A 72,089-nucleotide genomic window follows, 5' to 3' on the forward strand; every position below is an offset into this window, starting at 1 on the left:
GAGTTTCTTAGCAACTATCACTAAATTACTTTTAGCATCATCTTGAGTTCATTAGCAATTCTTCCGACATCACCGTCGCAATATTTTGAGGTTCGTAGCAACTTTTACTACATTACTGTCGCATTATTTTGAGGTTCGTAGCAACACTTACTACATGACTGTCAGCATCACTTTGAGGTTATTCGAAAGTTTCACTCCATTACTGTTAGCATCATCTTGAGTTCATTAGCAATTCTAACTACATCACTGTCGCATCATTTTGACATCATTAGCAATTCTTCCGACATCACTGTCACATTATTTTGAGGTTCGTAGCAACTCTTACTACATTATTGTTTCATTATTTTAAGGTTCCTAGCAACTCTTTCTACATTACTGTCAGCATCGCTTTGAGTTTATTAGCAACTATCACTACATTACTGTTAGCATCATTTTGCGTTGTTGAGCAATTCTCACGACATCACTGTCGCATTATTTTGAGTTCATTAGCAATTCTTCCGACATCACTGTCGCATTATTTTGAGGTTCGTAGAAACTCTTACTACATGACTGTCAGCATCACTTTGAGGTTATTCGAAACTTTCACTCCATCACTGTTAGGATCATTTTGAGTTCATTAGCAATTCTAACTACATGACTGTCAGCATCACTTTGAGGTTGTTCGAAACTCTTCCTACATTACTGTAAGCATTACTGAGTGTCTTAGCAACTATCACTACATTACTGTTAGCATCATCTTGAGTTCATTAGCAATTCTTCCGACATCACTGTCGCAATATTTTGAGGTTCGTAGCAACTTTTACTACATTACTGTCGCATTATTTTGAGGTTTGTAGCAACACTTACTACATGACTGTCAGCATCACTTTGAGGTTGTTCGAAAGTTTCACTCCATTACTGTTAGCATCATTTTGAGTTCATTAGCAATTCTTCCGACATCACTGTCGCAATATTTTGAGGTTTGTAGCAACACTTACTACATGACTGTAAGCATCACTTTGAGGTTATTCGAAACACTTACTACATTACTGTAAGCATCACTGAGTTGATTAGCAACTATCACTACATTACTGTTAACATCATTTTGAGTTCATTAGCATTTCTTCCGACATCACTGTCGCAATATTTTGAGGTTCCTAGCAACTTTTCCTACAATACTGTCGCATTTTTTTGAGGTTCGTAGCAACTCTTACTACATTATTGTTGAATTATTTTAAGGTTCGTAGCAACTCTTACTACATTACTGTTAGCATCACTTTGAGTTTTTTAGCAACTATCACTACATTAGTGTTTGCATTATTTGAGTTTATGAGCAATTCTCACGACATCACTGTAGCATCATTTTGAGTTCATTAGCAATTCTTAATACATCACTGTCGCATCATTTTGAGATCATTAGCAATTCTTCCGACATCACTGACACATTTTTTTGAGGTTCATAGCAACTCTTAGTACAAGACTGTCAGCATCACTTTGAGGTTATTCGAAACGTTCACTCCATTACTGTTAGCATCATTTTGAGTTCATGAGCAATTCTTACTAAATCACTGTCGCATCATTTTGAAATCTTTAGCAATTTTCTGACATCACTGTCGCATTATTTTGAGGTTCGTCGCAACTCTTACTACATGACTGTCACCATCACTTTGAGGTTATTCGAAACACTTACTACATTACTGTAAGCATCACCGAGTTGATTAGTAACTATCACTACATTACTGTTAGCATCATTTTGAGTTCATTAGCAATTCTTCCGACATCACTCTCGCAATATTTTGAGGTTCGTAGCAACTTTTACGACATTACTGTCGCATTATATTGAGGTTCGTAGAAACTCTTACTACATGACTGTCAGCATCACTTTGAGGTTATTCGAAACACTTACTACATTACTGTCAGCATCACTAAGTTTATTAGCAACTATCACTACATTACTGTTAGCATCATTTTGAGGTTATTCGAAACACTTCCTACATTACTGTAAGCATCACTGAGTTGATTAGCAACTTTCACTACATTACTGTTAGCATCATTTTGAGTTAATTAGCAATTCTTCCGACATCACTGTCGCAATATTTTGAGGTTCGAAGCAACTTTTACAACATTACTGTCGCATTATTTTAAGGTTCGTAGCAACTCTTACTACATTACTGTCAGCATCTCTTTGATTTTATTAGCAAGTATCACTAAATTACTGTAAGCATCACTGAGTTTCTTAGCAACTCTCACTACATTACTTTTAGCATCATCTTGAGTTCATTAGCAATTCTTCCGACATCACTGTCGCAATATTTTGAGGTTCGAAGCAACTTGTACTACATTACTGTCGCATTATTTAGAGGTTTTTAGCAACACTTACGACATGACTGTCAGCATCACTTTGAGGTTATTCGAAACTTTCACTCCATTACTGTTAGCATCATTTTGAGTTCATTTGCAATTCTTACTACATCACTGTCGCATCATTTTGAGATCATTAGCAATTCTTTTGACATCACTGTCGCATTATTTTGAGGTTCGTAGCAACTCTTACGACATGACTGTCAGCATCACTTTGAGGTTATTCGAAACGTTCACTCCATTACTGTTAGCATCATTTTGAGTTCATTAGCAATTCTTACTACATCACTGTCGCATCATTTTGAGATCATTAGGAATTCTTCCGACATCACTGTCGCATTATTTTCAGGTTCGTAGCAACTCTTACTACATGACTGTCAGCATCACTTTGAGGTTGTTCGAAACTCTTACTACATTACTGTAAGCATCACTGAGTTTATTAGCAACTATCACTACATTACTGTTAGCATCATCTTGAGTTCATTAGCAATTCTTCCGACATCACTGTCGCAATATTTTGAGGTTCGAAGAAACTTTTACTACATTACTGTCGCATTATTTTGAGGTTCGTAGCAATACTTACTACATGACTGTCAGCATCACTTTGAGGTTATTCGAAAGTTTCACTCCATTACTGTTAGCATCATCTTGAGTTCATTAGCAATTCTTCCGACATCACTGTCGCAATATTTTGAGGTTCGTAGCAACTTTTACTACATTACTGTCGCATTATTTTGAGGTTCGTAACAACTCTTACTACATTATTGTTGCATTATTTTAAGGTTCGTAGCAACTCTTACTACATTACTGTAAGCATCACTGAGTTTATTAGCAACTATCACTACATTACTGTTAGCATCATTTTGAGTTCATTCGCAATTCCTCCGACATCACTGTCGCAATATTTTGAGGTTCGTAGCAACTTTTACTCCATTACTGTCGCATTATTTTGAGGTTCGTAGCAACTCTTAGTACATGACTGTCAGCATCACTTTGAGGTTATTCGAAACGTTCACTCCATTACTGTTAGCATCATTTTGAGTTCATTAGCAATTCTTACTAAATCACTGTCGAATCATTTTGAGATCATTAGCAATTCTTCTGACATCACTGTCACATTATTTTGAGGTTCGTAGCAACTCTTACTACATTATTGTTGCATTATTTTAAGGTTCATAGCAACTCTTACTTCATTACTGTCAGCATCACTGAGTTTATTAGCAACTATCACTACATTACTGTTAGCATCATTTTGAGTTTATGAGCAATTCTCACAACATCACTGTAGCATCATTTTGAGTTCATTAGCAATTCTTACTAAATCACTGTCCCATCAGTTTGAGATCATTACCAATTCTTCTGACATCACTGTCGCATTATTTTGAGGTTCAAAGCCACTCTTACTACATGACTGTCACATCATCACTTTGAGGTTGTTCAAAACACTTACTACATTACTGTAAGCATCACTGAGTTTATTAGCAACTATCACTACATTACTGTTAGCATCATTTTGAGTTCATTAGCAATTCTTCCGACATCACTGTCGCAATATTTTGAGGTTCGTAACAACTCTTACTACATTACTGTCGCATTATTTTGAGGTTCGTAGCAACTCTTAGTACATGACTGTCAGCATCACTTTGAGGTTATTCGAAACTTTCACTCCATTACTGTTAGCATCATTTTGAGTTCATTAGCAATTCTTACTACATCACTGTCGCATCATTTTCAGATCATTAGCAATTCTTCTGACATCGCTGTCACATTATTTTGAGGTTCGTAGCAACTCTTACTAAATGACTGTCAGCATCACTTTGAGGTTGTTGGAAACTCTTACTCCATTACTGTTAGCATCATTTTGAGTTCATTAGCAATTCTTACGACATCAATGTCGCATCATTTTGAGATCATTAGCAATTCTTCTGACATCACTGTCGCATTATTTTGAGGTTTGTAGGAACTCTTAGTACATGACTGTCAGCATCACTTTGAGGTTATTCGAAACGATCACTGCATTACTGTTAGCATCATTTTGAGTTCATTAGCAATTCTTACTAAATCACTGTCGCATTTTTGAGATCTTTAGCAATTCTTCTGACATCACTGTGGCATTATTTTGAAGTTCGTAGCAACTCTTACTATATGACTGTCAGCATCACTTTGAGGTTCTTCGAAACACTTACTACATTACTGTAAGCATCACTGAGTTGATTAGCAACTATCACTACATTACTTTTAGCATCATTTTTAGTTCATTAGCAATTCTTCCGACATCACTGTCGCAATATTTAGAGTTTCGCAGCAATTCTTTCTACTTGACTATCAGCATCACTTTGAGGTTATTCGAAACTTTCACTCCATTACTGTTAGAATCATTTTGCGTTCATTAGCAATTCTTACTACATCACTGTCGCATCTTTTTCAGATCTTTAGCAATTCTTCTGACATCACTGTCGCATTATTTTGAGGTTCGTAGCAACTCTTACTACATGACTGTCACCATCACTTTGAGGTTATTCGAAACACTTACTACATTACTGTTAGCATCATTTTAAGTTCATTAGCAATTCTTCCGACATCACTGTTGTAATATTTTGAGGTTCGTAGCAACTTTTACTACATTACTGTCGCATTTTATTGAGTTTCGTGGCAACTCTTACTACATGACTGTCAGCATCACTTTGAGGTTGTTCGAAACACTTACTACATTACTGTAAGCATCACTGACTTGATTAGCAACTACCACTACATTACTGTTAGCATCATCTTGAGTTCATGAGCAATTCTTCCGACATCACTGTCGCAATATTTTGAGGATCGTAGCAACTTTTACTACATTACTTTCGCATTATTTTGAGGTTTGTGGCAACTCTTACTACATGACTGTCAGCATCACTTTGAGGTTATTCGAAACTTTCACTCCATTACTGTTATCATCTTTTTGAGTTCATTAGCAATTCTTCTGACATCACTGTTGCATTATTTTGAGGTTCGTAGCAACTCTTACTACATTACTGTTGCATTATTTTGAGGTTCGTAGCAACTCTTCCTACATGACTGTCGCCATCACTTTGAGGTTATTCGAAACACTTACTACATTACTGTAAGCATCACTGACTTGATTAGCAACTACCACTACATTACTGTTAGCATCATTTTAAGTTCATGAGCAATTATTCCGACATCACTGTCGCAATATTTTGAGGTTCGTAGCAACTTTTACTACATTACTTTCGCATTATTTTGAGGTTTGTAGCAACTCTTACTACATTGTTGTTGCATTATTTTAAGGTTCGTAGCAACACTTACTACATGACTGTCAGCATCACTTTGAGGTTATTCGAAACGTTCACTCCATTACTGTTAGCATCATTTTGAGTTCATGAGAATTTCTTACTAAATCACTGTCGCATCATTTTGAGATCTTTAGCAATTCTTCTGACATCACTGTCGCATTATTTTGAGGTTCGTAGCAACTCTTACTACATTACTGTCGCATTATTTTGAGGTTCGTAGCAACTCTTCCTACATGACTGTCACCATCACTTTGAGGTTATTCGAAACACTTACTACATTACTTTAAGCATCACTGACTTGATTAGCAACTACCACTACATTACTGTTTGCATCATTTTAAGTTCATTAGCATTTCTGCTGACATCACTGTCGCATCATTTTGAGATCTTAAGCAATTCTTCCGACATCACTGTCACATTATTTTGAGGTTCGTAGCAACTCTTACTATATGACTGTCAGCATCACTTTGAGGTTGTTCGAAACACTTACTACATTACTGGAAGCATCACTGACTTGATTAGCAACTACCACTACATTACTGTTAGCATCATTTTAAGTTCATGAGCAATTATTCCGACATCACTGTCGCAATATTTTGAGGTTCATAGCAACTTTTACTACATTACTGTCGCATTATTTTGAGGTTCGTAGCAACTCTTAGTACATGACTGTCAGCATCACTTTGAGGTTATTCGAAACGTTCACTCCATTACTGTTAGCATCATTTTGAGTTCATTCGCAATTCTTACTAAATCACTGTTGCATCATTTTTAGATCATTAGCAATTCTTCTGACATCACTGTCACATTATTTTGAGGTTCAGAGCAACTCTTGCTACATTACTGTCAGCATCACTTTGAGTTTTTTAGCAACTATCACTACATTACTGTTAGCATCATTTTGAGTTTATGAGCAATTCTCACGACATCACTGTAGCATTGAATTGAGTTCATTAGCAACTCTTACTAAATGACTGTCAGCATCACTTTGAGGGTGTTCGAAACTCTTACTACATTACTGTTAGCATCATCTTGAGTTCATTAGCAATTCTTCCGACATCACTGTCGCATTATTTTGAGGTTCGTAGCAAGTCTTACTACATGACTGTCAGCATCACTTTGAGGTTGTTCGAAACACTTACTACATTACTGTAAGCATCACTGACTTGATTAGCAACTACCACTACATTACTGTTTGCATCATCTTGAGTTCATTAGCAATTCTTCTGACATCACTGTCGCATTATTTTGAGGTTCGTAGCAACTCTTACTACATTACTGTCGCATTATTTTGAGGTTCGTAGCAACTCTTCCTACATGACTGTCACCATCATTTTGAGGTTATTTGAAACACTTACTACATTACTGTAAGCATCACTGACTTGATTAGCAACTACCACTACATTACTGTTTGCATCATTTTAAATTCATTAGCATTTCTGCCGACATCACTGTCGCATCATTTTGAGATCTGAAGCAATTCTTCCGACATCACTGTCGCATTATTTTGAGGTTCGTAGCAGCTCTTACTATATGACTGTCAGCATCACTTTGAGGTTGTTCGAAACACTTACTACATTACTGTAAGCATCACTGACTTGATTAGCAACTACCACTACATTACTGTTAGCATCATTTTAAGTTCATGAGCAATTCTTCCGACATCACTGTCGCAATATTTTGAGGTTCGTAGCAACTTTTACTACATTTCTGTCGCATTATTTTGAGGTTCGTAGCAACTCTTAGTACATGACTGTCAGCATCACTTTGAGGTTATTCGAAACACTTACTACATAACTGTAAGCGTCACTGAGTCGATTAGCAACTATCACTACATTACTGTTAGCATCATTTTGAGTTCATTAGCAATTCTTCCGACATCACTGTCGCAATATTTTGAGGTTCGTAGCAACATTTACTACATTACTGTCGCATTATTTGAGGTTCGTAGCAACACTTACTACATGACTGTAAGCATCACTTTGAGGTTATTCGAAAGTTTCACTCCATTACTGTTAGCATCATTTTGAGTTCATTAGCAATTCTTACTACATCACTGTCGCATCATTTTGAGATCTTTCGCAATTCTTCTGACATCACTGTCGCATTATTTTGAGGTTCGTAGCAACTCTTACTACATTACTGTCGCATTATTTTGAGGTTCGTAGCAAGTCTTAATACATGACTGTCAGCATCACTTTGAGGTTATTCGAAACACTTACTACATTACTGTAAGCATCACTGACTTGATTAGCAACTACCACTACATTACTTTCGCATCATTTTAAGTTCATGAGCAATTCTTCCGACATCACTGTCGCAATATTTTGAGGTTCGTAGCAACTTTTACTACATTACTGTCGCGTTATTTTGAGGTTCGTAGCAAGTCTTAATACATGACTGTCAGCATCACTTTGAGGTTATTCGAAACACTTACTACATTACTGTAAGCATCACTGAGTTGATTAGCAACTATCACTACATTACTGTTAGCATCATTTTGAGTTTATGAGCAATTCTTCCAACATCACTGTCGCAATATTTTGAGGTTCGTAGCAACTTTTTCTACATTACTGTCGCATTATTTTGAGGTTCATAGCAACACTTACTACATGACTGTAAGCATCACTTTGAGGTTATTCGAAAGTTTCACTCCATTACTTTTAGCATCATTTTGAGTTCATTAGCAATTCTTACTACATCACTGTCGCATCATTTTGAGATCATTAGCAATTCTTCCGACATCACTGTCGCATTATTTTGAGGTTCGTAGCAAGTCTTACTACATGACTGTCAGCATCACTTTGAGGTTGTTCGAAACACTTACTACATTACTGTAAGCATCACTGACTTGATTAGCAACTACCACTACATTACTGTTAGCATCATCTTGAGTTCATTAGCAATTCTTCCGACATCACTGTCGCAATATTTTGAGGTTCATAGCAACTTTTACGACATTACTTTCGCATTATTTTGAGGTTTGTAGCAACTCTTACTACATGACTGTCAGCATCACTTTGAGGTTATTCGAAACTTTCACTCCATTACTGTTAGCATCTTTTTGAGTTCATTAGCAATTCTTATTACATCACTGTTGCATCATTTTGAGATCATTAGCAATTCCTCCGACATCACTGTCGCATTATTTTGAGGTCCGTAGCAACTCTTAGTACAAGACTGTCAGCATCACTTTGAGGTTTTTCGAAACGTTCACTCCATTACTGTTAGCATCATTTTGAGTTCATGAGCAATTCTTACTAAATCACTGTCGCATCATTTTGAGATCTTTAGCAATTCTTCTGACATCACTGTCGCATTATTTTGAGGTTCGTAGCAACTCTTACTACATTACTGTCGCATTATTTTGAGGTTCGTAGCAACTCTTCCTACATGACTGTCGCCATCACTTTGAGGTTATTCGAAACACTTACTACATTACTGTAAGCATCACTGACTTGATTAGCAACTACCACTACATTACTGTTAGCATCATTTTAAGTTCATTAGCATTTCTGCCGACATCACTGTCGCATCATTTTTAGATCTTAAGCAGTTCTTCCGACATCACTGTCGCATTATTTTGAGGTTCATAGCAACTCTTACTATATGACTGTCAGCATCACTTTGAGGTTGTTCGAAACACTTACTACATTACTGTAAGCATCACTGACTTGATTAGCAACTACCACTACATTACTGTTAGCATCATTTTACGTTCATGAGCAATTCTTCCGACATCACTGTCGCAATATTTTGAGGTTCGTAGCAACTTTTACTACATTACTGTCGCATTATTTTGAGGTTCGTAGCAACACTTACTACATGACTGTGAGCATCACTTTGAGGTTATTCGAAAGTTTCACTCCATTACTGTTAGCATCATTTTGAGTTCATTAGCAATTCTTTCTACATCACTGTCGCATCATCTTGAGTTCATTAGCAATTCTTCCAACATCACTGTCGCAATATTTTGAGGTTCGTAGCAACTCTTACTACATTATTGTTGCATTATTTTAAGGTTCGTAGCAACACTTACTACATGACTGTTAGCATCACTTTGAGGGTATTCGAAAGTTTCACTCCATTACTGTTAGCATCATTTTGAGTTCATTAGCAATTCTTACTACATCACTGTCGCATCATTTTGAGATCATTAGCAATTCTTCTGACATTACTGTCGCATTATTTTGAGGTTCGGAGCAACTCTTAGTACATGACTGTTAGCATCACTTTGAGGTTATTCGAAACGTTCACTCCATTACTGTTAGCATCATTTTGAGTTCATTAGCAATTCTTACTAAATCACTGTCGCATCATATTGAGATCATTAGCAATTCTTCTGACATCACTGTCACATTATTTTGAGGTTCGTAGCAACTCTTACTACATTACTGTCAGCATCACTTTGAGTTTTTTAGCAACTATCACTACATTACTGTTAGCATCATTTTGAGTTAATGAGCAATTCTCACGACATCACTGTTGCATTGAATTGAGTTCATTAGCAACTCTTACTAAATGACTGTCAGCATCACTTTGAGGGTGTTTGAAACTCTTACTACATTACTTTTAGCATCATCTTGAGTTCATTAGCAATTCTTCCGACATCACTGTCGCATTATTTTGAGGTTCGTAGCAACTCTTCCTACATGACTGTCAGCATCACTTTGAGGTTGTTCGAAACACTTACTACATTACTGTAAGCATCACTGACTTGATTAGCAACTATCACTACATTACTGTTAGCATCATTTTGAGTTCATTATCAATTCTTCCGACATCACTGTTGCATTATTTTGAGGTTCGTAGCAACTCTTACTACATTACTGTCAGCATCACTTTGAGGTTATTCGAAACTTTCACTCCATTTCTGTTCACATCATTTTGAGTTCATTAGCAATTCTTACTACATCACTGTCTGGAAGGTGTCCCATGTAACAAACTGATCAATGTGGTTCTAATGTTCTGGTTCATTTCTTGTCCTTTAGAAAAATGAAATTAATTTCTTACTGTCATGAACTCAGACTGTGTGTTTAATGTTAACATTTTAAAAAATTCTACTTTGTCAATGAATTAATTCATTTGATATTGAAGTCTGCACCTTTCAGTGTCTGTCAGGATGGCTGAGCGGTCTAAGGCGCTGCGTTCAGGTCGCAGTCTCTCCTGGAGGTGTGGGTTGGAATCCCACTTCTGACAAAGGATGTTTTCTCCACATTCCTGTGCATCCACAATGGAAACCAGTTGAAGCTGCTCTCCACTGATGGGAGTGAGTGGTTGAACTGGCAGCAGAGGAGGCAAAGGAGCTTCCCTGTGAGGGTCCAACATTGCCTGGTTTCCTCCAACATGGAGGAGCCACCAAAACTGATCTTCAAATGTTGGATCAAAGTCTACTGATCCACCTTTCTCATGTTGATGAGGTCATCCAGCCTGATGATCTCGAGGTTCTCCTTTGAGTGGTTCCCTCTGGGAGAGTTCTCTCTCTGTAACTTGTGTGTGTGTTTGCTCGTATCCTGTTTCTCCTTGACAGCACTTTAGTGTTTTTACCACTGGTGTCTCATCTGTGGTTCACCTTTTATTTGACTTCTTTGTCAAAGATGAAGGTGTTTGTGGTCATTCATCAATCATGTGATGGCTCATGTGACTGTGAGTCTGATGAAGAGCATGAGACTCTTAATCTCAGGGTCGTGGGTTCAAGCCCCACGTTGGGCGTTCATCTTGAAAATCCCTGCTTGTCCTCTCACTTTCTGCAGCTGTGATTGGGAATTGTAAGAAAAATCACTGAATGAACAACACAAACACAGACTGTGTCTGAAGTTCCACACCTGCACCCGACTCAGAATGAAAAACCAGTGTGGACTCAATTGTATCCACTGTCAATACTGATTCTGGACAAATTTCTTTGTGTGTTTTGATGGACGCGAGCCAAGCAGAAATTTCCCATAATGCAATAGGGTGGCGTTTGGTCAGTGTTGAGCAGGCGTCAGTCTGACAATGATCTCGTATTATTGTGTCATCACTTGACCAGACCCAAAAGTAGGCTCAGGTATCAGTTTCTTCTCAATGCTAATGTCTGCTAGCTTAGTCTGCTACTTTGATGGCTCTGCCTGCTCAAAGGTCCAGACCCCTGGATGTGGTGGTTCCTACCTGAACGTAGATTCTGTCAGCTCATGTTGTTAAATCAACTCACCAGGAACACCAGTAGATTTCAATGGACTGACAATGAGTCTCATTGAATGGGTGTCTCGTCCAACGAGAAACACTCAGTCTCAGGTTGAAGCTCATCAATGAGGTCTTGTGGATCAGTGGCTTGCATGAATGAATGAGTTGGAAGACTTCTTGGAAATTAAAGAGGATTTAATACAATTAAGAAAACACTTAAGACAGAGTGATAATTCCAGCAGAGTAATTAAGGCCCATATTGAGTAGCAGGTATGAATTAGCCTGGATTTATCTGAGCTTCAAGTAGACGGCTAAGAGGCAGGTGGAAAGGTGTGTAGGATGAACGATGGTGACCTCCAACCAAATGAAGAGGACTGAGTGGAGGCTGACCAGCTCTACGGAGTCAGGCGGAGTTTGGCAGCGAGACAGGAGTCCAGGCCTGAATCGGTGAAAACCAACGTAACCGGCTTACGTTCTCAGCTGGATTCTCCCATCGATGTACGACGCCTCTCCAACGAACTGGTGGGAGGACGGCCTCCAAAGCCTCCACCTCATCGACCGTGGCTCCCGCTGAGATTTGCTCGATGAAGAAGGGAAGCGCGTTGATGGGCGACCCTCTGGTCTCAGGCTGCTGGCTGCCTGGACTAAGCTGCTCTTCTCCAACACAAAGGTGGCTTCTCTCTCTTCAAGGCTCACAGGAGGTCAAGAGTGTAGCGACCGTGAGCCGAGATCGATGATGAATTACAAAAACAGAAAATCAAAAAAATAAATTAGAGGAATAGAAAAGAAAAGGGGGAGGAGCCGGACCAGCTGCTCTAGGAGCTCACACACAAAGGGCAGAAACAAGAAGCACTGAAGAGAGCGCCAGCAGTGGATGGTGCCACCACTGTTACAGTAAACTGGTCCGCCTCAGAGCAGTGACCTTTGACCTGTGAGGGGTTGTTGGCCAATCAGCACACTTTGCTGTCTTCAGTCCTTCTCAGATATCAACAAATGAAGCTGGTTGAACAGACAGCAATCATCATCACTCAGAGACATCACCTGGAGAGGAAGACTGCTCCGAGTTCTGACAATGACAGTGAAGAGACAAGGAGAGCTGGACAACCACAGACAGTGAAACATTCGGAACATCATGTTGATACACGTGTGTGTGTGTGTGTGTGTGTGTGTGTGTGTGTGTGTGTGTGTGTGTGTCAGACTCAGAATCAGAATCTTTTATTTTCGTTGTATGGGGGGGGGGGGTACAGTGACAAAAGTTAGAGCGCTCTTCCAGAGCCACCGTGCACCACAGAATGCAGATACAAAGAAAAGATAGAAAAGATAAAAGCAAGATAAAAGACACTGTTAGAACAGAAAGATCCATCAACCCACCAACCAGAGGTGTGTCTGGTACAGATGTGGAATTATTGGCTCACACAATGTTGAGGACACTGGAAGAAGACAAACAAAAAAGGCTGGTGTGATCCAGACCTTCATCAAAGATGGTCCTGGAGAACTGTTCAATGTGTCAGGACTTCTGTCCATTGTCTTCTGCTTATCCTGTTCAGGGTCATGAGGGGGTGGAGCCTATCCCAGCAGCTTTTGGGCGACAGGCCGTGTTCACCCTGGACAGGTCACCAGTCCATCACAGGGCCAACACATCCACAGACAAACATTCCAAGCCAGACTCAGGAGGATCTCTCCACCCTACAGACTGTAAAGGAACCATCAAAGATGGCAGTTGGAGTTCTGTGGATCTGTGCTGGATTCCTCGTCCTCACGGACCAGAAGTCTGTCTGAAATACTGCTCTGATTGATGATCTTTTCATGAATCTGGAAAAGCTTCTAAAATGAAAGGAAAACAATCCTATCTTCTTCATGTCTCAAGCCAAATCAAACCAAGAGTTCTTTTATCATATTTTTTTAACCGGACGTCTGCTTTGACTGGTTGGTTGTTGAAAGAGAGCAGGACAGGACAGACAGCAGAAGACAAATATAGAGAAGGAAAGACAAAAGACAGAGAGAAAGGAGGGAGAGAATGACAAAAAGATGGGAACAAAATGAGGGTGAAAGACAAGCAGAGAGAAAGACAGAGGGACAGGGGGATGGAAGACAGACACACAACCAACAACAGCAGCAGCAACAATAATAGTAAACTAGCTGCCAATGATAACGTCTCCTGGTCGCTGAAGCAATCAACTTCATAATAGGAGGATTGAAGAGCCAGGAAATAAAATATTAGCACAATACTGATGTGAATGTTCGTGCAATACTGAGAACACTGATATGTAGACGACTAGTAGGGGCGGCACGGTGGTGCAAGAAGACAAACAAAAAAGGCTGGTGTGATCCAGACATCCATCAAAAATGGTCCTGGAGAACTGTTCAATGTGTCAGGACTTCAGAAGCTCCAATCCTCTCTAAGGTCCAGTGAGAGTGGAAGAGATTATAAATGAGAGAAGCAGGGCCCTCACTCAGAACTGAACCAGCTCAGTTGGGAGAGCCTTAGACTGAAGATCTAAAGGTCCCTGGTCCGATCCCAGGTTTCAGCAGAGGAGCAGCATTGACTTTACTTTCCAGTGGAGGAACTGCAGACATGAAGGAAACTAACATCTTGTCCTGTGCATTCTTGTGACATTCAGGACATTTTTGGAGCCTCTTGTTGGATTTTGCCACAGAGAATCAGAGCCAATCAAAAGCATGGTGGACTTCAACATGGAGGACTGAACAAGTCAAGAAAGCATCAGTTTGACCTTCACAGGTGTTTCTGTTCCTGTCTCAATGCTGTAGAAAGAGCCTGAGGAGCTCAGACGGTAGAGCATCAGACTTTTAATGTGAGGGTCCAGGGTTCAAGTTCCTGTTCAGGTGCTGTGGAGGTTCCAGTGTTTGACAACATGGTACTGGATGAAGTTTAGTGTTGAACAAACTGTCATCATCAAAAGTAGAAGTGTTCTTGTCTTGCCACTGTGAGACTGTTGCTAGAAAAGTGACCACTAATAATTTCATGTGGCATGCAATTAACAAAAGACCTACATTGATGGTCGAGGGGGCTGGAGCCTATCCCAGCATCTACAGGCCAGAGGCGGGGTTCACCCTGGACAGGTCACCAAAACCATTCACACTCACATCTACAGTCAATTTAGAGTGTCCAATCAGCCTCATCCCAAATTACATGTCTTTGGACGGTCGGAAGAAGCCGGAGTACCCAGAGAGAACCCACGCATGCACGGGGAGAACATGCAGATTCTGCACCCGAGCCTGGACTCAAACCCAGAACCTTCTTGCTGTGAGGCCACAGTGCTGACCCCTAAACCATCATGCTGCCGTGGTCTCATATACTTTTCTAAATTGTGTTTCTTTCATGTCCTCCTGAGATCAAAGACAGAATTCTAGCTACTGTCAAAGCCCTGATGACATCATCAGGAATTCTGACTTTGATCTGGAGACTCTTGCTTTAATCTGAATTTGACCTGACTAATGTTTTACTTTAGGTTGCATGATACCGACCACCTCATTTCTCCTGATGGACTGGTGACCTGTCCAGGGTGAACCCTGCCTCTTGAACAACGTCACCTGGGGATCGCCCCCCCCCCCCCCCCATGACCCCATACCCCCTTCCCTCATGTGACTCTTTCATGCGGGCCTCTCAAAACAAAAACATGGCCGCCGCTCCTGTCATTTTCGGAGGAAAGTGCCTTCTTCCAAGATAGTTTTGATTTAATAAAGCATTCTGATGACATTTCTAGAGAGAAATATGCATTTTGTTTTCATAATCTTTGCTCAGTTCTTGTGTTTAATCTTTGGTTTGTTCGTTATTACGATGAATCTTTCACCTCTCGGAAGAGAGTCGTTACAGTGTCACATTTCTACTGTTGCTATGTTGGTTGCTAAGGACGCCATTACGGACAAGTGTCATTTCAAGATAGGTTTGATTTTTAAAAAGCATTTCAAGGACATTTCTGGCGAGAAATATAAATTTTATTTCCATAATGTTCGCTGTTCAATAAAGAATAATATGAAATGGATTTTAGTGCCCCAGGAATTACAAACATCTGCTTCCGTGGAAGTCGGCCCCCGTTCTTCTGTGAGAAAATCCGGTAGTTGTCGCTCACTCCGAGAAAAAAAACCAAATATTTTTAATACTTCATCTTTTGATTAATAAGACAATCTACAAATTCATTTAATTTCTGGATGTTTATTCTACCTACGAAGTCCATTTGTCACCATTATAGATCGACCAATCAGCATTAAGAATATAAACAATGACTCAAACTAATGGCGGTCTGCTGACGTCACATCCGTCACAGAGGCTCACTCCTGCACTCAGAGGTGGCCTTTTAGTTCCATCACTTCACGCTGTATTTACAGATTTATGATTGAGGGGAACAAACCACTCTGATGTCTGGGTTCATCAAGGATATCATTAAAGAAATCCTAACTATCTGGCCAGTTAAATTGATCCTAACTGTTCTTCAGATGTTGTGCTGGTAATGTCATGTAGTTTCTTTTCCAGTGTAACTTTGTCGTTCTGATGTGTGTATTTTTACTGCTCCAACAAAGCTGTTCCTCTTCTGGGTAAATCAATCATTCAGGCAATCAATAACTGAGTGTCTCTGGTGCTGTACTGTAGTATTGCAGTACAACAACACTCTGATCCTTCCTTTTCAAATGTTTTTATTGTGTTTCTCTCATCAGGTGTTCAAAATGATGACAATAAAAATCAATAATTGATATTCAGCTTTGTTTCAACAATAATAACTGATCAGAAATGAGGCCTGATGGCTGCAATAGCAGCTTTGTGCTGTTCAGTGACTCCTGCTATAAAAAGGAGTCAAGGCGGTCTTAAAGATGTGAAAATGTTCCAAAGATCCTTCTTCATGTTGGTCCTGAACAAGATTGGTGACAGGCCTTTTTTCAAAGGAGCTCCAAAAGGCTCACTTAACCCTTTGAGGCCTGGCTGAGACACGAGGCCTGTTGACCTTTGACCCTGTTGCTCTTTTGCTCTCATTGGCCTCTCCAGTGGATACAGACCTGAAACTTTATGAAATCCTAATCTGGTGGAATAATTCTAGGACCCCCTCCCAAACAGGAAGTGGCTTCAGGAAGGAGGTGGGGCTTCAAAGTTTTAAATATTGGTTTCTGGCAGAGGTGTGAACTCCTCCCAGAAAGCTCATCTCATTTGGAGCAACTTTGACCAGTTATGATGCTTAAGTTAAAGACTTTACTGGACTTTGCCACGCCCTTTACGGACAGCAGAAAGGACTTAGGGGGGTCAAACCACCACAGATGCGATCCTTCGAGAACAGAACAACACACTAAAATTTCAACTTCCTAGGTTCAAAGAGAAAAAACTATCCCCTTGTGAAACTGGGCAAAATCAGGGTCTGGGACTTCTGCACTCCGAGAGCCTTTTGGAGCAGAATTGAGGATCAAATCTGGGTTCTGGTGTTTCTGCTTGGGCTACATCCACCAAACTTTACACACATAGTGTGATGCCCCAGAGTAGCATGTGCTGGGAATTTCAGCCATCTAGGTGCTAAGGGGCCCAAGCACGGTCCCGGGGCATCCACTAACCCGAATGGGCTCCTCAAAGTCTGGCCCCTCTTCCCTGGTTTCATTTGAGCTGAAGCCACCAAAAGTCACACCAATGGTTGATGTCAGTGAGAGGACTGATTCTGACATTTTCAGCCATCCAGAAGTTACAGAGCTGAAACACAAGACCCCAAAGCCCCTTCCAAGTTTGTTGCCAGAGATATCGTAGTCATGACTGTGCACCTCCTTTATGAAGAAAAACAAAACAACTACTGCTTTGGGGCTTGTGTTTAGGGGTATTATATTATTATATTATATTATATTATGTGTGTAAAGTTTGGTGGATGTAGCCGGATGGGCCGGTGTGAGCAGGCATTTCAAAATATATATTTCTGGTAAAAACGCAGAAACAGCGGTTAGTTTGTTTTTGTGTTAAAATGAGAAACAGACCCATCCAGTTGTAGTGCCACCACTCAGCGGCCGCCTTGCAGTCAGAAGCCATGAAGAATGTTGCCCAGTAAGAGGAAGGAGAAAGGAGGAGCCGAAAAAGAGAGACACCGGAGAAGAAAAGCAGACGAATTTCCAAAATTCGACGCGTTCTTTCCAGGGCTGGACTGGGAAGAAGAGACGTCAGGTGTTGGAACGTGTAGTGGAAGAAGAAGGTCTCTGAGTAGTGAAAGAGTATCACTCTTTTAACATGGTTACTGTCTTCCATGTAGAATACTGCACTTTATTTTAATTTTTGAAACTTCAAAATGTGCGCATACATCCTCTGGTATGGCGTGTGCTTACACATATCGTGTAAATAACCATGGAGGGCTGCCAGGGATGAGAAATGCCAGGGCCATTTTTTGGTCCCAGTCCAGCCCTGCTTCTTAACCTGCTCACGGTGTCCTGTCAGCTGTCTTCCCTCAAGGAGGTGGCCAGTCTTGCTCTGGAGCAGTTTCAAAAATAGGCCTCAGCACACTGCCTCTGTGCCATGCCTCTCTCATGCTCCTCTACTCTTTGGTGCACATGCCTCCAGTCTGTCAGGCCTCTAATGAAGACACTTGGATCACTGGGCTTGCTAAAAGCAGGGCAAACAAAACAAAACAAAGCATGACGTTGACCACAATAAGTCAGCCATTTCCACGTCGTGCCGTCCGTTCTAATGAAGAGCCTCTGGACAACAGGGTTTATGGAATCTTGTTGAGGATGAAACTTTAAAAAATCAGTCCTCTGTGTGGAAGAAGGGCGACTAAAATAGTCTCCAACTGTCTGATCTGACTCCTCCACTTCCATTGCAGCAGCATGGCTTGACTAAGAGAAAGAGAGAGAGCTGAGAGATTTCATTGGACGAGCCCAATGTCCTTCAAGAAAATCAACCAATGGGCCGCGTTTCGCGTCTCCGATACCGTTACGGTCGATTAAAAACTATACACTTTTGAAAAACAAATTATGACAGTTATGGGCCGGCCCAAAGATGTGCATCGGCCAGGTGGCCAGTCCAGCCCTGGGTTCACCCTTGATGGGTCACCAGTCCATCCCAGGACCAACACACACAGACAGACAACCATTCACACTCACAGTCATTTAGAGTGTCCAGGTAACCACTACCCTCTTGATGTCTTTGGACTTTGGGAGGAAGCTGGAGTACCAGAGAGAACCACCACAGAGACAGGGAGAACCTGCAGGAGGGGTGGAGGTCGATGAGTCCTGGAGACGTTCAATAATGTCCACAACTTTGGCACCAGGAAGACAGCAGGTGATGGCACCTGGGAGTTCAACAGACCTGATGATTGAACCACCAATCACAAGGATTTCAGCCTCCATTGTAAACAGAGAGTTTAGATGAGAGAGAACCTGCTGTCAGCCTCACCAGTCAGGGCAGTGGCAGAGGCAGCAGAGTTGAATGAAGCAGGACCACCTGGCAGGTCTCAGCTGGAGGTGATGACATCACTGGCCTCAGTCCTCACCAGTGCTCTGCCTAGCAACAGGGACGATGGGGAGAAACCAGTAGAAGCACTCTGAGAGTTGGAGACAGCAGGAGAGAGAGACCACGACAGAGTCACCCATGGGAAACTGTTGGATCCACTCAGGACAGGCTGGACAGACACAGATCAAAGACAGAATTGATGATGATGTCATCAGGGCTTTGATAGTGTCTTTATTTGTACCTAGAATTCTGTCTTTGATCTCAGGAGGACATGAAAGAAACCCAATTGAGGAAAGTAGAGGAGAACATTCAGCTTCATTAGAAACACTTGAACTGTTGAACAGTAGAATTTGTTTGAAACAGTTTACAACACTGAGTGACAGGACTGAAGAGGGGAGAGTTTTGTATTTTCAGTTTAATTCTAACTTAAAACTGGGCATGAACATTTTTAGTCGTTCATATTCTAACATACAGAGGAAGTCATGACATTCCCTTTTTTTTAACCTGTCCTGTTCAGGAAATGGAAATGGAAATTTAGCTGCTATGTTGAATCAGAAAAACCTTTTGAAGTCTACTTTTGCTTCAGTCAGAAAGTGGACTGTTGTTAACTCTCACAATGGTTGGTGATTGTGGAGGAAGACAAAATCCTTATGAACCTCTTTTTAACAGACACACATTTCTAAAGACACTGGTTCATTTTATTTTTCTTCTTTTAGCAGAGGATGGTTTCGATCCATCGACCTCTGGGCCCAGCACGCTTCCTCTGCGCCACTCTGCTCTACCATTGATGGTGCCAGGAGGCCTAAAAACACAAAACACCAATGAAACCCAGCATCTTGGATCCTAAACTGAAACTCCATCACACCGTGGCTCTGCTGGGGCTCCCACAGGTGAGTGAGGCTGAGCTCCAGTCTGCTCTGAGGAGGCAGCAGACATCTGCACCACTCAGAGGTTTGGTTGGTGTCTTTGACAAAATCCCAACAAACTCAAATCCTGTTGAATCAGGAAGTTCTAGTTGAACTCTCACCCACGTCACATGACCAAGAAAACCTCCTCTTTCATTCAGACCAGAACAGACAAACATAGAAACATTGTTTCAGCTTCTGATCAAACAATAACATGTTCTTGATTGTTTGTCATGTTCTATTAATCAGACTGATGATCTCTGGATGTTCTAGGAGGTGTGTCTGTTTCTGATGAAGCCTGTTTGGTCTGGGGGGGTTCAGATGGTGGGGCTGTTTCAGTTCTAGTGCTGAAGGCTTTCACCATGACAGTCAGACTCTCCTCTGTCCTTCATGGTCCCTCAAATGTGCAGTGTGGACCTCACACACTGAATTTAGCCTGAAAACTCTTCATGAAAAGCAGGTGACTCAGAGTCTCTGTGGCGCAATCGGTCAGCGCGCTCGGCTGTTAATCGAGAGGCTGGTGGTTCGAGCCCACCCAGGGACGATGAACAGGCTCTGCTGGTGCTTAGGAGTCGCTGTGTTAATGATCTGAATGTGGATGGACAGATTGACCCTCCACAGCAGACTCATGTCACAGATCTCTGGATGAGACGCTTCAGTGTTAAATTTAGTCGTCGTGTGTCATGCACTGTTGAGGAGTCCTGCTGGCTGTGGGTAAAGTGGGGGCTCAGAGTTTGTGGAGTCGGCTCTGGAGTGAAGGGGGTCACTGTTTGGTTCTCAGATGCTCCAGCTCAGGTTAGCGAGGTGGTGGAGAAACCAGTGAGAGCTCTGCCAGCTGGAGCCTCTTGGGTCCTGGGAGGCTTCACTCCTGGAGGTGGAAATGGTGAGGAGTTTTAAAATCTGCTCCTCTTTCACGCTGACTTGTTTTGTTGGGTTCCCTCTTTCATTCATGTGTGATTTTAGTCTCAGCTCTCTAAACCTGAATGGAGCCAGAACCCATTCTAAAAGAGCTGCTCTTTTAAACTCCTGGAGATCAAGAGGATCCTGCCATGTTTGTCCAGGAGACCCACAGCACAACAGTCAGTGAATGGGGATGCAGGCAGGCTTTTAATGGAGGTCATTTGAAGTCCCAAGTCCAGTTGGAGCAGAGGGTGGAGTTTGATTCTCCAGGAGGTTTTTGTTGTTGTTTTTTTCACCAGTTTCTTTTGGTTTGGAGGAAATCATTCCAGGTGTTTGAAAGAAGGTGAGAGCAACTTTGGAAAATGTTCAACTGGTGTTTTTAAATGTCTTTGCACCAACAAATGGTGGACAGGACAGCTTTGGAAAAATTTTAATGCCACCGTTCAACAGTGAATCTGCTGGTTTCCTGTTTTTAGGAGCTGATGGGAGCTGCACAGAGAAGCTCTTTGAGACAGGAACCATTCAGAGCTCCACCCTGCTTCTTCCAGCAGGATCCACAGATCCACCAACACACCAGCTGTTTGATGAGTGGAGGCTTTTGACCAGGATTCCTAGACAGCACAGCTGGACTCACTCAACAGCTAACTTGTTAGCACCGACAAGACAGGAGCGCTTCTATGGTTTTACTCAGTGGTTCAATATTTTTAAGAGATGTCCCATTCAGCCTGTGGGTTTGAGTGATCACTCTTCAGTCTCCTGTTCTGTTTTATTAAAATATTCATTTAAAAGCTCCTGAGAGAGAGAGAGAGGGGGGGGGGAGACAGAGAGAGAGAGAGAGAGAGGGAGAGAGAGAGATAGAGGGAGGGGGGAGACAGAGAGAGAGAGGGAGAGGGGGGTAGACAGAGAGAGGGGGAGAGAGGGGGGAGACAGAGAGAGGGAGAGAGGGGGGGAGACAGGGAGAGAGAGGGGGGAGAGAGAGACAGAGGGAGAGAGAGAGAGAGAGAGACAGAGAGAGAGAGAGAGGATCAAACTGATCTCAAACTTGACTTCAAAATTCTCTGATTATAATCATTTGTACTCCTTGATAGATTCATCACTACAGTGTCATAGAGGGTCCATTACTATTGCAGTATATTAAAGAATATAAGAACGAGGTTACCATCCATGGAAATATAATATTTCATGTATTGCAGTATATTTTCAAAGATATAACACTTTAATTTTTTTAATAAGAGAGTTTAATGTGAGACTTTAATGTCTGTCTTTGATCTCTAACTCTGACTCTGATGTCATTGGTGGTGACTGAACTCTACCCCCTGACAGACTGAAGGCTCCTATTGGTGATGTCATCATAAATACATGAAGGTCTTGTTTCAATGGTATAACATTAAAGCTCATCTTAGTAAAACAATCAAGTTACCTGAACTAAGTTCTTGAAAAAATGACTGTCACTGACTTAAATAAATCAAATCTACTTCAAAGTTCCTTCTGTTGTCATAAGTCAGCCATTTTAAGTGTACTTGTAGTTCCAGAACATTCCAAGAGGAGATGATATGAATCCATTTTGTTAGATGAACTCTGTTCCTCTGCTTTGATGTTGGTGGACCGAGGGGAGTTTGCCTGAACCTGCTTGGACCTGCTGGCTCCTGCTCAGTCCCTCACTCAGCCTCACTCAGCCTCAGCAGCACGGCTCCACTGAGGACTGATTCAGGTTCCTAGCAACCAAATAGGAGGAGAGCTGAACCTTCTTGCTGTGAGGCCACAGTGCTGACCACTGCACCATTGTGTCCCCTGAAAATGCCACCACCTTGTTGGGCTTTTCTGTAAAAGCAAGCACACATGAACATAGCAGCTTCTTCACAGGGCTGGTGGCGCAATGGATAACGAGTCTGACTACGGATCAGAAGATTCTAGGTTCAACTCCTGGCCAGCTCGCTTTGAACTTCATACTGAGAAGATGAAGTGAGAACCACTGATCAAAGTCACTGAAGTCCTCCCAGGTTTCCTCCTTGTCTGCTGGAAACATGAACACATGAATGATCCTGCTACCTCTCATGTTAAGCTGCACTTGACAGTGACAGCAGGAGAACAAAAATCCCAGTGTGTCATCAACATTTCCTGTCAAATCAATGATAGAAGCTGTTGAATTTCTGGATCAGAACAAGGAGGAAGGAGCCCCAATGAAAGAGTGATGGTTCTTGATTCTGATTTTGTTCTTCACTCCTACACCAGAGAGTGAAAGTGAGGGCTGGCTGGGAGCAACTGCCTGCTTCAGAGTGGGAGGAGCCTCAGGACTTTCCAGTGAGAGCTGCAAACTTCCACCAGCGCCCAGTGCCAGCAGGTCTACATGATGGAGCTGAGAAGAACACAACAACACCAGAGCACTGGAGAGGAGCACAACACTTCTTTGCTTCCTGGCCACTCTCATGTCTGTCTGTCCATCTGGAGCTGGGGGGAGGAGCTTCACATGTTTTTTCTTTTTTAAAAAAGGGAATGTCATGACTTCCTCTGTATGTGAGAATATGAACGACTAAAAATGTTCATCTCCAGTTTAAAGTTAGAATTAAATTTAAAGTAGAAAACCTTCCCTCTTCAATCCTGTCCCTCAGTGTTGTAAACTGTTTCTAACAAATTCTACTGTTCATCAGTTCAAGTGTTTCTAATGAAGCTGAATGTTCTCTTCTACTTTCCTCAGTTGTGTTTCTTTCATGTCCTCCTGAGATCAAAGACAGAATTCTAGTTACTGTCAAAGCCCTGATGACATCATCAGGAATTCTGACCTGTCCAGGGTGAACCCTGCCTCTTGAACAATGTCACCTGGGATCGCCCCCCCCCCCCCCATGACCCTTAAAGGATAAGAATAGAAAGTGGATGGAGGGATGGACTCAACACTGAAATCAGCTGATCTGATCCACATTCTAATGTTTCCTGTCCCTCTTTAGGAGTCAATGAGAATAGTAGTGTATATAATAATGTATATCCAACCTTGTAGTATCTTTCCAAAGCTTTTAGTATTTCTTCTTGTTTCTACTTGTAGTTTTAGTGTCTGGATCTTTTCTTTTGATATCCTGCTGTCTGCTCTTTGCTTTTGGAGCTTCCTTCAACAACTACCAGGCCTCCTGGGTACTGTAGGAAACATGGTCAAGTTCTTCTGACTTCTCCAGGAACGTCCTGCTCACATTGGTCTGTCTTCATTTTGACTCCTCCCACTGCCACAATGACCAGCCTTTATACTCTTGGTGACTGGGGCCCTGGTTGCTGCAGGCCTCAACACCAGCCTGTGGTTGTGAGCAGGGCAGAACAGAACTGACAGTATCTCCCATGCAGGACCTGGGTCAGCGCCTGGTGCCAGCTGGGGCACCGCTTTAACCTGGACCCCTGGAAGATCTTCTCCAGGAACTCGCCTTTTTCGGTCGAAACAGCGTGAAACTTCAAGTAAAGAATTAAAATGATTTCATTCACAATGAAGCCTCTGTCAAAAAACAAAGGAACAACTGACTACCTCCCCATGACTTCACCCTGATAACCAGGAGGTAACCTGGTAGTCAGAGCAGCGATGCTCAGGTCTGTGGACTCAGAGGAGGGTTCTTCTTTTGGTCACAGGTTTGAAGACCTCAGTGGACGAGAGAGGCAGTAAGAGACCTGCCACACCTCTCCAGTGACCTGGGACATGATGGCAGTGGTGGGATTTGAACCCACGCCTCCTCAGAGACTGGAGCCTTAATCCAGCGCCTTAGACCGCTCGGCCACACTACCTCACTGAGCTGTTCTCTGAGTTGGTCTGCTAAAGGCATGTTGAAGAGGAAGTAACAATGATATCAAACTTATTCTGAAGGGGGACCCCTTTCCTCCACGGTCACAGGAAGTGACGACAGCACCGCTAGAAGCAGGAAAGAAATGGTAAAAGGACTCAGTTTGTACAGAGCCTTTCTACCTCAGCAGCACTCAAGGAGCTGAACAATGTCCTCTCATTCACACACACTCACACACTGATGCTGAAGGCTGCCATGCAAGGAGCCAACCTACTCATCAGAAGTATTGAGGGGTTCAGTATCTCACTCAAGGACACTTTGACATGGTCACTGGAGAAAGTGAGGATCAAACCAGCCACCCTTTGTTTGCCAGACGGCCACGCCACTCCTGAGTCATGTGACCTGGATAAGATGGTGAACTACAGCTGATCGCCATGCTAGCAAACCCCTTTTGTTTGGTTTGGTTGTTGTTTAGTGACTGTGGATGAATACACAGGAGAAGTTGAGCATAAATTTGTGTTCCCTGTTCACTTGAATATCTGCAGGAGTGTGAGGTGGAAATACTACTTGGAGGAGAATGAGAGTTCAGTCTCAGCGCTATGACCTGTGCTGACACTAAAACATGTCAGCCCACAGAACAAAGATGGCAGTCCTCTGGGAAAGCAGGTACACCACACATACATGAAGAAACCCTACAGGAAACAAATATGTTGCCAGAGACTTTTACTCTGTTTTTGTTGTTTACAATAAGATTGTAACAATTCCATTGTGTTCAAATTTAAAGTCCCACAATAAGAAGTAGCTGAATCTGACAGGTGAAGGTTTGGAACTACAAGATGGTGATGTTTCCTTGACTTGATGCTCTGACTGTCAGGGTAGATGTCAGCTTCTTCTTCTGCTGCATCTGATTGGCTAGGATTGGAGGTTTTACCCTCCAAGGTTGTTTGGTTCCAGGGGAAATTCTAAAATTCCAGTCCCCAACCTTGGCTGTTCTGAAACTCTTCTCCTGAATCACTCCTGAGCTGCAGCAAGAACAAATACCAGTGCCAACCAGATCAACTTCATGGCTGCTAACAGCCTCAGACACTTGATTTCCATCAATCTGGAGCCAAGAAGGCCCTCACCTGTGGTTCTCCTCCAGGAGGGTCCAGGTTCTGCCATTGTGGTTCCTTGTGCCACTGCCAGAGAGCCTCAGCTGCACACTGCAACATTTCAACAGGAGATTGACATTCCTTCAAATGTCCTGACATCTGATTCCAATGGTTCTGTTCCATATTTATATTTTAAAATGAATCACACAATGAAAGCTGCCTCAGCTGCTTTAAGAGAGAGAACAAGCTAAGAGATCTGAAACCAGTAAAATATGCTTTTCTGTGTGCAAACTAGTGAGGGGCATTGAAGGATATTTTACCACCAATACAGAACCCAGACTTTAGTCATGTGATGAAATGGAGACTCTGATTATGAAGTTAATGGACAAAATGTGAATTGAAAGAAAACACATTTCTTCAGCAGACTTTGATCCAACATTGAAGTTAGAGTTTGGTGGCTGCTCCATGTTGGAGGAAACCAGGCGATGTTGGACCGTCACAGGGAAGCTCCTTTGCCTCCTCTGCTGCCAGTTCAACCACTCACTCCCATCAGTGGAGAGCAGCTTCAACTGGGTTTGGAATGTACCATTGTGGATGCATAGGAATGTGGAGAAAATGTCCTTTGTCAGAAGTGGGATTCGAACCCACGCCTCCAGGAGAGACTGCGACCTGAACGCAGCGCCTTAGACCGCTCGGCCATCCTGACAGACACTGAAAGTTGCCGACTTCAATATCAAATGAATTCATTCACTGACAAAGTAGAATTTTTTCCACAGGAGCTACTGGCTCCTTAGTTGTTACATTTATTGTTAACATTAAACACACAGTCTGTGTTCATGGCAGTAAGAAATGAACCAGAACATTTGAACCACGTAACATCTCTTGATCAGTTTGTTACATGGGACACATTCCAGACAGGAAGGTCATTCTGAGACTTGAACTGGGATCACTGGATCCAGAGTCCAGAGGGCTCACCATTCCACCATGGAACCAAACACAAGGTGGAGGATCCTCTAAATACCACTTGACATCACCTGCAATCAACCTGTTGCTATTTGGAGGTTCATCTTGCTCTTGTTCCAGACTACATTGGCAAAAGGATCATGAACCACAAGGAAATCATGGAACTCCAGATTTATTCAGGACTTTCTAACGACATCGTATGACCTGGGATCAAAGACTGGCCAGGCCTTCCTTAATTTATCAGTTAATTACTGCTTCAACAAATATGCCACTTAATTAAGTTACCAGAATTTCTCTCATTGAAAAACCCACCAGCCTGATTTCTTGACACGACATGAAAAATTCTCCAAGAACCCACAGTTGGGTGGAAAGATACCAGGTTAACCAGGAGGAGTCCTGTTCCTGAACCATGGATGGAACAAAGTCCACTGGAAAACTCAGCAGTTCCTGAGTGCCAGATCCATCCGGGAGCTTGGGTCTCCCCTTGACTGTGGTGATCCATGAGATCAAGGAGGACAGAGAAAAGAAGGATCCTGTTGGAGATCTCCTCCCTTCTTCCTCCACTTCACTACTACTTGGATGTCAGGAATATGAAGTACTTTACTCAAATGAGGTATTAGGAGTTTCCTGTTTGACAAGAAGGAAGTCAGAGGTTCATACCTCACTTGTTGGTGGTGCCCTCAACCTGCTGAGAGCATCACTTAGTTCTCTACAGAGAAACATGGCAGCTCTGCTGAAGGCTGCAGGAAACCTGCTGGAACTGAGACTTGGACTCAGGTCACTGGATTCAAAGTCCAGGGTGCCAACAGGTCCACCAGGGCATCTGTGCTTTACTTACCGTGTAAAAAGGACCACAGTGGTCGTCTGGTTTTAATTTAACAAACAAATACGGTTGAAAACTTTGAGACAGAGACACAGGGCTCTTATTTGAAGGGCCATATTAAAGTAGGAGATGAACACATCCAGGTTAGCATCCCTCTCAGAAGCTGCTACTTTAGCTCTTCAGAGTACAGCAGCCTAGCATAGCTTCATCTGGCCAGTTAGTGGCCCACTTTGATGTCTGGGATATCAGGTTCAAGGTTCTTCACAGCTCTGAATGAAGGCTTTCTAAAGTGTTAACCAGTACTCCAGTTGTAAAAAACAATCGGGGGGATGGTAGATTTTGATGTTTAGGAACAGATCATTTGTGCTGATGACAGCGCATCAGGTGAGAGACCAACAGTGTACCCTTACTCCTCTAAAACAACAAGCATGCTATGGATATTACCTGTCTGCTACTCCTGTCATTGATCTTGACCAAGCCCCCAGGCTGACACTGCTACCACTGCTCCTACATAGTTAGAGTCAAATGCAGAGGACATTTTCCCACCTGGTGCAAGTGCAACTTCATACTCATGCTACCTATAAATCTGGGAATTCATCTATATTTTGAAACAAAACATTCTCAAGTCAAGTCCATTTTAATTAAAGTGCAAGAGCAAAAGAATGAAACAAATGTACTGTGGCAGGATAGCGCTACACTCCCCACCATGAGGGGCAGTGTGGCAGACGATAGTGAGTGGTCACCTAGAAATAGACCTGGTCCGACCCTTCTCCGTCCTTTCCGATTCCTCTCCCTCCTTTACGGAGCCGACAGCCGTGCGTGGTGGCGTCTCGCTGGTCAGCAGATCGGTTACAAACAAAGGTACCTCAAAACCTCAAAATAATGCTACAGTGATGTGGGAAGAATTGCTAATGAACTCAAAATGATGCTAACATTAATGTAGTGATAGTTGCTAATAAACTCAAAGTGATGCTGACAGTAATGTAGTAAGAGTTGCTACGAACCTCAAAATAATGCGACAGTGATGTCGGAAGAATTGCTAATGATCTCAAAATGATGCGACAGTGATGTAGTAAGAATTGCTAATGAAGTCAAAATGACGCTAACAGTGATGTACTTAAAGTTGCTAATCAAATCGGTGATGCTTACAGTAATGCAGTACGTGTTTCGAATAACCTCAAAGTGATGCTGACAGTCATGTAGTAAGAGTTGCTACGAACCTCAAAATGATGTGACAGTGATTTAGGAAGAATTGCTAATGAACTCAAAATGATGCTAACAGTAATGGAGTGAACGTTTCGAATAACCTCAAAGTGATGCTGACAGTCATGTACTAAGAGTTGCTACGAACCTCAAAATAATGCGACAGTAATGTAATAAAAGTTGCTACGAACCTAAAAATATTGCGACAGTGATGTCAGAAGAACTGCTAATGAACTCAAGATGATGCTAACAGTAATGTAGTGATAGTTGCTAAGAAACTCAGTGATGCTGACAGTAATGTAGTAAGAGTTGCTACGAACCTTAAAATAATGCAACAATAATGTAGTAAGACTTGCTACGAAACTCAATATAATGCGACAGTAATGTAGTAAAAGTTGCTACGAACCTCAAAATATTGCGACAGTGATGTCGGAAGAATTGCTAATGAACTTATAATGATGCTAACAGTAATGTAGTAAGTGTTTCGAATAACCTCAAAGGGATGGTGACAGTCATGTAGTAAGAGATGCTACGAACCTCAAAATAATGCGACAGTGATGTCAGAAGAATTGCTAAAGATCTCAAAATGATGCGACAGTGATTTAGTAAGAAGTGCTAAAAAACTCAAAATGATGCTAACAGTAATGTAGTGACAGTTGCTACGAACCTTAAAATAATGCAACAATAATGTAGAAAGAGTTGCTACAAACCTAAAAATAATGTGACAGTGATGTGAGTAGAGTTGCTAATGATCTGAAAATGATGCGACAGTGATGTAGTAAGAATTGCTAATGAACTCAAAATGATGCTAAAAGTAATGGAGTGAAAGTTTCGAATAACCTCAAAGTGATGCTAACAGTCATGTAGTAAGAGTTGCTGCGAAACTCAAAATATTGCGACAGTGATGTCAGAAGATTTGCTAATGAACTCAAAATGATGCTAACAGAAATGTAGTGATAGTTGCTAATCAAGTCAGTGATGCTTACAGTAATGTAGTAAGTGTTTCGAACAACCTCAAAGTGATGCTGACAGTCATGTTGTAAGAGTTGCTACGAACCTCAAAATAATGTGACAGTCATGTAGTAAGAGTTGCTACGAACCTCAATATAATGCGACAGTGATGTCGGAAGAATTGCTAATGAACTCAAGATGATGCTAACAGTAATGGAGTGAAACTTTCGAATAACCTCAAAGTGATGCTGACAGTCATGCAGTAAGTGTTGCTACGAACCTCAAAATAATGCGACAGTAATATAGTAAAAGTTGCTACGAACCTCAAAATATTGCGACAGTGATGTCGGAAGAATTGCTAATGATCTCAAAACGATGCGACAGTGATGTAGTCAGAATTGCTAATGAACTCAAAATGATGCTAACAGTAATGGAGTGAAACTTTCGAATAACCTCAAAGTGATGCTGACAGTCATGTAGTAAGAGTTGCTACGAACCTCAAAATAATGCGACAGTGATGTCGGAAGAATTGCTAATGATCTCAAAATGATGCGACAGTGATGTAGTAAGAATTGCTAATGAACTCAAGATGATGCTAACAGTAATGTAGTGATAGTTGCTAAGAAACTCAGTGATGCTTAAAGTAATGTAGTAAGAGTTTCGAACAACCTAAAAGTGATGCTGACAGTCATGTAGTAAGAGTTGCTAATGAACTCAATTTAATGCTACAGTGATGTCGTGAGAATTGCTCAACAACTCAAAATGATGCTAACAGTAATGTAGTGATAGTTGCTAATAAACTCAAAGTGATGCTGACAGTAATGTAGTGATGGTTGCTAATCAACTCAGTGATGCTTACAGTCATGTACTAAGTGTTTCGAACTACCTCAAAGTGATGCTGACAGTCATGCAGTAAGAGTTGCTACGAACCTCAAAATAATGCGACAGTGATGTCAGAAGAATTGCTAAAGATCTCAAAATGATGCGACAGTGATTTAGTAAGAATTGCTAATTAACTCAAAATGATGCTAACAGTAATGGAGGGAACGTTTCGAATAACCTCAAAGTTGTGCTGACAGTCATGTAGTAAGAGTTGCTACGAACCTCAAAATAATGCGACAGTGATGTCAGAAGAATTGCTAATGATCTCAAAATGATGCTACAGTGATTTAGTAAGAATTGCTAATGAACTCAAAATGATGCTAACATTAATGGAGTGAAAGTTGCTAATAAACTCAAAGTGATGCTGACAGTAATGTAGTAAGAGTTGTTATGATCCTCAAAATAATGCGACAGTGATTTCGGAAGAATTGCTCATGATCTCAAAATGATGTGACAGTAATGTAGTAAAAGTTGCTACGAACCTCAAAATATTGCGACAGTGATGTCGGAAGAATTGCTAATGAACTCAAGATGATGCTAACAGTAATGTAGTGATAGTTGCTAAGAAACTCAGTGATGCTTACAGTAATGTAGAAAGAGTTTCGAACAACCTCAAAGTGATGCTGACAGTCATTTAGTAAGAGTTGCTAATGAACTCAATTTAATGCTACAGTGATGTCGTGAGAATTGCTCAATTACTCAAAATTATGCTAACAGTAATGTAGTGATAGTTGCTAATAAACTCAAAGTGATGCTGACAATAATGTAGTAAGAGTTGCTACGAACCTCAAAATATTGCGACAGTGATGTCGGAAGAATTGCTAATGATCTCAAAATGATGCTGACAGTAATGGAGTGAAACTTTCGAATAACCTCAAAGTGATGCTGACAGTCATGTAGTAAGAGTTGCTACGAACCTCTATATAATGCGACAGTAATGTAGTAAAAGTCGCTACGAACCTGAAAATATTGCGACAGTGATGTCAGAAGAATTGCGAAAGATCTCAAAATGATGCGACAGTGATTCAGAAAGAATTGCTCATGAACTTAAAATGATGCTAACAGTAATGGAGTGAACGTTTCGAATAACCTCAAAGTGATGCTGACAGGCTTGTACTAGGAGTTGCTACGAACATCAAAATAATGCGACAGTGATGTCAGAAGAATTGCTAATGATCTCAAAATGATGCGACAGTGATGTAGTAAGAATTGCTCTACAACTCAAAATGATGCAAACAGTAATGGAGTGATAGTTGCGAATAAACTCAAAGTGATGCTGAATGTAATGTAGTAAGAGTTGCTACGAACCTTAAAATAATGCAACAATAATGTAGTAAGAGTTGCTACGAACCTCAAAATATTGCGACAATGATGTCGGAAGAATTGCTAATGAACTCAAGATGATGCTAACAGTAATGGAGTGAAACTTTCGAATAACCTCAAAGTAATGCTGACAGTCATGTAGTAAGTGTTGCTACGAACCTCAAAATAATGCGACAGTAATGTAGTAAAAGTTGCTACGAACCTCAAAATATTGCGACAGTGATGTCGGAAGAATTGCTAATGAACTCAAGATGATGCTAACAGTAATGTAGTGATAGTTGCAAATAAACTCAGTGATGCTTACAGTAATGTAGTAAGAGATTCGAACAACCTCAAAGTGATGCTGACAGTCATTTAGTAAGAGTTGCGAATGAACTCAATTTAATGCTACAGTGATGTCGTGAGAATTGCTCAACAACTCAAAATATTGCGACAGTGATTTAGTAAGAATTGCAAATGAACTCAAAATGATGCTAACAGTAATGGAGTGAAAGTTTCTAATAAACTCAAAGTGATGCTGAAAGTCATGTACTAAGAGTTGCTACTTTGAATTGGTAATGAACTCAATTCAATGCTACAGTGATGTCGTGAGACTTGCTCATGAACTCAAAATGATGCTAACAGTAATGTAGTGATAGTTGCTAATAAACTCAAAGTGATGCTGACATGAATGTAGGAAGAGTTGTTACGAACCTCAAAATATTGCGACAGTGATGTCAGAAGAAATGCTAATGAACTCAAAATATTGCGACAGTGATGTCGGAAGAATTGCTAATGATCTCAAAATGATGCGACAGTGATGTAGTAAGAATTGCTAATGAACTCAAGATGATGCTAACAGTAATGTAGTGATAGTTGCTAAGAAACTCATTGATGCTTAAAGTAATGTAGTAAGAGTTTCGAACAACCTCAAAGTGATGCTGACAGTCATGTAGCAAGAGTTGCTACGAACCTCAAAATAATGCGACAGTAATGTAGTAAAAGTCGCTACGAACCTGAAAATATTGCGACAGTGATGTGAGAAGAATTGCTAAAGATCTCAAAATGATGCGACAGTGATTCAGAAAGAATTGCTCATGAACTTAAAATGATGCTCACAGTAATGGAGTGAACGTTTCGAAAAACCTCAAAGTGATGCTGACAGTCATGTAGTAAGAGTTGCTAATGAACTCAATTTAATGCTACAGTGATGTCGTGAGAATTGCTCAACAACTCAAAATGATGCTAACAGTAATGTAGTGATAGTTGCAAATAAACTCAAAGTGATGCTGACAGTAATGTAGTAAGAGTTGCAACGAACCTTAAAATAATGCAACAATAATGTAGTAAGAGTTGCTACGAACCTCAAAATAATGCGACAGTAATGTAGTAAAAGTCGCTACGAACCTGAAAATATTGCGACAGTGATGTGAGAAGAATTGCTAAAGATCTCAAAATGATGCGACAGTGATTCAGAAAGAATTGCTCATGAACTTAAAATGATGCTCACAGTAATGGAGTGAACGTTTCGAAAAACCTCAAAGTGATGCTGACAGTCATGTAGTAAGAGTTGCTAATGAACTCAATTTAATGCTACAGTGATGTCGTGAGAATTGCTCAACAACTCAAAATGATGCTAACAGTAATGTAGTGATAGTTGCAAATAAACTCAAAGTGATGCTGACAGTAATGTAGTAAGAGTTGCAACGAACCTTAAAATAATGCAACAATAATGTAGTAAGAGTTGCTACGAACCTCAAAATATTGCGACAGTGATGTCGGAAGAATTGCTAATGAACACAAGATGATGCTAACAGTAATGGAGTGAAACTTTTGAATAACCTCAAAGTGATGCTGACAGTCATGTAGTAAGTGTTGCTACGAACCTCAAAATAATGCGACAGTAATGTAGTAAAAGTTGCTACGAACCTCAAAATATTGCGACAGTGATGTCAGAAGAATTGCTAATGATCTCAAAATGATGCGACAGTGATTTAGTAAGAATTGCTAATGAACTCAAAATGATGCTAACAGTAATGGATTGAAACTTTCGAATAACGTCAAAGTGATGCTCACAGTAATGTAGTAAAAGTTGCTACGAACATCAAAATAATGCGACAGTGATGTCAGAAGAATTGCTAATGATCTCAAAATGATGCGACAGTGATGTCGTAAGAATTGCTAATGAACTCAAGATGATGCCAACAGTAATGGATTGAAACTTTCGAATAACCTCAAAGTGATGCTGACAGTCATGTAGTAAGTGTTGCTACGAACCTCAAAATAATGCAACAGTAATGTAGTAAAAGTTGCTACGAACCTCAAAATATTGCGACAGTGATGTCGGAAGAATTGCTAATGAACTCAAGATGATGCAAACAGTAATGTAGTGATAGTTGCTAAGAAACTCAGTGATGCTTACAGTAATGTAGTAAGAGTTTCGAATAACCTCAAAGTGATGCTGACAGTCATGTAGTAAGAGTTGCTCCGAACCTCTATATAATGCGACAGTAATGTAGTAAAAGTCGCTACGAACCTCAAAATATTGCGACAGTGATGTCGGAAGAATTGCTAAAGATCTCAAAATGATGCGACAGTGATTCAGAAAGAATTGCTCATGAACTTAAAATGATGCTAACAGTAATGGAGTGAACGTTTCGAATAACCTCAAAGTGATGCTGACAGGCTTGTACTAAGAGTTGCTACGAACATCAAAATAATGCGACAGTGATGTCAGAAGAATTGCTAATGATCTCAAAATGATGCGACAGTGATGTAGTAAGAATTGCTCTACAACTCAAAATGATGCTAACAGTAATGGAGTGATAGTTGCGAATAAACTCAAAGTGATGCTGAATGTAATGTAGTAAGAGTTGCTACGAACCTTAAAATAATGCAACAATAATTTAGTAAGAGTTGCTACGAACCTCAAAATATTGCGACAATGATGTCGGAAGAATTGCTAATGAACTCAAGATGATGCTAACAGTAATGGAGTGAAACTTTCGAATAACCTCAAAGTAATGCTGACAGTCATGTAGTAAGTGTTGCTACGAACCTCAAAATAATGCGACAGTAATGTAGTAAAAGTTGCTACGAACCTCAAAATATTGCGACAGTGATGTCGGAAGAATTGCTAATGAACTCAAGATGATGCTAACAGTAATGTAGTGATAGTTGCTAAGAAACTCAGTGATGCTTAAAGTAATGTAGTAAGAGATTCGAACAACCTCAAAGTGATGCTGACAGTCATTTAGTAAGAGTTGCGAATGAACTCAATTTAATGCTACAGTGATGTCGTGAGAATTGCTCAACAACTCAAAATGATGCTAACAGTAATGTAGTGATAGTTGCTAATAAACTCAATGTGATGCTGACAGTAATGTAGTAAGAGTTGCTACCAACCTTAAAATAATGCAACAGTAATGTAGTAAGAGTTGCTACGAACCTCAAAATATTGCGACAGTGATGTCGGAAGAATTGCTATTGATCTCAAAATGATGCGACAGTGATGTAGTAAGAATTGCTAATGAACTCAAGATGATGCTAACAGTAATGTAGTGATAGTTGCTAAGAAACTCATTGATGCTTAAAGTAATGTAGTAAGAGTTTCGAACAACCTCAAAGTGATGCTGACAGTCATGTAGCAAGAGTTGCTACGAACCTCAAAATAATGCGACAGTAATGTAATAAAAGTCGCTACGAACCTGAAAATATTGCGACAGTGATGTGAGAAGAATTGCTAAAGATCTCAAAATGATGCGACAGTGATTCAGAAAGAATTGCTCATGAACTTAAAATGATGCTCACAGTAATGGAGTGAACGTTTCGAATAACCTCAAAGTGATGCTGACAGTCATGTAGTAAGAGTTGCTAATGAACTCAAAATCATGCGACAGTAATGTAGTAAAAGTTGCTACGAACCTCAAAATATTGCGACAGTGATGTCGGAAGAATTGCTAATGAACTCAAGATGATGCTAACAGTAATGTAGTAAGAGTTGCTACGAACCTTAAAATAATGCAACAATAATGTAGTAAGAGTTGCTACGAACCTCAAAATATTGCGACAGTGATGTCGGAAGAATTGCTAATGAACACAAGATGATGCTAACAGTAATGGAGTGAAACTTTTGAATAACCTCAAAGTGATGCTGACAGTCATGTAGTAAGTGTTGCTACGAACCTCAAAATAATGCGACAGTAATGTAGTAAAAGTTGCGACGAACCTCAAAATATTGCGACAGTGATGTCAGAAGAATTGCTAATGATCTCAAAATGATGCGACAGTGATTTAGTAAGAATTGCTAATGAACTCAAAATGATGCTAACAGTAATGGATTGAAACTTTCGAATAACGTCAAAGTGATGCTCACAGTAATGTAGTAAAAGTTGCTACGAACATCAAAATAATGCAACAGTGATGTCAGAAGAATTGCTAATGATCTCAAAATGATGCGACAGTGATGTAGTAAGAATTGCTAATGAACTCAAGATGATGCCAACAGTAATGGATTGAAACTTTCGAATAACCTCAAAGTGATGCTGACAGTCATGTAGTAAGTGTTGCTACGAACCTCAAAATAATGCAACAGTAATGTAGTAAAAGTTGCTACGAACCTCAAAATAATGCAACAGTAATGTAGTAAAAGTTGCTACGAACCTCAAAATATTGCGACAGTGATGTCGGAAGAATTGCAAATGAACTCAAGATGATGCTAACAGTAATGTAGTGATAGTTGCTAAGAAACTCAGTGATGCTTACAGTAATGTAGTAAGAGTTTCGAACAACCTCAAAGTGATGCTGACAGTAATTTAGTAAGAGTTGCCAATGAACTCATTTCAATGCTACAGTGATGTCGTGAGAATTGCTCATAAACTCAAAATGATGCTAACAGTAATGTAGTGATAGTTGCTAATAAACTCAAAGTGATGCTGACAGTAATGTAGTAAGAGTTGCTACGAACCTCAAAATAATGCGACAGTAATGTCAGAAGAATTGCTAATGAACTCAAAATGATGCTAACAGTAATGGAGTGAAACTTTCGAATAACCTCAAAGTGATGCTGACAGTCATGTACTAAGAGTTGCTACGAACCTCAAAATATTGCGACAGTGATGTAGTAAGAGTTGCTACGAACCTAAAAATAATGCAACAGTGATGTCGGAAGAATTGCTAATGACATCAAAATGATGCGACAGTTATTTAGAAAGAATTGCTCATAAACTCAAAATGATGCTAACGGTAATGGAGTGAACGTTTCGAATAACCTCAAAGTGATGCTGACAGTCTTGTACTAAGAGTTGCTACGAACCTCAAAATAATGTGACAGTGATGTCAGAAGAATTGCTAATGATCTCAAAATGATGCGACAGTGATTTAGTAAGAATTGCTAATGAACTCAAAATGATGCTAACAGTAATGGAGTGAAAGTTTCGAATAACCTCAAAGTGATGCTGACAGTCATGTAGTAAGAGTTGCTACGAACCTCAAAATCATGCGACAGTAATGTAGTAAAAGTTGCTACGAACCTCAAAATATTGCGACAGTGATGTCGGAAGAATTGCTAATGAACTCAAAATGATGTTAACAGTAATATAGTGAAAGTTGCTAATCAACTCAGTGATGCTTACAGTAATGTAGTAAGTGTTTCGAATAACCTCAAAGTGATGCTGACAGTCATGTAGTAAGAGTTGCTACGAACCTCAAAATATTGCGACAGTGATGTCGGAAGAATTGCTAATGATCTCAAAATGATGCTAACAGTAATGGAGTGAAAGTTTCGAATAACTTCAAAGTGATGCTGACAGTCATGTAGTAAGAGTTGCTACGAACCTCAAAATATTGCGACAGTGACGTCGGAAGAATTGCGAATGAACTCAAAATTATGCTAACAGTAATGTAGTGATAGTTGCTAATAAACTCAAAGTGATGCTGACAGTAATGTAGGAAGAGTTGCTACGAACCTCAAAATATTGCGACAGTGATGTCGGAAGAATTGCTCATGAACTTAAAATGATGCTAACAGTAATGTAGTGGTAGTTGCTAATCAAGTCAGTGATGCTTTCAGTAATGTAGTAAGTGTTTCGAACAACCTCAAAGTGATGCTGAAAGTCATGTAGTAAGAGTTGCTACGAACCTCAAAATAATGCGACAGTGATGTCGTGAGAATTGCTCAATTACTCAAAATGATGCTAACAGTAATGTAGTGATAGTTGCTAATAAACTCAAAGTGATGCTGACAATAATGTAATAAGAGTTGCTACGAACCTCAAAATATTGCGACAGTGATGTCGGAAGAATTGCAAATGATCTCAAAATGATGCGACAGTGATGTAGTAAGAATTGCTAATGAACTCAAAATGATGCTAACAGTAAAGGAGTGAAACTTTCGAATAACCTCAAAGTGATGCTGAAAGTCATGTAGTAAGAGTTGCTACGAACCTCAAAATAATGCGACAGTAATGTAGTAAAAGTTGCTACAAACCTCAAAATATTGCGACAGTGATGTCGGAAGAATTGCTAATGATCTCAAAATGATGCGACAGTGATGTAGTAAGAATTGCTAATGAACTCAAAATGATGCTAACAGTAATGGAGTGAAACTTTCGAATAACCTCAAAGTGATGCTGACAGTCATGTTGTAAGAGTTGCTACGAACCTCAAAATAATGCGACAGTAATGGAGTAAAAGTTGCTACGAACCTCAAAATATTGCGACAGTGATGTCGGAAGAATTGCTAATGAACTCAAAATGATGCAACAGTAATGGAGTGAACGTTTCGAATAACCTCAAAGTGATGCTGAAAGTCATGTAGTAAGAGTTGCGACAAACCTCAAAATAATGCGACAGTGATGTCAGAAGAATTGCTAATGATCTCAAAATGATGCGACAGTGATGTCAGAAGAATTGGTAATGAACAAAAAATGATGCAAACAGTAATGGAGTGAAAGTTTCGAATAACCTCAAAGTGATGCTGATAGTCATGTCGTAAGAGTTGCTACGAACCTCAAAACAATGCGACAGTGATGTCGGAAGAATATCTGATGATCTCAAAATGATGCGACAGTGATGTAGTAAGAATTGCTAATGAACTCAAAATGATGCTAATAGTAATGGAGTGAAAGTTTCGAATAACCTCAAAGTGATGCTGACAGTCTTGTACGAAGAGTTGCTACGAACCTCAAAATAATGCGACAGTGATGTTGGAAGAATTGCTCATGATCTCAAAATGATGCAACAGTGATGTAGTAAGAATTGCTAATGAACTCAAAATGATGCTAACAGTAATGGAGTGAACGTTTCGAATAACCTCAAAGTGATGCTGACAGTGATGTACTAAGAGTTGCTACGAACCTCAAAATAATGCGACAGTAATGTAGTAAAAGTTGCTACGAACCTCAAAATATTGCGACAGTGAATTCGGAAGAATTGCTAATGAACTTAAAATGATGCTAACAGTAATGTAGTGGTAGTTGCTAATCAACTCAGTGATGCTTGCAGTAATGTAGTAAGTGTTTCGAATAACCTCAAAGTGATGTTGACAGTCATATAGCAAGAGTTGCTACGAACCTAAAAATAATGCAACAGTGATGTCGGAAGAATTGCTAATGACATCAAAATGATGCGACAGTTATTTAGAAAGAATTGCTCATAAACTCAAAATGATGCGAACGGTAATGGAGTGAACGTTTCGAATAACCTCAAAGTGATGCTGACAGTCTTGTACTAAGAGTTGCTACGAACCTCAAAATAATGCGACAGTAATGTAGTAAAAGTTGCTACGAACCTCAAAATATTGCGACAGTGATGCCGGAAGAATTGCTAATGAACTCAAAATGATGCTAACAGTGATGTAGTGATAGTTGCTAATCAAGTAAGTAATGCTTACAGTAATGTAGTAAGTGTTTCGAAGAACCTCAAAGTGATGCTGACAGTCATGTAGTAAGAGTTGCTACGAACCTCAATATAATGCGACAGTAATGTAGTAAAAGTTGCTACGAACCTCAAAATATTGCGACAGTGATGTCGGAAGAATTGCTAATGAACTTAAAATGATGCTAACAGTAATGTAGTGATAGTTGCTAATCAACTCAGTGATGCTTACAGTAATGTAATAAGTGTTTCGAATAACCTCAAAATGATGGTGACAGTCATGTCGTAAGAGTTGCTACGAACCTCAAAATAATGCGACAGTGATGACGGAAGAATTGCTAAAGATCTCAAAATGATGCGACAGTGATTTAGAAAGAATTGCTCATGAACTCAAAATGATGCTAACAGTAATGGAGAGAACGTTTTGAATAACCTCAAAGTGATGCTGACAGTCTTGTACTAAGAGTTGCTACGAACCTCAAAATAATGCGACAGTGATGTCGGAAGAATTGCTAATGATCTCAAAATGATGCGACAGTGATGTCGTAAGAATTGCTAATGAACTCAAAATGATGCTAAAAGTAATGGAGTGAAACTTTCGAATAACCTCAAAGTGATGCTGACAGTCATGTCGTAAGTGTTGCTACAAACCTCAAAATAATGCGACAGTAATGTAGTAAAAGTTGCTACGAACCTCAAAATATTGCGACAGTGATGTCGGAAGAATTGCTAATGAACTCAAGATGAGGCTAACAGTAATGTGGTGATAGTTGCTAAGAAACTCAGTGATGCTTACAGGAATGTAGTAAGAGTTTTGAACAACCTCAAAGTGATGCTGACAGTCATTTAGTAAGAGTTGCTAATGAACTCAATTCAATGCTACAGTGATGTCGTGAGAATTGCTCATGAACTCAAAATGATGCTAACAGTAATGTAGTGAAAGTTGCTAATAAACTCAAAGTGATGCTGACAGTAATGTAGTAAGAGTTGCAACAAACCTTAAAATAATGCAACAATAATGTAGAAAGAGTTGCTACGAACCTCAAAATAATGTGACAGTGATGTCAGAAGAATTGCTAATGATCTCAAAATGATGCGACAGTGATTTAGTAAGAATTGCTAATGAACTCAAAATGATGCTAACAGTAATGGAGTGAAAGTTTCGAATAACCTCAAAGTGATGCTGACAGTCATGTAGTAAGAGTTGCTACGAACCTCAAAATCATGCGACAGTAATGTAGTAAACGTTGCTACGAACCTCAAAATATTGAGACAGTGATGTCGGAAGAATTGCTAATGAACTCAAAATGATGTTAACAGTAATATAGTGAAAGTTGCTAATCAACTCAGTGATGCTTACAGTAATGTAGTAAGTGTTTCGAATAACCTCAAAGTGATGCTGACAGTCATGTAGTAAAAGTTGCTACGAACCTCAAAATAATGCGACAGTGATGTCGGAAGAATTGCTAATGATCTCAAAATGATGCTAACAGTAATGGAGTGAAAGTTTCGAATAACTTCAAAGTGATGCTGACAGTCATGTAGTAAGAGTTGCTACGAACCTCAAAATATTGCGACAGTGACGTCGGAAGAATTGCTAATGAACTCAAAATTATGCTAACAGTAATGTAGTGATAGTTGCTAATAAACTCAAAGTGATGCTGACAGTAATGTAGGAAGAGTTGCTACGAACCTTAAAATAATGCAACAATAATGTAGTAAGAGTTGCTACGAACCTCAAAATAATGCGACAGTAATGTAGTAAAAGTTGCTACGAACATCAAAATATTGCGACTGTAATGTAGTGATAGTTGCTAATTAAGTCAGTGATGCTTACAGTAATGTAGTAAGTGTTTTGAACAACCTCAAAGTGATGCTGACAGTCATGTAGTAAAAGTTGCTACGAACCTCAAAATAATGCGACAGTGATGTCAGAAGAATTGCTAAAGATCTCAAAATGATGCGACAGTGATGTCAGAAGAATTGGTAATGATCTCAAAATGATGCTAACAGTAATGGAGTGAACGTTTCGAATAACCTCAAAGTGATGCTGACAGTGATGTACTAAGAGTTGCTACGAACCTCAAAATAATGCGACAATAATGTAGTAAAAATTGCTACGAACCTCAAAATATTGCGACAGTGAATTCGGAAGAATTGCTCATGAACTTAAAAAGATGCGAACAGTAATGTGGTGATAGTTGCTAACCAACTCAGTGATGCTTGCAGTAATGTAGTAAGTGTTTCGAATAACCTCAAAGTGATGTTGACAGTCATGTAGCAAGAGTTGGTACGAACCTCAAAATAATGCAACAGTGATGTCGGAAGAATTGCTAATGATATCAAAATGATGCGACAGTTATTTCGAAAGAATTGCTCATAAACTCAAAATGATGCTAACGGTAATGGAGTGAACGTTTCGAATAACCTCAAAGTGATACTGACAGTCTTGTACTAAGAGTTGCTACGAACCTCAAAATAATGCGACAGTAATGTAGTAAAAGTTGCTACAAACCTCAAAATATTGCGACAGTGATGCCGGAAGAATTGCTAATGAACTCAAAATGATGCTAACAGTAATGTAGTGATAGTTGCTAATCAAGTCAGTAATGCTTACAGTAATGTAGTAAGTGTTTCGAAGAACCTCAAAGTGATGCTGACAGTCATGTAGTAAGAGTTGCTACGAACCTCAATATAATGCGACAGTAATGTAGTAAAAGTTGCTACGAACCTCAAAATATTGCGACAGTGATGTCGGAAGAATTGCTAATGAACTTAAAATGATGCTAACAGTAATGTAGTGATAGTTGCTAATCAACTCAGTGATGCTTACAGTAATGTAATAAGTGTTTCGAATAACCTCAAAGTGATGCTGACAGTCATGTAGTAAGAGTTGCTACGAACCTCAAAATAATTCGACAGTGATGTCGGAAGAATTGCTAATGATCTCAAAATGATGCTAACAGTAATGTAGTGATAGTTGCTAATTAACTCAGTGATGCTTACAGTAATGTAGTAAGAGTTTCGAACAACCAAAAAGTGATTCTGTCAGTCATGTAGTAAAAGTTGCTTCTAACCTCAAAATGATGCTAACAGTAATGTAGTGATAGTTGCATATCAACTCAGTGATGCTGACAGTGATGTTGTAAGTGTTTCGAACAACCTCAAAGTGATGCTGACAGTCATGTAGTAAGAGTTGCTACGAACCTCAAAATAATGCGACAGTAATGTAGTAAAAGTTGCTACGAACCTCAAAATATTGCGACAGTGATGTCGGAAGAATTGCTAATGAACTCAAGATGATGCTAAACGTAATGGAGTGATAGTTGCTAATCAACTCAGTGATGCTTACAGTAATGTAGTAAGTGTTTCGAATAACCTCAAAGTGATGCTGTCAGTCATGTAGTAACAGTTGCTTCAAACCTCAAAATGATGCTAACAGTAATGTAGCGATAGTTGCTAATAAACTCAGTGATGCTTACAGTAATGTAGAAAGTTTTTCAAACAACCTCAAAGTGATGCTGACAGTCATGTAGTAAGAGTTGCTACTAACCTCAATTTAATGCTACAGTGATGTCTATGAATTGCTAATAAACTCAAAATGACGCCAACAGTAATGAAGCGATAGTTGCGAATAAACTCAGTGATGCGAACAATAATGTAGTAAGTGTTTCGAACAACCTCAAAGTGATGCTGACAGTCATGTAGTAAGAGTTTCGAACAACCTCAAAGTGATGCTGACAGTCATGTAGTAAGAGTTGCTTCGAACCTCAAAGTAATGCGACAGTGATGTCAAAAGAATTGTTAATGACCTCAAACTGATGGGACAGTGATGTCGTAAGAATTGCTAATGAACTCAAAATGATGCTAACAGTAATGTAGTGATAGTTGCGAATAAACTCAAAGTGATGCTGACAGTCATGTAGTAAGAGTTGCTACGAACCTTAAAATAATGCAACAATAATGTAGTAAGAGTTGCTACGAACCTCAAAATAATGTGACAGTGATGTCAGAAGAATTGCTAATGATCTCAAAATGATGCGACAGTGATGTAGTAAGAATTGCTAATGAACTCAAAATGATGCTAACAGTAATGGAGTGAAAGTTTCGAATAACCTCAAAGTGATGCTGAAAGTCATGTAGTAAGAGTTGCTACAAACCTCAAAATAATGCGACAGTAATGTAGAAAAAGTTGGTACGAACCTCAAAATATTGCGACAGTGATTTCGGAAGAATTGCTAATGAACTCAAAATGATGCTAACAGTAATGTCGTGATAGTTGCTAATCAACTCAGTGATGCTTACAGTAATGTAGTAAGTGTTTCGAACAACCTCAAAGTGATGCTGATAGTCATATAATAAGAGTTGCTACGAACCTCAAAGTAATGCGACAGTGATGTCAGTGGAATTGCTAAAGATCTCAAAAAGATGCGACAGTGATTTAGAAAGAATTGCTAATGAACTCAAAATGATGCTAACAGTAATGAAGTGAACGTTTCGAATAACCTCAAAGTGATGCTAATAGTCATGTCCTAAGAGTTGCTACGAACCTCAAAATAATGCGACAGTCATGTAGTAAGAATTGCTAATGAACTCAATTTAATGCTGCAGTGATGTCGTGAGAATTGCTCAACAACTCAAAAGGATGCTAACAGTAATGTAGTGATAGTTGCTAATCAACTCAGTGATGCTTACAGTAATGTAGTAAGTGTTTCGAATAACCTCAAAGTGATGGTGACAGTCGTGTAGTAAGAGTTGCTACAAACCTTAAAATAATGCAACAATAATGTAGTAAGAGTTGCTACGAACCTCAAAATAATGTGACAGTGATGTCAGAAGAATTGCTAATGATCTCAAAATGATGCGACAGTGATGTAGTAAGAATTGCTAATGAACTCAAAATGATGCTAACAGTAATGGAGTGAAAGTTTCGAATAACCTCAAAGTGATGCTGAAAGTCATGTAGTAAGAGTTGCTACAAACCTCAAAATAATGCGACAGTAATGTAGTAAAAGTTGCTACGAACCTCAAAATAATGCGACAGTGATGTCAGAAGAATTGCTAAAGATCTCAAAATGATGCGACAGTGATTTAGTAAGAAATGCTAATGAACTCAAAATGATGCTAGCAGTAATGGAGTGAACGTTTCGAATAACCTCAAAGTGATGCTGACAGTCATGTACTAAGAGTTGCGACGAACCTCAAAATAATGCGACAGTAATGTCGTAAAAGTTGCTACGAACCTCGAAATATTGCGACAGTGATGTCTGAAAAATTGCTAATGAACTCAAAATGATGCTAACAGTAATGTAGTGATAGTTGCTAATCAACTCAGTGATGCTTACAGTAATGTAGTAAGTGTTTCGAATAACCTCAAAGTGATGCTGACAGTCATGTAGTAAGAGTTTCTACGAACCTCAAAATAATGCGACAGTGATGTCGGAAGAATTGCTAATGATCTCAAAATGATGCGACAGTGATGTAGTAAGAATTGCTAATGAACTCAAAATGATGCGAACAGTAATGGAGTGAAAGTTTCGAATAAACTCAAAGTGATGCTTACAGTCATGTAGTAAGTGTTGCTACGACCCTCAAAATAATGCGACAGTAATGTAGTAAAAGTTGCTACGAACCTCAAAATATTGCGACAATGATGTCGGAAGAAATGCTAATGAACTCAAAATGATGCTGACAGTAATGTAGTGATAGTTGCTAATCAACTCAGTGATGCTTACAGGAATGTAGTAAGTGTTTCGAACAACCTCAAAGTGATGCTGACAGTCATGTAGTAAGAGTTGCTACGAACCTCAATATAATGCGACAGTGGTGTTAGAAGAATTGCTAATGATCTCAAAATGATGCGACAGTTATTTAGGAAGAATTGCTAATGAACTCAAAATGATGCTGACAGTAATGTAGTAAGAGTTGCTACGAACTTTCAAATAATGCAACAATAATGTAGTAAGAGTTGCTACGAACCTCAAAATAATGTGACAGTGATTCAGTAAGAATTGCTAATGAACTCAAAATGATGCTAACAGTGATGTAGTAAGTTTTTTGAATAACCTCAAAGTGATGCTGACAGTCATGTAGTAAAAGTTGCTACGCACCTCAAAATAATGCGACCGTGACGTAAGAAGAATTGCTCATGATCTCAAAATGATGCGACAGTGATGTGGTAAGAATTGCTAATGAACTCAATATGATGCTAACAGTAATGGAGTGAAAGTTTCGAATAACCTCAAAGTGATGCTGACAGTAATGTACTAAGAGTTGGTACGAACCTCAAAATAATTCGACAGTGATGTCAGAAGAATTGCTCATGAACTCAAAATGATGCTAACAGTAATGGAGTGAACGTTTCGAATAACCTCAAAGTGATGCTGACAGTCTTGTACTAAGAGTTGCTACGAACCTCAAAATAATGCGACAGTGATGTCGGAAGAATTGCTAATGATCTCAAAATGATGCGACAGTGATGTAGTTGGAATTGCTAAAGAACTCAAAATGACGCTAACAGTAATGGAGTGAAACTTTCGAATAACCTCAAAATGATGCTTACAGTCATGTAGTAAAAGTTGCTACGAACCTCATATATTGCGACAGTGATGTCGGAAGTATTGCTAATGAACTCAAGATGATGCTTAAAGTAATGTAGTGACAGTTGCTAAGAAACTCAGTGATGCTTAAAGTAATGTAGAAAGAGTTTCGAACAACCTCAAAGTGATGCTGAAGGTCATTTAGGAAGAGTTGCTCATGAACTCAATTTAATGCTACAGTGATGTTGTGAGAATTGCTCAATAACTCAAAATGATGTGAACAGTAATGTAGTGATAGTTGCTCATAAACTCAAAGTGATGCTGACAGTAATGTAGTAAGACTTGCTACGAACCTTAAAATAATGCAACAATAATGTAGTAAGAGTTGCTACGAACCTCAAAATAATGTGACAGTGATGTCAGAAGAATTGCTAATGATCTCAAAATGATGCGACAGTGATTTAGTAAGAATTGCTAATGAACTCAAAGTGATGCTAACAGTTATGGAGTGAACGTTTCGAATAACCTCAAAGTGATGCTGACAGTCATGTACTAAGAGTTCCTCCGAAACCTCAAAAAAAATGCGACAGTAATGTAGTAAAAGTTGCTACGAACCTCAAAATATTGCAACAGTGATGTCGGAAGTATTGCGAATGAACTCAAGATGATGCTAACAGTAATGTAGTGATAGTTGCTAATCAAGTCAGTGATGCTTACAGTAATGTAGTAAGTGTTTCGAATAACCTCAAAGTGATGTTGACAGTCATGTAGGAAGAGTTGCTGAAGATCTCAAAATGATGCAACAGTGATGTAGTAAGAATTTCTAATGAACTCAAAATGATGCTAACAGTAATGTAGTGATAGTTGCTCATCAACTCAGTGATGCTTACAGTAATGTAGTAAGTGTTTCGAATAACCTCAAAGTGATGCTGACAGTCATGTAGTAAGTGTTGCTACGAACCTCAAAATAATGCGACAGTAATGTAGTAAAAGTTGCTACGAACCTCAAAATATTGCGACAGTGATGTCGGAAGAATTGCTAATGAATTCAAGATGATGCGAACAGTAATGTAGTGATAGTTGCTAATCAACTCAGTGATGCTAACAGTAATGTAGTAAGAGTTTCGAACAACCTCAAAGTGATGCTGACAGTCATTTAGTAAGAGTTGCCAATGAACTCAATGTAATGCTACAGTGATGTCGAGTTGTCGAGTACACTTTAGTAGCATTTCGTAGCATTTAGTAAGAGTTGCTAATGAACTCAATTTAATGCTACAGTGATGTCAAGAGTTGCTACGAACCTCAAAATATTGCGAAAGTGATGTCGGAAGAATTGCTAATGAACTCAAGATGATGCTAACAGTAATGTAGTGATAGTTGCTAAGAAACTCAGTGATGCTTACAGTAATGTAGGAAGAGTTTCGAACAACCTCAAAGTGATGCTGACAGTCATGTAGTAAGAGTTGCTAATGAACTCAATTTAATGCTACAGTGATTTCGTGAGAATTGCGCAAAAACTCAAAATGATGCCAACACTAATGTAGTGATTGTTGCTAATAAACTCAAAGTGATGCGACAGTAATGTATAAAGAGTTGCTACGAACTTTAAAATAATGCAACAATAATGTAGAAAGAGTTGCTACGAACCTCAAAATATTGCGACAGTGATGTCGGAAGAATTGCTAATGAACTCAAGATGATGCTAACAGTAATGTAGTGATAGTTGCTAATCAAGTCAATGATGCTTACAGTAATGTAGTAAGTGTTTCGAATAACCTCAAAGTGATGCTGACAGTCATGTAGTAAGAGTTGCTACGAACCTCAAAATAATGCGACAGTGATGTCGGAAGAATTGCTAAAGATCTCAAAATGATGCGACAGTGATGTCAGAAGAATTGGTATTGATCTCAAAATGATGCTAACAGTAATGGAGTGAACGTTTCGAATAACCTCAAAGTGATGCTGACAGTCATGTAGTCAGAGTTGCTACGAACCTCAAAATAATACGACAGTAATGTAGTAAACTTGCTACAAACCTCAAAATATTGCGACAGTGATGTTGGAAGAATTGCTAATGAACTCAAGATGATGCTAACAGTAATGTAGCTAAAGTTGCTAAGAAACTCAGTGATGCTTACAGTAATGTAGTAAGAGTTTCGAACAACCTCAAAGTGATGCTGACAGTCATTTATTAAGAGTTGCTAATGAACTCAATTTAATGCTACAGTGATGTCGTGAGAATTGCTCAACAACTCAAAATGATGCTAACAGTAATGTAGTGATAGTTGCTAATCAAGTCAGTGATGCTTACAGTAATGTAGTAAGTGTTTCGAATAACCTCAACGTGATGCTGAAAGTCACGTACTAAGAGTTGCTACGAACCTCAAAATAATGCGACAGTAATGCAGTAAAAGTTGCTACGAACCTCAAAATATTGCGACAGTGATGTCGGAAGAATCGCTAATGAACTTAAAATGATGCAAACAGTGATGTAGTGATAGTTGCTAATCAAGTCAGTGATGCTTACAGTAATGTAGTAAGTGTTTCGAACAACCTCAAAGTGATGCTGACAGTCATGTAGTGACAGTTGCTAATAAACTCAAAGTGATGCTGACAGTAATGTAGTAAGAGTTGCTACGAATTTTAAAATAATGCACCAATAATGTAGTAAGAGTTGCTACGAACCTCAAAATAATGTGACAGTGATGTCAGAAGAATTGCTAATGATCTCAAAATGATGCGACAGTGATGTAGTAAGAATTGCTAATGAACTCAAAATGATGCTAACAGTAGTGGAGTGAACGTTTCGAATAACCTCAAAGTGATGCTGACAGTCATGTACTAAGAGTTGCTACGAACGTCAAAATAATGCGACAGTAATGTAGTAAAAGTTGCTACGAACCTCAAAATATTGCGACAGTGATGTCGGAAGTATTGCGAATGAACTCAAGATGATGCTAAAAATAATGTAGTGATAGTTGCTAAGAAACTCAGTGATGCTTAAAGTAATGTAGAAAGAGTTTCGAACAACCTCAAAGTGATGCTGAAGGTCATTTAGGAAGAGTTGCTTATGAACTCAATTTAATGCCACAGTGATGTCGTGAGAATTGCTCAACAACTCAAAATGATGCAAACAGTAATGTAGTGATAGGTGCTAATAAACTCAAAGTGAAACTGACAGTAATGTAGAAAGAGTTGCTACGAACCTTAAAGTAATGCAACAATAATGTAGTAAGAGTTGCTACGGACCTCAAAACATTGCGACAGTGATGTCGGAAGAATTGCTAATGATCTCAAAATGATGCGACAGTGATGTAGTAAAAATTGCTAATGAACTCAAAATGATGCGAACAGTAATGGAGTGAAACTTTCAAATAACCTCAAAGTGATGCTTACAGTCATGTAGTAAGTGTTGCTACGACCCTCAAAATAATGCGACAGTAATGTAGTAAAAGTTGCTACGAACCTCAAAATATTGCGACAATGATGTCGGAAGAAATGCTAATGAACTCAAAATGATGCTGACAGTAATGTAGTGATAGTTGCTAATCAACTCAGTGATGCTTACAGGAATGTAGTAAGTGTTTCGAACAACCTCAAAGTGATGCTGACAGTCATGTAGTAAGAGTTGCTACGAACCTCAATATAATGCGACAGTGATGTCGGAAGAATTGCTAATGATCTCAAAATGATGCGACAGTGATGTAGTTGGAATTGCTAAAGAACTCAAAATGACGCTAACAGTAATGGAGTGAAACTTTCGAATAACCTCAAAATGATGCTTACAGTCATGTAGTAAGTGTTGCTACGAACCTCAAAATAATGCGACAGTAATGTAGTAAAAGTTGCTACGAACCTCATATATTGCGACAGTGATGTCGGAAGTATTGCTAATGAACTCAAGATGATGCTAAAAGTAATGTAGTGATAGTTGCTAAGAAACTCAGTGATGCTTAAAGTAATGTAGAAAGAGTTTCGAACAACCTCAAAGTGATGCTGAAGGTCATTTAGGAAGAGTTGCTAATGAACTCAATTTAATGCTACAGTGATGTTGTGAGAATTGCTCAATAACTCAAAATGATGTGAACAGTAATGTAGTGATAGTTGCTCATAAACTCAAAGTGATGCTGACAGTAATGTAGTAAGACTTGCTACGAACCTTAAAATAATGCAACAATAATGTAGTAAGAGTTGCTACGAACCTCAAAATAATGTGACAGTGATGTCAGAAGAATTGCTAATGATCTCAAAATGATGCGACAGTGATTTAGTAAGAATTGCTAATGAACTCAAAGTGATGCTAACAGTTATGGAGTGAACGTTTCGAATAACCTCAAAGTGATGCTGACAGTCATGTACTAAGAGTTCCTCCGAAACCTCAAAAAAAATGCGACAGTAATGTAGTAAAAGTTGCTACGAACCTCAAAATATTGCGACAGTGATGTCGGAAGTATTGCGAATGAACTCAAGATGATGCTAACAGTAATGTAGTGATAGTTGCTAATCAAGTCAGTGATGCTTACAGTAATGTAGTAAGTGTTTCGAATAACCTCAAAGTGATGTTGACAGTCATGTAGGAAGAGTTGCTGAAGATCTCAAAATGATGCGACAGTGATGTAGTAAGAATTTCTAATGAACTCAAAATGATGCTAACAGTAATGTAGTGATAGTTGCTCATCAACTCAGTGATGCTTACAGTAATGTAGTAAGTGTTTCGAATAACCTCAAAGTGATGCTGACAGTCATGTAGTAAGTGTTGCTACGAACCTCAAAATAATGCGACAGTAATGTAGTAAAAGTTGCTACGAACCTCAAAATAATGCGACAGTGATGTCAGAAGAATTGCTAAAGATCTCAAAATGATGCGACAGTGATTTAGTAAGAAATGCTAATGAACTCAAAATGATGCTAGCAGTAATGGAGTGAACGTTTCGAATAACCTCAAAGTGATGCTGACAGTCATGTACTAAGAGTTGCGACGAACCTCAAAATAATGCGACAGTAATGTCGTAAAAGTTGCTACGAACCTCAAAATATTGCGACAGTGATGTCTGAAAAATTGCTAATGAACTCAAAATGATGCTAACAGTAATGTAGTGATAGTTGCTAATCAACTCAGTGATGCTTACAGTAATGTAGTAAGTGTTTCGAATAACCTCAAAGTGATGCTGACAGTCATGTAGTAAGAGTTTCTACGAACCTCAAAATAATGCGACAGTGATGTCGGAAGAATTGCTAATGATCTCAAAATGATGCGACAGTGATGTAGTAAGAATTGCTAATGAACTCAAAATGATGCGAACAGTAATGGAGTGAAAGTTTCGAATAAACTCAAAGTGATGCTGACAGTCATGTAGTAAGTGTTGCTACGAACCTCAAAATATTGCGACAGTGATATCGGAAGAATTGCTAATGAACTCAAAATGATGCTAACAGTAATGTAGTGATAGTTGCTAATTAACTCAGTGATGGTTACAGTAATGTAGTAAGTTTTTCGAACAACCTAAAAGTGATGCTGTCAGTCATGTAGTAACAGTTGCTTCAAACCTCAAAATGATGCTAACAGTAATGTAGCGATAGTTGCTAATGAACTCAGTGATGCTTACAGTAATGTAGTAAGTGTTTTGAATAACCTCAAAGTGATGCTGACAGTCATTTAGTAAGAGTTGCTAATGAACTCAATTCAATGCTACAGTGATGTCGTGAGAATTGCTCATGAACTCAAAATGATGCTAACAGTAATGTAGTGAAAGTTGCTAATAAACTCAAAGTGATGCTGACAGTAATGTAGTAAGAGTTGCAACAAACCTTAAAATAATGCAACAATAATGTAGAAAGAGTTGCTACGAACCTCAAAATAATGTGACAGTGATGTCAGAAGAATTGCTAATGATCTCAAAATGATGCGACAGTGATTTAGTAAGAATTGCTAATGAACTCAAAATGATGCTAACAGTAATGGAGTGAAAGTTTCGAATAACCTCAAAGTGATGCTGACAGTCATGTAGTAAGAGTTGCTACGAACCTCAAAATCATGCGACAGTAATGTAGTAAACGTTGCTACGAACCTCAAAATATTGAGACAGTGATGTCGGAAGAATTGCTAATGAACTCAAAATGATGTTAACAGTAATATAGTGAAAGTTGCTAATCAACTCAGTGATGCTTACAGTAATGTAGTAAGTGTTTCGAATAACCTCAAAGTGATGCTGACAGTCATGTAGTAAAAGTTGCTACGAACCTCAAAATAATGCGACAGTGATGTCGGAAGAATTGCTAATGATCTCAAAATGATGCTAACAGTAATGGAGTGAAAGTTTCGAATAACTTCAAAGTGATGCTGACAGTCATGTAGTAAGAGTTGCTACGAACCTCAAAATATTGCGACAGTGACGTCGGAAGAATTGCTAATGAACTCAAAATTATGCTAACAGTAATGTAGTGATAGTTGCTAATAAACTCAAAGTGATGCTGACAGTAATGTAGGAAGAGTTGCTACGAACCTTAAAATAATGCAACAATAATGTAGTAAGAGTTGCTACGAACCTCAAAATAATGCGACAGTAATGTAGTAAAAGTTGCTACGAACATCAAAATATTGCGACTGTAATGTAGTGATAGTTGCTAATTAAGTCAGTGATGCTTACAGTAATGTAGTAAGTGTTTTGAACAACCTCAAAGTGATGCTGACAGTCATGTAGTAAAAGTTGCTACGAACCTCAAAATATTGCGACAGTGATGCCGGAAGAATTGCTAATGAACTCAAAATGATGCTAACAGTAATGTAGTGATAGTTGCTAATCAAGTCAGTAATGCTTACAGTAATGTAGTAAGTGTTTCGAAGAACCTCAAAGTGATGCTGACAGTCATGTAGTAAGAGTTGCTACGAACCTCAATATAATGCGACAGTAATGTAGTAAAAGTTGCTACGAACCTCAAAATATTGCGACAGTGATGTCGGAAGAATTGCTAATGAACTTAAAATGATGCTAACAGTAATGTAGTGATAGTTGCTAATCAACTCAGTGATGCTTACAGTAATGTAATAAGTGTTTCGAATAACCTCAAAGTGATGCTGACAGTCATGTAGTAAGAGTTGCTACGAACCTCAAAATAATTCGACAGTGATGTCGGAAGAATTGCTAATGATCTCAAAATGATGCTAACAGTAATGGAGTGAAAGTTTCGAATAACTTCAAAGTGATGCTGACAGTCATGTAGTAAGTGTTGCTACGAACCTCAAAATATTGCGACAGTGATGTCGAAAGAATTGCTAATGAACTCAAAATGATGCTAACAGTAATGTAGTGATAGTTGCTAATTAACTCAGTGATGCTTACAGTAATGTAGTAAGAGTTTCGAACAACCAAAAAGTAATTCTGTCAGTCATGTAGTAAAAGTTGCTTCTAACCTCAAAATGATGCTAACAGTAATGTAGTGATAGTTGCATATCAACTCAGTGATGCTGACAGTGATGTTGTAAGTGTTTCGAACAACCTCAAAGTGATGCTGACAGTCATGTAGTAAGAGTTGCTACGAACCTCAAAATAATGCGACAGTAATGTAGTAAAAGTTGCTACGAACCTCAAAATATTGCGACAGTGATGTCGGAAGAATTGCTAATGAACTCAAGATGATGCTAAACGTAATGGAGTGATAGTTGCTAATCAACTCAGTGATGCTTACAGTAATGTAGTAAGTGTTTCGAATAACCTCAAAGTGATGCTGTCAGTCATGTAGTAACAGTTGCTTCAAACCTCAAAATGATGCTAACAGTAATGTAGCGATAGTTGCTAATAAACTCAGTGATGCTTACAGTAATGTAGTAAGTTTTTCAAACAACCTCAAAGTGATGCTGACAGTCATGTAGTAAGAGTTGCTACTAACCTCAATTTAATGCTACAGTGATGTCTATGAATTGCTAATAAACTCAAAATGACGCCAACAGTAATGAAGAGATAGTTGCGAATAAACTCAGTGATGCCAACAATAATGTAGTAAGTGTTTCGAACAACCTCAAAGTGATGCTGACAGTCATGTAGTAAGAGTTTCGAACAACCTCAAAGTGATGCTGACAGTCATGTAGTAAGAGTTGCTTCGAACCTCAAAGTAATGCGACAGTGATGTCAAAAGAATTGTTAATGATCTCAAACTGATGGGACAGTGATGTCGTAAGAATTGCTAATGAACTCAAAATGATGCTAACAGTAATGTAGTGATAGTTGCGAATAAACTCAAAGTGATGCTGACAGTCATGTAGTAAGAGTTGCTACGAACCTTAAAATAATGCAACAATAATGTAGTAAGAGTTGCTACGAACCTCAAAATAATGTGACAGTGATGTCAGAAGAATTGCTAATGATCTCAAAATGATGCGACAGTGATGTAGTAAGAATTGCTAATGAACTCAAAATGATGCTAACAGTAATGGAGTGAAAGTTTCGAATAACCTCAAAGTGATGCTGAAAGTCATGTAGTAAGAGTTGCTACAAACCTCAAAATAATGCGACAGTAATGTAGAAAAAGTTGGTACGAACCTCAAAATATTGCGACAGTGATTTCGGAAGAATTGCTAATGAACTAAAAATGATGCTAACAGTAATGTCGTGATAGTTCCTAATCAACTCAGTGATGCTTACAGTAATGTAGTAAGTGTTTCGAACAACCTCAAAGTGATGCTGATAGTCATATAATAAGAGTTGCTAAGAACCTCAAAGTAATGCGACAGTGATGTCAGTGGAATTGCTAAAGATCTCAAAAAGATGCGACAGTGATTTAGAAAGAATTGCTAATGAACTCAAAATGATGCTAACAGTAATGGAGTGAACGTTTCGAATAACCTCAAAGTGATGCTGATAGTCATGTCCTAAGAGTTGCTACGAACCTCAAAATAATGCGACAGTCATGTAGTAAGAATTGCTAATGAACTCAATTTAATGCTGCAGTGATGTCGTGAGAATTGCTCAACAACTCAAAAGGATGCTAACAGTAATGTAGTGATAGTTGCTAATCAACTCAGTGATGCTTACAGTAATGTAGTAAGTGTTTCGAATAACCTCAAAGTGATGGTGACAGTCGTGTAGTAAGAGTTGCTACAAACCTTAAAATAATGCAACAATAATGTAGTAAGAGTTGCTACGAACCTCAAAATAATGTGACAGTGATGTCAGAAGAATTGCTAATGATCTCAAAATGATGCGACAGTGATGTAGTAAGAATTGCTAATGAACTCAAAATGATGCTAACAGTAATGGAGTGAAAGTTTCGAATAACCTCAAAGTGATGCTGAAAGTCATGTAGTAAGAGTTGCTACAAACCTCAAAATAATGCGACAGTAATGTAGTAAAAGTTGCTACGAACCTCAAAATAATGCGACAGTGATGTCAGAAGAATTGCAAAAGATCTCAAAATGATGCGACAGTGATTTAGTAAGAAATGCTAATGAACTCAAAATGATGCTAGCAGTAATGGAGTGAACGTTTCGAATAACCTCAAAGTGATGCTGACAGTCATGTACTAAGAGTTGCGACGAACCTCAAAATAATGCGACAGTAATGTCGTAAAAGTTGCTACGAACCTCAAAATATTGCGACAGTGATGTCTGAAAAATTGCTAATGAACTCAAAATGAAGCTAACAGTAATGTAGTGATAGTTGCTTATCAACTCAGTGATGCTTACAGTAATGTAGTAAGTGTTTCGAATAACCTCAAAGTGATGCTGACAGTCATGTAGTAAGAGTTTCTACGAACCTCAAAATAATGCGACAGTGATGTCGGAAGAATTGCTAATGATCTCAAAATGATGCGACAGTGATGTAGTAAGAATTGCTAATGAACTCAAAATGATGCGAATAGTAATGGAGTGAAAGTTTCGAATAAACTCAAAGTGATGCTGACAGTCATGTAGTAAGTGTTGCTACGAACCTCAAAATATTGCGACAGTGATATCGGAAGAATTGCTAATGAACTCAAAATGATGCTAACAGTAATGTAGTGATAGTTGCTAATTAACTCAGTGATGGTTACAGTAATGTAGTAAGTGTTTCGAACAACCTAAAAGTGATGCTGTCAGTCATGTAGTAACAGTTGCTTCAAACCTCAAAATGATGCTAACAGTAATGTAGCGATAGTTGCTAATGAACTCAGTGATGCTTACAGTAATGTAGTAAGTGTTTTGAATAACCTCAAAGTGATGCTTACAGTCATGTAGTAAGAGCTTCTACGAACCTCAAAATAATGCGACAGTGATGTCAGTAGAATTGCTAAAGATCTCAAAAAGATGCGACAGTGATTTAGTAAGAATTGCTAATGAACTCAAAATGATGCTAACAGTAATGGAGTGAACGTTTCGAATAACCTCAAAGTGATGCTGACAGTCATGTACAAACAGTTGCTACGAACCTCAAAATAATGCGACAGTAATGTAGTAAAAGTTGCTACGAACCTCAAAATATTGCGACAGTGATGTCAGAAGAATTACTAATGAACTCAAGATGATGCTAACAGTAATGGAGTGAACGTTTCGAATAACCTCAAAGTGATGCTGACAGTCATGTCCTAAGAGGTGCTACTAACCTCATAATAATGCGACAGTAACGTATTAAAAGTTGCTACGTACCTCAAAATATTGCGACAGTGATGTAGTAAGAATTGCTAATGAACTCAAAATGATGCTAACAGTAATGGAGTGATAGTTGCTAATCAACTAAGTGATGCTTACAGTAATGTAGTAAGTGTTTCGAATAACCTCAAAGTGATGCTGACAGTCATGTAGTAACAGTTGCTACGAACCTCAAAATAATGCGACAGTGATGTCAGAAGAATTGCTAATGATCTCAAAATGATGCGACAGTGATGTAGTAAGAATTGCTAATGAACTCAAAATGATGCTAACAGTAATGTAGTGATAGTTGCTAATCAACTCAGTGATGCTTGCAGGAATGTAGTAAGTGTTTCGAACAACCTCAAAGTGATGGTGACAGTCGTGTAGTAAGAGTTGCTACAAACCTTAAAATAATGCAACAATAATGTAGTAAGAGTTGCTACGAACCTCAAAATAATGTGACAGTGATGTCAGAAGAATTGCTAATGATCTCAAAATGATGCGACAGTGATGTAGTAAGAATTGCTAATGAACTCAAAATGATGCTAACAGTAATGGAGTGAAAGTTTCGAATAACCTCAAAGTGATGCTGAAAGTCATGCAGTAAGAGTTGCTACAAACCTCAAAATAATGCGACAGTAATGTAGTAAAAGTTGGTACGAACCTCAAAATATTGCGACAGTGATTTCGGAAGAATTGCTAATGAACTCAAAATGATGCTAACAGTAATGTCGTGATAGTTGCTAATGAACTCAGTGATGCTTACAGTAATGTAGTAAGTGTTTCGAACAACCTCAAAGTGATGCTGATAGTCATATAATAAGAGTTGCTACGAACCTCAAAGTAATGCGACAGTGATGTCAGTGGAATTGCTAAAGATCTCAAAAAGATGCGACAGTGATTTAGTAAGAATTGCTAATGAACTCAAAATGATGCTAACAGTAATGGTGTGAACGTTTCGAATAACCTCAAAGTGATGCTGACAGTCATGTCCTAAGAGTTGCTACGAACCTCAAAATAATGCGACAGTCATGTAGTAAGAGTTGCTACGAACCTCAAAATAATGCGACAGTGATGTCAGAAGAATTGCTAAAGATCTCAAAATGATGCGACAGTGATTTAGTAAGAAATGCTAATGAACTCAAAATGATGCTAGCAGTAATGGAGTGAACGTTTCGAATAACCTCAAAGTGATGCTGACAGTCATGTACTAAGTGTTGCTACGAACCTAAAAAAAATGCGACATTAATGTAGTAAAAGTTGGTACGAACCTCAAAATATTGCGACAGTGATGTCGGAAGAATTGCTAATGAACTCAAAATGATGCTAACAGTAATGGAGTGATAGTTGCTAATTAACTCAGTGATGCTTACAGTAATGTAGTAAGAGTTTCGAACAACCAAAAAGTAATTCTGTCAGTCATGTAGTAAAAGTAGCTTCTAACCTCAAAATGATGCTAACAGTAATGTAGTGATAGTTGCATATCAACTCAGTGATGCTGACAGTGATGTTGTAAGTGTTTCGAACAACCTCAAAGTGATGCTGACAGTCATGTAGTAAGAGTTGCTACGAACCTCAAAATAATGCGACAGTAATGTAGTAAAAGTTGCTACGAACCTCAAAATATTGCGACAGTGATGTCGGAAGAATTGCTAATGAACTCAAGATGATGCTAAACGTAATGGAGTGATAGTTGCTAATCAACTCAGTGATGCTTACAGTAATGTAGTAAGTGTTTCGAATAACCTCAAAGTGATGCTGTCAGTCATGTAGTAACAGTTGCTTCAAACCTCAAAATGATGCTAACAGTAATGTAGCGATAGTTGCTAATAAACTCAGTGATGCTTACAGTAATGTAGTAAGTTTTTCAAACAACCTCAAAGTGATGCTGACAGTCATGTAGTAAGAGTTGCTACTAACCTCAATTTAATGCTACAGTGATGTCTATGAATTGCTAATAAACTCAAAATGACGCCAACAGTAATGAAGCGATAGTTGCGAATAAACTCAGTGATGCCAACAATAATGTAGTAAGTGTTTCGAACAACCTCAAAGTGATGCTGACAGTCATGTAGTAAGAGTTTCGAACAACCTCAAAGTGATGCTGACAGTCATGTAGTAAGAGTTGCTTCGAACCTCAAAGTAATGCGACAGTGATGTCAAAAGAATTGTTAATGATCTCAAACTGATGGGACAGTGATGTCGTAAGAATTGCTAATGAACTCAAAATGATGCTAACAGTAATGTAGTGATAGTTGCGAATAAACTCAAAGTGATGCTGACAGTCATGTAGTAAGAGTTGCTACGAACCTTAAAATAATGCAACAATAATGTAGTAAGAGTTGCTACGAACCTCAAAATAATGTGACAGTGATGTCAGAAGAATTGCTAATGATCTCAAAATGATGCGACAGTGATGTAGTAAGAATTGCTAATGAACTCAAAATGATGCTAACAGTAATGGAGTGAAAGTTTCGAATAACCTCAAAGTGATGCTGAAAGTCATGTAGTAAGAGTTGCTACAAACCTCAAAATAATGCGACAGTAATGTAGAAAAAGTTGGTACGAACCTCAAAATATTGCGACAGTGATTTCGGAAGAATTGCTAATGAACTAAAAATGATGCTAACAGTAATGTCGTGATAGTTCCTAATCAACTCAGTGATGCTTACAGTAATGTAGTAAGTGTTTCGAACAACCTCAAAGTGATGCTGATAGTCATATAATAAGAGTTGCTAAGAACCTCAAAGTAATGCGACAGTGATGTCAGTGGAATTGCTAAAGATCTCAAAAAGATGCGACAGTGATTTAGAAAGAATTGCTAATGAACTCAAAATGATGCTAACAGTAATGGAGTGAACGTTTCGAATAACCTCAAAGTGATGCTGATAGTCATGTCCTAAGAGTTGCTACGAACCTCAAAATAATGCGACAGTCATGTAGTAAGAATTGCTAATGAACTCAATTTAATGCTGCAGTGATGTCGTGAGAATTGCTCAACAACTCAAAAGGATGCTAACAGTAATGTAGTGATAGTTGCTAATCAACTCAGTGATGCTTACAGTAATGTAGTAAGTGTTTCGAATAACCTCAAAGTGATGGTGACAGTCGTGTAGTAAGAGTTGCTACAAACCTTAAAATAATGCAACAATAATGTAGTAAGAGTTGCTACGAACCTCAAAATAATGTGACAGTGATGTCAGAAGAATTGCTAATGATCTCAAAATGATGCGACAGTGATGTAGTAAGAATTGCTAATGAACTCAAAATGATGCTAACAGTAATGGAGTGAAAGTTTCGAATAACCTCAAAGTGATGCTGAAAGTCATGTAGTAAGAGTTGCTACAAACCTCAAAATAATGCGACAGTAATGTAGTAAAAGTTGCTACGAACCTCAAAATAATGCGACAGTGATGTCAGAAGAATTGCAAAAGATCTCAAAATGATGCGACAGTGATTTAGTAAGAAATGCTAATGAACTCAAAATGATGCTAGCAGTAATGGAGTGAACGTTTCGAATAACCTCAAAGTGTTGCTGACAGTCATGTACTAAGAGTTGCGACGAACCTCAAAATAATGCGACAGTAATGTCGTAAAAGTTGCTACGAACCTCAAAATATTGCGACAGTGATGTCTGAAAAATTGCTAATGAACTCAAAATGAAGCTAACAGTAATGTAGTGATAGTTGCTTATCAACTCAGTGATGCTTACAGTAATGTAGTAAGTGTTTCGAATAACCTCAAAGTGATGCTGACAGTCATGTAGTAAGAGTTTCTACGAACCTCAAAATAATGCGACAGTGATGTCGGAAGAATTGCTAATGATCTCAAAATGATGCGACAGTGATGTAGTAAGAATTGCTAATGAACTCAAAATGATGCGAATAGTAATGGAGTGAAAGTTTCGAATAAACTCAAAGTGATGCTGACAGTCATGTAGTAAGTGTTGCTACGAACCTCAAAATATTGCGACAGTGATATCGGAAGAATTGCTAATGAACTCAAAATGATGCTAACAGTAATGTAGTGATAGTTGCTAATTAACTCAGTGATGGTTACAGTAATGTAGTAAGTGTTTCGAACAACCTAAAAGTGATGCTGTCAGTCATGTAGTAACAGTTGCTTCAAACCTCAAAATGATGCTAACAGTAATGTAGCGATAGTTGCTAATGAACTCAGTGATGCTTACAGTAATGTAGTAAGTGTTTTGAATAACCTCAAAGTGATGCTTACAGTCATGTAGTAAGAGCTTCTACGAACCTCAAAATAATGCGACAGTGATGTCAGTAGAATTGCTAAAGATCTCAAAAAGATGCGACAGTGATTTAGTAAGAATTGCTAATGAACTCAAAATGATGCTAACAGTAATGGAGTGAACGTTTCGAATAACCTCAAAGTGATGCTGACAGTCATGTACAAACAGTTGCTACGAACCTCAAAATAATGCGACAGTAATGTAGTAAAAGTTGCTACGAACCTCAAAATATTGCGACAGTGATGTCAGAAGAATTACTAATGAACTCAAGATGATGCTAACAGTAATGGAGTGAACGTTTCGAATAACCTCAAAGTGATGCTGACAGTCATGTCCTAAGAGGTGCTACTAACCTCATAATAATGCGACAGTAACGTATTAAAAGTTGCTACGTACCTCAAAATATTGCGACAGTGATGTAGTAAGAATTGCTAATGAACTCAAAATGATGCTAACAGTAATGGAGTGATAGTTGCTAATCAACTAAGTGATGCTTACAGTAATGTAGTAAGTGTTTCGAATAACCTCAAAGTGATGCTGACAGTCATGTAGTAACAGTTGCTACGAACCTCAAAATAATGCGACAGTGATGTCAGAAGAATTGCTAATGATCTCAAAATGATGCGACAGTGATGTAGTAAGAATTGCTAATGAACTCAAAATGATGCTAACAGTAATGTAGTGATAGTTGCTAATCAACTCAGTGATGCTTGCAGGAATGTAGTAAGTGTTTCGAACAACCTCAAAGTGATGGTGACAGTCGTGTAGTAAGAGTTGCTACAAACCTTAAAATAATGCAACAATAATGTAGTAAGAGTTGCTACGAACCTCAAAATAATGTGACAGTGATGTCAGAAGAATTGCTAATGATCTCAAAATGATGCGACAGTGATGTAGTAAGAATTGCTAATGAACTCAAAATGATGCTAACAGTAATGGAGTGAAAGTTTCGAATAACCTCAAAGTGATGCTGAAAGTCATGCAGTAAGAGTTGCTACAAACCTCAAAATAATGCGACAGTAATGTAGTAAAAGTTGGTACGAACCTCAAAATATTGCGACAGTGATTTCGGAAGAATTGCTAATGAACTCAAAATGATGCTAACAGTAATGTCGTGATAGTTGCTAATGAACTCAGTGATGCTTACAGTAATGTAGTAAGTGTTTCGAACAACCTCAAAGTGATGCTGATAGTCATATAATAAGAGTTGCTACGAACCTCAAAGTAATGCGACAGTGATGTCAGTGGAATTGCTAAAGATCTCAAAAAGATGCGACAGTGATTTAGTAAGAATTGCTAATGAACTCAAAATGATGCTAACAGTAATGGTGTGAACGTTTCGAATAACCTCAAAGTGATGCTGACAGTCATGTCCTAAGAGTTGCTACGAACCTCAAAATAATGCGACAGTCATGTAGTAAGAGTTGCTACGAACCTCAAAATAATGCGACAGTGATGTCAGAAGAATTGCTAAAGATCTCAAAATGATGCGACAGTGATTTAGTAAGAAATGCTAATGAACTCAAAATGATGCTAGCAGTAATGGAGTGAACGTTTCGAATAACCTCAAAGTGATGCTGACAGTCATGTACTAAGTGTTGCTACGAACCTAAAAAAAATGCGACATTAATGTAGTAAAAGTTGGTACGAACCTCAAAATATTGCGACAGTGATGTCGGAAGAATTGCTAATGAACTCAAAATGATGCTAACAGTAATGTAGTGATAGTTGCAAATCAACTCAGTGATGCTTACAGTAATGTAGTAAGTGTTTCGAACAACCTCAAAGTGATGCTGATAGTCATATAGTAAGAGTTGCGACGAACCTCAAAATAATGCGACAGTGATGTCAGTAGAATTGCTAAAGATCTCAAAAAGATGCGACAGTGATTTAGTAAGAATTGCAAATGAATTCAAAATGATGCTAACAGTAATGTAGTGATAGTTGCTAAGAAACTCAGTGATGCTTACAGTAATGTAGTCAGAGTTTGAAACAACCTCAAAGTGATGCTGACAGTCATTTAGTAAGAGTTGCTAATGAACTCAATTTAATGCTACAGTGATGTCGTGAGAATTGCTCAACAACTCAAAAGGATGCTAACAGTAATGTAGTGATAGTTGCTAATAAACTCAAAGTGATGCTGACAGTAATGTAGTAAGAGTTGCTACGAACCTTAAAATAATGCAACAATAATATAGTATGAGTTGCAACGAACCTCAAAATATTGTGACAGTGATGTCGGAAGAATTGCGAATGATCTCAAAATGATGCTAACAGTAATGTAGTGATAGTTGCTAATCAACTCAGTGATGCTTACAGTAATGTAGTAAGTGTTTCGAATAACCTCAAAGTGATGCTGACAGTCATGTACTAAGAGTTGCTACGAACCTCAAAATAATGCGACAGTAATGTAGTAAAAGTTGCTACGAACCTCAAAATATTTCGACAGTGATGTCGGAAGAATTGCTAATGAACTCAAAATGATGCTAACAGTAATGTAGTGATAGTTGTTAATCAACTCAATGATGCTTACAGTAATGTAGTAAGTGTTTCGAATAACCTCAAAGTGATGCTGAAAGTCATGTAGTAAGAGTTGCTACGAACCTCAAAATAATGCGACAGTGATGTCGGAAGAATTGCTAATGATCTCAAAATGATGCGACAGTGATGTAGTAAGAATTGCTAATGAACTCAAAATGATGCTAACAGTAATGGAGTGAAAGTTTCGAATAAACTCAAAGTGATGCTGACAGTCATGTAGTAAGTGTTGCTACGAACCTCAAAATATTGCGACAGTGATATCGGAAGAATTGCTAATGAACTCAAAATGATGCTAACAGTAATGTAGTGATAGTTGCTAATTAACTCAGTGATGGTTACAGTAATGTAGTAAGTGTTTCGAACAACCTAAAAGTGATGCTGTCAGTCATGTAGTAACAGTTGCTTCAAACCTCAAAATGATGCTAACAGTAATGTAGCGATAGTTGCTAATAAACTCAGTGATGCTTACAGTAATGTAGTAAGTGTTTTGAATAACCTCAAAGTGATGCTTACAGTCATGTAGTAAGAGCTTCTACGAACCTCAAAATAATGCGACAGTGATGTCAGTAGAATTGCTAAAGATCTCAAAAAGATGCGACAGTGATTTAGTAAGAATTGCTAATGAACTCAAAATGATGCTAAAAGTAATGGAGTGAACGTTTCGAATAACCTCAAAGTGATGCTGACAGTCATGTACAAACAGTTGCTACGAACCTCAAAATAATGCGACAGTAATGTAGTAAAAGTTGCTACGAACCTCAAAATATTGCGACAGTGATGTCAGAAGAATTGCTAATGAACTCAAGATGATGCTAACAGTAATGGAGTGAACGTTTCGAATAACCTCAAAGTGATGCTGACAGTCATGTCCTAAGAGTTGCTACGAACCTCAAAATCATGCGACAGTAATGTAGTAAGAGTTGCTACGAACCTCAAAATAATGCGACAGTGATGTCGGAAGAATTGCTAATGATCTCAAAATGATGCGACAGTGATGTAGTAAGAATTGCTAATGAACTCAAAATGATGCTAACAGTAATGGAGTGAAAGTTTCGAATAAACTCAAAGTGATGCTGACAGTCATGTAGTAAGTGTTGCTACGAACCTCAAAATATTGCGACAGTGATATCGGAAGAATTGCTAATGAACTCAAAATGATGCTAACAGTAATGTAGTGATAGTTGCTAATTAACTCAGTGATGGTTACAGTAATGTAGTAAGTGTTTCGAACAACCTAAAAGTGATGCTGTCAGTCATGTAGTAACAGTTGCTTCAAACCTCAAAATGATGCTAACAGTAATGTAGCGATAGTTGCTAATAAACTCAGTGATGCTTACAGTAATGTAGTAAGTGTTTTGAATAACCTCAAAGTGATGCTTACAGTCATGTAGTAAGAGCTTCTACGAACCTCAAAATAATGCGACAGTGATGTCAGTAGAATTGCTAAAGATCTCAAAAAGATGCGACAGTGATTTAGTAAGAATTGCTAATGAACTCAAAATGATGCTAAAAGTAATGGAGTGAACGTTTCGAATAACCTCAAAGTGATGCTGACAGTCATGTACAAACAGTTGCTACGAACCTCAAAATAATGCGACAGTAATGTAGTAAAAGTTGCTACGAACCTCAAAATATTGCGACAGTGATGTCAGAAGAATTGCTAATGAACTCAAGATGATGCTAACAGTAATGGAGTGAACGTTTCGAATAACCTCAAAGTGATGCTGACAGTCATGTCCTAAGAGTTGCTACGAACCTCAAAATCATGCGACAGTAATGTAGTAAACGTTGCTACGAACCTCAAAATATTGAGACAGTGATGTCGGAAGAATTGCTAATGAACTCAAAATGATGCTAACAGTAATGGAGTGATAGTTGCTAATCAACTCAGTGATGCTTGCAGGAATGTAGTAAGTGTTTCGAACAACCTCAAAGTGATGGTGACAGTCGTGTAGTAAGAGTTGCTACGAACCTCAAAATAATGCGAAAGTGATGTCAGAAGAATTGCTCAAGATCTCAAAATGATGCGACAGTGATTTAGTAAGAATTGTTAATGAACTCAAAATGATGCTAGCAGTAATGGAGTGAATGTTTCGAATAACCTCAAAGTGATGCTGACAGTCATGTAGTAAGTGTTGCTACGAACCTAAAAATAATGCGACATTAATGTAGTAAAAGTTGCTACGAACCTCAAAATATTGCGACAGTGATGTCGTAAGAATTGCTAATGATCTCAAAATGATGCGACAATGATGTCGTAAGAATTGCTAATGAACTCAAAATGATGGTAACAGTAATGTAGTGAAAGTTGCCAATAAACTCAAAGTGATGCTGACAGTCATGTAGGAAGAGTTGCTACGAGCCTTAAAATAATGCAACAGTAATGTCGTAAGAGTTACTACGAACTTCAAAATGATGTGATAGTGATGTAGCAAGAATTGCTTATGATCTGAAATGACAGGACAGTGATGTAGTAAGAATTGCTCATGAACTCAAAATGATGCTAACAGTAATGGAGTGAAAGTTTCGAATAACCTCAAAGTGATGCTGAAAGTCATGTAGTAAGAGTTGCTACAAACCTCAAAATAATGCGACAGTAATGTAGTAAAAGTTGGTACGAACCTCAAAATATTGCGACAGTGATTTCGGAAGAATTGCTAATGAACTCAAAATGATGCTAACAGTAATGTCGTGATAGTTGCTAATGAACTCAGTGATGCTTACAGTAATGTAGTAAGTGTTTCGAACAACCTCAAAGTGATGCTGATAGTCATTTCATAAGAGTTGCTACGAACCTCAAAGTAATGCGACAGTGATGTCAGTGGAATTGCTAAAGATCTCAAAAAGATGCGACAGTGATTTAGTAAGAATTGCTAATGAACTCAAAATGATGCTAACAGTAATGGTGTGAACGTTTCGAATAACCTCAAAGTGATGCTGACAGTCATGTCCTAAGAGTTGCTACGAACCTCAAAATAATGCGACAGTCATGTAGTAAGAGTTGCTACGAACCTCAAAATAATGCGACAGTGATGTCAGAAGAATTGCTAAAGATCTCAAAATGATGCGACAGTGATTTAGTAAGAATTGCTAATGAACTCAAAATGATGCTAACAGTAATGGTGTGAACGTTTCGAATAACCTCAAAGTGATGCTGACAGTCATGTCCTAAGAGTTGCTACGAACCTCAAAATAATGCGACAGTCATGTAGTAAGAGTTGCTACGAACCTCAAAATAATGCGACAGTGATGTCAGAAGAATTGCTAAAGATCTCAAAATGATGCGACAGTGATTTAGTAAGAAATGCTAATGAACTCAAAATGATGCTAGCAGTAATGGAGTGAACGTTTCGAATAACCTCAAAGTGATGCTGACAGTCATGTACTAAGTGTTGCTACGAACCTAAAAAAAATGCGACATTAATGTAGTAAAAGTTGGTACGAACCTCAAAATATTGCGACAGTGATGTCGGAAGAATTGCTAATGAACTCAAAATGATGCTAACAGTAATGTAGTGATAGTTGCAAATCAACTCAGTGATGCTTACAGTAATGTAGTAAGTGTTTCGAACAACCTCAAAGTGATGCTGATAGTCATATAGTAAGAGTTGCGACGAACCTCAAAATAATGCGACAGTGATGTCAGTAGAATTGCTAAAGATCTCAAAAAGATGCGACAGTGATTTAGTAAGAATTGCAAATGAATTCAAAATGATGCTAACAGTAATGGAGTGAACGTTTCGAATAACCTAAAGTGATGCTGACAGTCATGTAGAAAGAGTTGCTACGAACCTCAAAATAATGCGACAGTAATGTAGGAAGAATTGCTAATGAACTTAAAATGATGCTCACAGTAATGTAGTGATAGTTGCTAAGAAACTCAGTGATGCTTACAGTAATGTAGTCAGAGTTTGAAACAACCTCAAAGTGATGCTGACAGTCATTTAGTAAGAGTTGCTAATGAACTCAATTTAATGCTACAGTGATGTCGTGAGAATTGCTCAACAACTCAAAAGGATGCTAACAGTAATGTAGTGATAGTTGCTAATAAACTCAAAGTGATGCTGACAGTAATGTAGTAAGAGTTGCTACGAACCTTAAAATAATGCAACAATAATGTAGTATGAGTTGCAACGAACCTCAAAATATTGTGACAGTGATGTCGGAAGAATTGCGAATGATCTCAAAATGATGCTAACAGTAATGTAGTGATAGTTGCTAATCAACTCAGTGATGCTTACAGTAATGTAGTAAGTGTTTCGAATAACCTCAAAGTGATGCTGACAGTCATGTACTAAGAGTTGCTACGAACCTCAAAATAATGCGACAGTAATGTAGTAAAAGTTGCTACGAACCTCAAAATATTTCGACAGTGATGTCGGAAGAATTGCTAATGAACTCAAAATGATGCTAACAGTAATGTAGTGATAGTTGTTAATCAACTCAATGATGCTTACAGTAATGTAGTAAGTGTTTCGAATAACCTCAAAGTGATGCTGAAAGTCATGTAGTAAGAGTTGCTACGAACCTCAAAATAATGCGACAGTGATGTCGGAAGAATTGCTAATGATCTCAAAATGATGCGACAGTGATGTAGTAAGAATTGCTAATGAACTCAAAATGATGCTAACAGTAATGGAGTGAAAGTTTCGAATAAACTCAAAGTGATGCTGACAGTCATGTAGTAAGTGTTGCTACGAACCTCAAAATATTGCGACAGTGATATCGGAAGAATTGCTAATGAACTCAAAATGATGCTAACAGTAATGTAGTGATAGTTGCTAATTAACTCAGTGATGGTTACAGTAATGTAGTAAGTGTTTCGAACAACCTAAAAGTGATGCTGTCAGTCATGTAGTAAAAGTTGCTTCAAACCTTAAAATGATGCTAACAGTAATGTAGCGATAGTTGCTAATAAACTCAGTGATGCTTACAGTAATGTAGTAAGAGTTTCTACGAACCTCAAAATAATGCGACAGTGATGTCTGTAGAATTGCTAAAGATCTCAAAAAGATGCGACAGTGATTTAGTAAGAATTGCTAATGAACTCAAAATGATGCTAACAGTAATGGAGTGAACGTTTCGAATAACCTCAAAGTGATGCTGACAGTCATGTACAAACAGTTGCTACGAACCTCAAAATAATGCGACAGTAATGTAGTAAAAGTTGCTACGAACCTCAAAATATTGCGACAGTGATGTCAGAAGAATTGCTAATGAACTCAAGATGATGCTAACAGTAATGGAGTGAACGTTTCGAATAACCTCAAAGTGATGCTGACAGTCATGTCCTAAGAGTTGCTACGAACCTCATAATAATGCGACAGTAATGTAGTAAAAGTTGCTACGTACCTCAAAATATTGCGACAGTGATGTAGTAAGAATTGCTAATGAACTCAAAATGATGCTAACAGTAATGGAGTGATAGTTGCTAATCAACTCAGTGATGCTTACAGTCATGTAGTAAGTGTTTCGAATAACCTCAAAGTGATGCTGACAGTCATGTAGTAACAGTTGCTACGAACCTCAAAATAATGCGACAGTGATGTCGGAAGAATTGCTAATGATCTAAAAATGATGCGACAGTGATGTAGTAAGAATTGCTAATGAACTCAAAATGATGCTAACAGTAATGTAGTGATAGTTGCTAATCAACTCAGTGATGCTTGCAGGAATGTAGTAAGTGTTTCGAACAACCTCAAAGTGATGGTGACAGTCGTGTAGTAAGAGTTGCTACGAACCTCAAAATAATGCGAAAGTGATGTCAGAAGAATTGCTCAAGATCTCAAAATGATGCGACAGTGATTTAGTAAGAATTGTTAATGAACTCAAAATGATGCTAGCAGTAATGGAGTGAATGTTTCGAATAACCTCAAAGTGATGCTGACAGTCATGTACTAAGTGTTGCTACGAACCTAAAAATAATGCGACATTAATGTAGTAAAAGTTGCTACGAACCTCAAAATATTGCGACAGTGATGTCGTAAGAATTGCTAATGATCTCAAAATGATGCGACAATGATGTCGTAAGAATTGCTAATGAACTCAAAATGATGGTAACAGTAATGTAGTGAAAGTTGCCAATAAACTCAAAGTGATGCTGACAGTCATGTAGGAAGAGTTGCTACGAGCCTTAAAATAATGCAACAGTAATGTCGTAAGAGTTACTACGAACTTCAAAATGATGTGATAGTGATGTAGCAAGAATTGCTTATGATCTGAAATGACGGGACAGTGATGTAGTAAGAATTGCTCATGAACTCAAAATGATGCTAACAGTAATGTAGTGAAAGTTGCGAGTAACCTAAAAATGATGCTGACAGTAATGTAGTAAGAGCTGCTATGAACCTCAAAATGATGCGACAGTGATGTCGTAAGAATTGCTAATGAACTCAGAATGATGCTAACAGTAATGTAGTGAAAGTTTCGAATAACCTTAAAGTGATGCTGACAGTCATGTGGTTAGAGATGCGAGTAACCTAAAAATGGTGCTGACAGAAATGTAGTAAGAGCTGCTATGAACCTAAAAATAATGCGACAGTGATGTCAGAAGAGTTGCTATTGAACTCAAAATGATGCTAACAGTAATGTAGTGAAAGTTTCGAATAACCTAAAAATGATGCTGACAGTAATGTAGTGAAAGTTTCGAATAACCTAAAAATGATGCTGACAGTAATGTATTAAGAGTTGCTAATAACCTCAAAATAATGCTACAGTGATGTCGTAAGAATTACTAATGATCTCAAAATGATGCGACAGTGATGTAGGAATAATTGCTAATGAACTCAAAATGATGCCAAAAGTAACGTCGTGATAATTGCTAATAATCTCAGTGATGTTTACAGTAATGTAGTGAGTGTTGCTAATCAACTCAGTGATGCTTGCAGGAATGTAGTAAGTGTTTCGAACAACCTCAAAGTGATGCTGACAGTCATGGAGTAAGAGTTGCTACTCACGTCAAAATAATGCTACAGTGATGTCGTAAGAATTGCTAATAACCTCAAAATGATGCTGACAGGAATGTCGTAAGTCTGGTAATAACCTTAAAATAATGCTAGTGATGCAGTAAGAGTTACTATGAACCTCAAAATAATGTGACAGTGATGTAGTACGAATGGCTAATGATCTGAAATGATGGGACAGTGATGTAGTAAGAATTGCTAATGAACTCAAAATGATGCTGACAGTGATGTAGTAAGAATTGCGAAAGATCCCAAAATGATGCTCACAGTAATGTAGTGATAGTTGCTAATGAACTCAAAATGATGCTTACAGTAATGTTGTAAGAAATGAAACTAGAACAACAAACTGTCCTCAGATGGTTGGACAGGTTGCTTTGGTCCGTCCTCTCACTCATCATTAAAAGCCCTTATTACTCATCATTCATCCAATCTGACACTCACGTCTGCAGTGGGGAATCCCCAGCAACCCGCGGCCCACATGGAGCAGTCTCGGCCAATCACGTGGGGCCTGCAGCGGCACAGACCACCAATTGCTCGCAGGTGTCACTCTCAGCTCCAACCTCATGGCAGGCACAAGGCAGGGCGCCGTTGATGAAGAGAGCCCAAGAGACACAGCTGAGCTGAGACAGAATGGAGACCAAGGACAGGAGGGACGACAGAGAAAAAGGAAACGTTAGCGAGACATTTTAGGAAAATTAGTTTAGTGGGGAAAAGGTTCTTAGCCAAACTTGCTAAATGGAAGGACAACAAAAAAACAAAGATCTTAAAAAGAAAATTTGCACAAAATGAAACCCTGCAAGAGAAAGTAAATCAAGAACTAAATATTCTTGAGGCTCAGGTCTTTAGTTCCAATGCTTGTAAATGACATCTGAATGCATTCACAACCCAAATCTGAGCAGACAGAAGCGTCCCAGTCAGGCCCAGTTTAGTTCCTCTAGAACATTCAGGGATACAGAACATGGACCAACTCAGGCTTGGAGACACCGACTTGACATGAAAGCTGTTGAGGCCACAGTTGCTGATGAAGTGGTCAGATTTCTCCAGTGGTTCTTGGTTCAGGGAGCTGGAGCTGGAGCTGCTCTCAGGCACCACCAGGACGTAATCCTGGAGAGACAGAAGGAAGAAGTCCAGGCCTGACAGAGGAGAAGGAGGCACAGAGTAGAAACAGCAGATACGTGTGGGGAAAGGGAGAGGGTATCAGTCCAGCAGAGGAGCAGGAAACCTACCACCACAGGGCTCTGCCTGCAGGAACCTGCAGGTGAGGAGGACCTGGTGGTCCGGCACATCCAGAATGATCTGGTTTTCAGACACCGGC

The 72,089-nt window shown here is 38.8% G+C and overlaps 3 non-coding genes across 3 annotated transcripts; 1 reads left to right on the top strand and 2 right to left on the bottom strand.

Moving 5' to 3' along the window:
• The first annotated feature begins 20,602 nt into the window (after positions 1 to 20,602).
• Positions 20,603 to 20,676, top strand: trnan-guu (transfer RNA asparagine (anticodon GUU)). Its single transcript has one exon. It is a non-coding gene; the product is annotated as a tRNA-Asn (tRNA).
• A 4,030-nt stretch (positions 20,677 to 24,706) lies between these two features.
• On the bottom strand, positions 24,707 to 24,788 carry trnal-aag (transfer RNA leucine (anticodon AAG)). Its single transcript has one exon. It is a non-coding gene; the product is annotated as a tRNA-Leu (tRNA).
• Positions 24,789 to 26,498: 1,710 nt separating this feature from the next.
• On the bottom strand, positions 26,499 to 26,581 carry trnal-cag (transfer RNA leucine (anticodon CAG)). The gene has a single exon. It is a non-coding gene; the product is annotated as a tRNA-Leu (tRNA).
• Between the last annotated feature and the right edge of the window lie 45,508 nt (positions 26,582 to 72,089).

Source organism: Aulostomus chinensis, chromosome 1 (assembly GCF_037954235.1).
Source record: "Aulostomus chinensis isolate RoL2024-O1b breed Wild chromosome 1, RoL_Achi_v1.0, whole genome shotgun sequence".
NCBI lineage: Eukaryota > Metazoa > Chordata > Actinopteri > Syngnathiformes > Aulostomidae > Aulostomus > Aulostomus chinensis.